Source organism: Telopea speciosissima, chromosome 7 (assembly GCF_018873765.1).
Source record: "Telopea speciosissima isolate NSW1024214 ecotype Mountain lineage chromosome 7, Tspe_v1, whole genome shotgun sequence".
Classification (NCBI taxonomy): domain Eukaryota; kingdom Viridiplantae; phylum Streptophyta; class Magnoliopsida; order Proteales; family Proteaceae; genus Telopea; species Telopea speciosissima.
The window spans coordinates 35,461,667-35,533,755 of NC_057922.1; the positions used below are offsets into that span (position 1 = coordinate 35,461,667).

The 72,089-nt window shown below is 36.7% G+C and overlaps 4 protein-coding genes and 3 non-coding genes across 7 annotated transcripts; 3 read left to right on the forward strand and 4 right to left on the reverse strand.

The window, feature by feature from the left end:
- The first annotated feature begins 6,580 nt into the window (after positions 1-6,580).
- Positions 6,581-6,981, forward strand: LOC122669390 (flowering-promoting factor 1-like protein 3). Its single transcript, XM_043866147.1, has one exon. The coding sequence runs from the start codon at positions 6,640-6,642 to the stop codon at positions 6,979-6,981; it is 342 nt and encodes a 113-aa protein (XP_043722082.1). The 5' UTR covers positions 6,581-6,639.
- A 6,936-nt stretch (positions 6,982-13,917) lies between these two features.
- On the forward strand, positions 13,918-13,989 carry TRNAE-UUC. The gene has a single exon. It is a non-coding gene; the product is annotated as a tRNA-Glu (tRNA).
- An 11,337-nt stretch (positions 13,990-25,326) lies between these two features.
- LOC122667512 (histone H2A, sperm) lies at positions 25,327-26,113 on the forward strand. Its single transcript, XM_043863790.1, has 2 exons — positions 25,327-25,646; positions 25,752-26,113. The coding sequence occupies exons 1-2, from the start codon at positions 25,443-25,445 to the stop codon at positions 25,989-25,991; spliced, it is 444 nt and encodes a 147-aa protein (XP_043719725.1). The 5' UTR covers positions 25,327-25,442; the 3' UTR covers positions 25,992-26,113.
- Positions 26,114-27,062: 949 nt separating this feature from the next.
- On the reverse strand, positions 27,063-28,515 carry LOC122667508 (pentatricopeptide repeat-containing protein At5g66520-like). The gene has a single exon (XM_043863787.1). The coding sequence runs from the start codon at positions 28,505-28,507 to the stop codon at positions 27,095-27,097; it is 1,413 nt and encodes a 470-aa protein (XP_043719722.1). The 5' UTR covers positions 28,508-28,515; the 3' UTR covers positions 27,063-27,094.
- A 199-nt stretch (positions 28,516-28,714) lies between these two features.
- On the reverse strand, positions 28,715-28,785 carry TRNAG-CCC. The gene has a single exon. It is a non-coding gene; the product is annotated as a tRNA-Gly (tRNA).
- Positions 28,786-30,257: 1,472 nt separating this feature from the next.
- LOC122667511 (electron transfer flavoprotein subunit alpha, mitochondrial) lies at positions 30,258-57,718 on the reverse strand. The gene is made up of 8 exons (XM_043863789.1): positions 57,564-57,718; positions 41,639-41,821; positions 41,216-41,427; positions 33,864-34,027; positions 33,444-33,602; positions 33,084-33,136; positions 32,067-32,207; positions 30,258-30,702 (listed from the first exon to the last, which is right to left on the reverse strand). The coding sequence occupies exons 1-8, from the start codon at positions 57,657-57,659 to the stop codon at positions 30,625-30,627; spliced, it is 1,086 nt and encodes a 361-aa protein (XP_043719724.1). The 5' UTR covers positions 57,660-57,718; the 3' UTR covers positions 30,258-30,624.
- A 5,835-nt stretch (positions 57,719-63,553) lies between these two features.
- Positions 63,554-63,660, reverse strand: LOC122670191. Its single transcript, XR_006334166.1, has one exon. It is a non-coding gene; the product is annotated as a small nucleolar RNA R71 (small nucleolar RNA).
- Between the last annotated feature and the right edge of the window lie 8,429 nt (positions 63,661-72,089).

Below are 72,089 nucleotides of genomic sequence, written 5' to 3' on the forward strand. Positions count from 1 at the left end.
TTAGATGAAAAAAAGTTATAATAACCTTACTTTTTTTGCCGTTTTGGTGTAACTTTTTTTTTTAAATTAAGATAAATCTTGTCATATCACATGCCTACTAAAAAAAATTTGCAATTTTTAATAATGACAAGTCACATTCAAATTATTTTGAAAATTTATTTTAATCTTACATTAAATAACTTTTGGGAATAAGAAATTGAGCAATCAAAAAAAGGTTATAACTTCTCACTTCACCATATATCTTGTTGTAACTAATGGTGTTAAACAGTTACCAAAAAAAAAAAAAACTAATGGTGTTAAACGGTTATACGGTCCGGTTTGGTTTGCTGCAAAGTAAATTAGACAAAACGTTATCAAACCGTATATTAAACAGTTTCATATTGTAAAACCAAAACCGTTTATAAAAGGTTTTAAACGGCTTTTAATTGTTTTATTCATATCACTATTCACTATTTTGATGGTTGTGTTTGTATATTATAAAGGGAAAAAGAATGTTACCTGGTCGCGTAGCTCCTGCACCCAGACACAGGAGCATGCAAAAATACCCTCCCTTTCCCCCCCCCCCCCACATGAAATAAAAAATACCAACCCTATGGATTCTTCTGTGTACGCTCGCATTGGCCCTCGTGTTGATGCAGGTGCTACATGACTAGGTATCATTCTCTTCCCCTATTATAAATTATGTAATTTATATTAGGAAAAAAGATCTCTACTTGTTGGTGTTTCCTATGCCCTTTCATAGGGCACCATGAGATGATACCTCTGTCCCCTAGGTAGATACCCAAACGTGCTCACCCATTGGCCTAGACACTTGTGTAGAGACCATGCGACCAAGGAGAGATCTCTTGCCTTTATATTATAAACACACACACTCTCACTCATATGTTTATTTGTATATTATAAACTATGTAATTTATATTAGGGAAAGAGAACACCACTCGGTCGCGCAACGCACACCACCCCTGCACACTAACACAAGGGTACGCAATGACCGTCGCACTCCCCTAGAACACCGAAAATGACCAGGGGTGCGGCAGCCATTTGCATGCCCCTGTGTCAGGATGCTAGGACGGTGTGTCTGGTGCGACCAGGTGACATTCTTTCTCCCTTTATATTATATACAATTTTTGTCACCGACAAATGTAATATATATTATATGGGTATATACACTCTTTGATCTACATGTTTTATATATTATAGTATTATAAAATCTCTCATTTATTAAATTAGTATAAACACTCACTTATATAATCAGTTTAGATGGTTTATCATCGATATACATGGTAGAAACCGTCTAAACCGTTTATTAAACCGTTTGATTTTTTAAACCAAAATTGAACCATTAAAAAAAAGGGTTGCTAGTTTCGATTTAAACAGTTCGATTTCAATTTGTTGTTGTAACCAAGGTTGGTTACAACAAAATTATAACCTTACTTTTTTGCCCATTGTCTTATTCCCAAAAGTATTTAATGCAGGGATAAAAGGGGTTTTTCAAATAAGACATGCATTAAATACCCCCGACTTTTTAAAAACCCTTTTTTTACCCCTACATTAAATAACTTTTGGAAATAAGACAAAAGTTCTTCTTTTTTTTTTTTTTAAAAAAAAGGGCTATAACTTGTTAGCTCACCACTTTTGGTGGCAACAAGTTGGTGGTAGAGATATCATTTCATATATAGCGCTAGTGTAGGCCACGCTCTCAAACAAAGAACATTTTCATGCATGACACCCCCGCCCCATCCATGATTCATCAAATGGGATTTTTTGGTATTTTGATGGGGCTTTTGTCCCCATCGATTGTCTTGTGCGCAACCGCGCATGCATCATGCGTACAATCATGCATAAGACCTTCTGCCAACAGATAGAGAATACATAAAATTTTGTATTGAAGTTAGATGGATGAGAGTTGAGCATCACATACCTAACCCCCTACCTCCAGTCATCCTAATGAATTTGAAAGTATATGAAAACCATTTTTAGATGATAGAAGTTATAGAGTTATAATACCATATCGATTATCTGGGACCTTGGACGTGTCTTCATATATTATCTGACTATCGCTACCTAATGGCTTAAAGTTTTGGGTTGAACCCCAAGTGATATTTTGTGGGCTATCTCACTTTATTTAACAAATCGGTAATCAAACTCTAATGGAGTCATATCTAATAATCTTCCATGTGATACATGAATGGCATACGAATCCGAACTCCATGATGTCCTAAGCTCAACTTGAAAGCATTGTTGATCTCACTTTATGAAAATTAAATACTACCGTCAATAACAAAGTCTCATCTAGCTCATGTGTTCATTTAATTATCAAAAGAATCAATCCTAAATTCCAATTGTTAAGACTTTATTCTTGTGATCAATGTAAATGGACTCTATCCTTCATTTTAATTAAAGTCCATCATAGGATTTGGAATCGATAACCAATTTTTTTTCTTCTGCTTTCACTTTAACCATATTCCCTTTACAATAAAATTTCATTCTCATCTTCCTTTAGCCAAATTCCCATTGAATTCTATATCAAATAATAAAGAGACAAATCTTTCATTCCATTTGGTTACAAGGAAAATTAAAGGGAAATGAAATGACATTTTCAAACCTAAAAAAAATGGATTTGTAATCATTACCCCACATTATTACATCACTAACTCCAAATCATTTCATATTTGGTTATTAAATTTTAGGAAAAAGAACGTTGCTTGGTCATGTAGCTCCTACTCCCACACAGGAGCGCACAAAATTACTACTATGCCCCTCTTGAAATCAATATTCTCATCTGTGTTGATACCCCTATGCGTGCTCTCATTGGCCCCTGTGTTGGTGTAGGGGCTACACAACCAAGCAACGATCTCTTTTATTTTACTTTACATCCAACGGGTTTGAAAAGTAAAATACAATTATATCTGAAAGGTATCATTACTAAATACAGTAAGAAATTTAAGTAATTTATACAATTACGTTGAGTAATGAATACAAAATTTCAATTTTAAAGTTTGACAATTTTCATTTCCCTTCCCATTAATTTTCCTTGTAACCAAAAGTAGCTTTTTAGATTGTGGTTGCTACAAATATAACTGAAAAGGACTGTCGTCACTCTAAATGACATTTGAATGTCTCGTTATCCTCTCCTGTTACAGCATGGTGCTGTAACGCATCGTGCGGCGCTGCAAAGGCCATGTGGTACAACGGACCCCACATGGTGCACATGGCCTCTGCAGCCGTCGCACGATTCGTTACAACACCGTGCTGTAAGAGGTTGTTCCCACCTTTTCCAAATCCAAAGAGATTAATTCTTCTCTTCTTTATAGTTTCTATATGACAAAAGGTTTCGATGCCTTTGGAGGGAAATAATGGGATTTGAAATGACCAAACCCCTCGTATTGTGTGGATGGATAAGAGTTCTCCTTAGTCTCTTTTAATTTTATGTGGAGCCTACTCTTACTCTGATTCCCTCACCTTGTTACATCTACTATTCCTTGATAAAAGTTCTAAGATTTTGGCTTCCCTAGGGGGTTGGGATCCTTGGAGATGTCATATACATTGTGTGGATGGATGAGAGGGTTCTCTAGTCTCTTTTCATATACAGACTACTCTTACTCAATCTGATTCCCTCACCTTGTTAGATCTACTACTCCTTGATAAAAGTTAGCATTTTTCCCTAATAAAAGGTGATTTAATGGGGCCTAAGAAATTCTCTTTTCCTGAATAACTTTAGCTGAAACCACAAAGTTTTGGAATAGGTGGAATATTGGATTCGATTAATATCTTAGATGGACACGACATAGATATGGACAATGCCACATAAGTGTTGACATCATTTTCTTCGCGTACTCTTGCTTTTTCCGTTCCTTTTTTTGGCTTTGTTTGTTTCATTGTAAAATTTTCCTTGCAAATGATATTTTACATTATTTTTTTTCAACATAAAAATTTCTTATTTTTCGTATTCTATGTTAAAACAAACAGTGGAAAGGCCTATTTTGCACGAATTTTATTTTTCTTTTCTGCCGTTTTCATGAAAAACAAACATAGTCGCATTCTATCTAGTGATATTGTGGTTGATGGTGTGGAGAGTCCAATAGTTTCTTTCAGAGAAGCAGAAAGAAGACTAGGAGTGAAGTCTCTTTTCTGTTTTTTATTTTTATTTTTTCTTTTGGTTTGTTTCTTCTTGGCAAAATAGTGGTCCAACTTGATCATCAACAAGGGATTTAGTGAAAAGTGAAGAGAACCCACGTCACTGGATGAAGATGGGAAGGTTGCGTATATCTCTAAAGGACCTCATGAGGTGGGGAAAGAGGAGCAGAGTAGTAGCAGCAAAGAGAACAACCAAAGTGCCGGCGACAAAGGAAATAGATGCCCTAAAGACGTACACGAAATGTACAACTTTCCTTGAGCATTTGAAAAGAATCACTATTTCTTGAAGATCACAACTCACAAATTAAGTTAGAGCTGTATGATACGAATTTCAGGAGAACTCTCTTCTAGAAGCCTATACCAACCTAATGAGAGCTTGCCCACCCAAAAAACCGACTTGTAAGGGCAAGTTATCCTGAAGTTCGTGTCACTGTAAGACCAATAGTCCCAAAATAGCTACTTGCATATCTTATATCTATTGGGTACATATGCAAAACCACGAGGAAGAAACCAAGCAAACAATCATATAACATGAGAAATTTAACTTAGTTTGTACGAAAGGCTTTTCACTAAACTTGAAAAACTATTTATTCCACTCTCTACCTCACAAAGTGATCTCCACTTTGTTTGTGCCTAAGGTTTTTCATACAAAAACAATATCCAGGAACCCTAAAACCCTAATCCCCACATAATTCTACACACATACATATAATAGACCAAAAACCAGACCCATTATAAATATAAGCCCAATAATTATGTGAACCCACAAAATACAAGACACGCCCAACCCCAACAATATCCGTCCCCATCTTTCCCTGAAACTTGCTTCTTCCCTACCTAACTAATAGCATGATGTGTGTGTGTGTGTGTGTGTGTGAGAGAGAGAGAGAGAGAGAGAGAGAGAAATTGTGGGTTGTGGGCTTTGATCCTCAAGAACCAATCTGCATAAAGCTGACCTACTATTCAACTCCACCAGCTGCTTAGAGCATTGGGAGCATCTGGGGTTTGAAAACCTAGTTTGGCACATTAGGAACTTTACATTTGGGAGAAAAAAATACATGTGGTTTCAGTAAAGGAATTGAATTGAATTAAGATTGGTGATAGTAATTAACTACAAGCAGAATCACTTTTGGGAGGGTGCATGGCTCCCCCACATGTTTCTCCAAAGCCCAAACATATTGAATCTTTATGTTTCTTTTAGCTTTTGATCTCTCTATTCGGGAGAAAATTAATTAGAAGAAAATGTGATGAAGTATTACGAATCTGCACAGTTTTCCCATTATGGAAAAATGATTCTGTGACCATTATCAATCATTTTAAAATCCAAACAAAACCTTCCTTTTCCCCAAAAATATGTGATGGTAGAAGGTTCTCTATGTTGCTGGTGCAAGGAAGAATCTGCATGCCACACCAATAAATGTCTTGAAAAAAGTATCATTTTTATGGGATCCATATTTTCAAAATAAGTGTGAGAAAATAATAAAAATTCATGTGAGGGAAAACTACACACTGCCACCATGGCAATCTTTTTCCCATATGTGATGTATCCTTTTTACCCTACAATTAAGAATTGCATACGCACTCAAGAAAGGCTCAAAGATCAAACAATGTTGATGTCTATACTACACATTAAGAAGAAGAACACTTGACCCCTCAAATTACTCTTCTCTTATTATGTTTTTTTCTTTTTTTCATATTCATTTATTGCGAGCCAAACATATCAGTGTTGGGTTTTGGTTTAGGCCATATGATAACATGGAAAGAGAGAGAGAGGTAGTGTAGCCTCCACTGGCAGCTTAAAGAATATTTTCCCCAAGACTGACAATGAGTTAAGGATCGAGTTTTCCTTAAGCCAGGGAGAAGGAGGGTGCCACTGTAGTTTCCCCTGGCAGTTTAGAGAATATTTTTCCTAAAACTAATAATGAGTTTAGCATCGAGTTTAATTTCTTTTAAGTCATTCTGAAAGGGAATCCTTTGACCGTGGCTTTCGGATTGGTAAGAGAAAATATCACGCAACAGTGGAAGGTATGTTCAACCATTCGTAAATAGAGGGTATTTTAGAACCGTAAGATGGTGCATGGTTGAACTCTTTTTACACAGTAGAGGAAAACTTTCTCCATGATTTTATGTGTGGAGGAGAAAGATGAAGTGAGGACGCTATCATATATTCATATCCTCCCCTGGCGGCTTAAAGAATCATTTATGTCTTTCACTTTTTTTCATTTTATAAATCTTCTTGTTTTCTGACAAACCAAACATACCCAAACCCAATGGTGCTTCTTTTGAGAGATAGAATCCATTAATTTTCAGTATCATATTATTATTTTAATGTCAGGCCTACACTACCCATATAAATATAGAAGCTACTCTACATTCCCTCTCATTCCACTCCACACCGGCCTCCTCTAGCTACTTGCTCTCTTCTCTTATTACAGCTTCCTTCACTACTCATCCCCTCCATCTAAACACTATTTTGTGCCATCTATTCCTTCACCTGTAGAGATGTCCGGAGTATGGGTTTTCAAGAACGGTGTGGTTCGCCTTGTCGAAAATCCGGCAACGGAACCCTTGGACGGCAGTAGTCGGCAGGCATTAAACAGTCGTCGGAAAGTTTTGGTTCACATAGACAGTAATGAGGTTATCACTTCCTATGCTATACTTGAAAGGAAACTGTTGGGGTTAGGGTGGGAAAGGTATTATGATGACCCAGACCTTCTTCAGTTTCACAAGAGAGCAACAGTTCATCTCATCTCTCTCCCTAAGGACTTCAGCAGGTTCAAGTCCATGCACATGTACGACATAGTTGTCAAGAATCGTAACTGTTTTGAAGTTAGGGATATGTAGAGAGAGAGAGAGAGCTCTTCATTCCACCTGGAGAAGAGCTCACTGGCTATACAAGCTCTCAGTTTCTTTGTTGTGTGATTGTGTTCCTCTTCTTCCTTAACGTTTTTTTTTTTATGTTTGGATCTAACTGGGTTTTCCTTTTTTGCTTCTCTTTCTTTTTGGGTTTCTTCTTAGACTAAGAAAGTGGAAGTGAAGTGAAGTTGATGCTTGGGAATGAACTTGGGAGAATATTGGGTAAGAGGGGTTTAATTTAGGGTTGGTTTTGGAGTGGATTATAATGTGTCTAGTGTGTGCTTTATGTAAATTCTTGTAGTAGTGGAGCTTCATCAATGAAATATGGGTTTCTTGTGTGTTTACTACCAATTAATTCTTGAATTTATGATACTTCATTGTCCATATTTTGATAATAATAATAATAAGGGAAAAAGATTTCAACTTGGTGGTGTTTCCTATGCCCTCTCATAGGGCACTGTGAGATAACGCCTCTGCCCCCGGCTAGATACCTAAGCGTGTCCACTCATTGGCCCAGAGGCTTGTGATGAGACCATGCGACCAAGTAGAGATTTCTTACCCTAATAATAATAATAATAATAATAAGAGAGAATGTTCTCTGTGCCGCAGCGTAGGCTACGCCCAAGCAAATGGATAGCCTATACAAGGGACAGAGTGGTCATTACGCTCACCCCCATATATTTGGGCGCAGCCTACACTATGGCACAGAGAACAGCGCTCCTAATAATAATACTTAAGAGTACTGAGCCATGGCACCAGAATCAACTATCAACTGCGTAGGTTCATGTATAGGTGTTAATATCACACATGATTGATTATGTGGACAAGATGCCATGCTGGACATGACATGTTAGACTTGTTCAAAGATAGAATAAAAGTAGCTCCTAATGCTATTCTTGTATTCTATTAATAAACTTAGTCTACTTTTCGTTTTTTTTTCAGAGTGAGAGAGAGTTTAGACATCAGGTTCTCTCGATTTCCCTTCTTTTTTTTTTTTCCTCTCTTTCTATGTATACATTGACGTTGTTCTTCTCCAATAGTTTGAGTTTTTAAATAAATCGATAGTGAATATTCTCTTTAGAGTTTGGACATTTTCTCTCTCTCTCTCTCTCTCTCTCTCTTTCTCACTTAAAAGTCTCCGTTTTCTGTTCATGAGCTTTGGCCCACATAGGAATGGATATTAAATAGATATCTTCATTGGACATCTTACATGTAGAAAGAATTCAGGACGTAAATAATAAGCAAATCCCATGGTTGTTGGTTTCAGATGTCCAAACAAGAGTAAGGCAATCATTGCACCGTGCCTCATTAGGAGGTTGCTACGGCTGCTACTATGGGCAGCAGACCGTAGATGATCCAAATTCTTCAAGTGATCACCTTCCCCAGCCCTCTCACCCAATATTATTACAAAAAGATCTTTCCTGTCAAATCTCATAGTGAAACTTAGCTCTTATTGTCTCCTAATATCCCAAATATCACATCCATCCCTGGAGTCTTATTGTCTTGCATACAACCGAATCAACCATCCCATCTAAGAGAGAAAGGTAATCCATCAATCCATTGACTATTTTCACTAATTTTAGAGTGAACTGTGAACTCTTTGTATCCATCTGATCAAGAAAAGGGTGGTACAATCATTCATCTTGTAGCTAAACAAATGGCTGGGATTGATTGAAGGAGAGAATATTTTTTAATCGATTGGACCAGCATAAATCCATCCAATCAAGTCGAAAGTACTATTTTGCTAGCACAATTTTCAAGGCCTATAACTTTTGAATCGACTAAAATTACAAGAACTATAACATATATCAATATTCAAACGACAGTTAGTGCTTTACAAGCAGTTCAAAAACTAATTTAAGGGGTGATCTGGGTCTCTGAAGTTTTGTGCACGAGTTAGGGATATATTAGTTTCCTTCTTTGTTTTTTTCCCTATTTTATTTCGTTTCATGTTTTATTATGGTTTTCTTTTCTTTGTAATCTGATCTTCTTATATAAAGGTCGTTTTAATTTAGACGAAATAAAGACATCTTCAATTTTATGAATCAAATTGGTTTTATTTACTAATTTATATTTTATTTCATTTAAATTTTATATTTATTAAAATTAAATAATTAGAATTATATATCCTAATTATTCTATTTAAATCTATTTCTATACTTTATCTATTCATTTATTATACTATTATACATATATAATATAATGGAAATGTTCTCTGTGGGGCAACGCATGCCACGTCCAGACACAGTGGGGGAAAAATGACCGCCCCCTCCCACATGAAAGGCAGAAATCCCCCCTGAGATGCCACAGCACACGTTCTCATTGGTTGTCATGCGTGTGGCCCTTGTGCTCCCCCACAAAGAACGCTCCCCCATAATATAAATACTAAATATGAATATATAGATAAATATAGAAACATTCTAACTAATGTCTAACAAACGTCCCCTATCCTATTTCGCTCGGATAAATAAAATGAATTAGAGAAATAGGATTTTAGAGATAAGGAACAAATCCAACCTTCGACCCTTTCACCGAGTCTCTCCCCAAGACAGTACCTAGATCGTTACGTCTTTCGTGCAGGTCAAAACTTACTCGAAATGGATTTTTGCTACCTTAGGACGGTTATAGTTACGATCGTCATTCATAGGAACTTCACTCGCCGGCGGCTCTTCTATCATCAGGTCATCAACTTCCTTGACCATCTGGCGTTGGGTAGGCTTCAACCCCCATACACATAGTCTTATGATTTTGCAGAGACCTAGTTGATACAAGGAGATTGAGGATACTCTCTTGAGCACTCTGTTCCAAGAGAGTGGGGGGCAAATGATAAACCCAAATTCACACCAACCAATCGGAGATCTCCATGTGGCCCGACCCAGAAGAGTGGGCCAAGACAGAGTCAGTGAAGCACCATCCACCAACACCCATGGGCGAGGCCACCCTTGGGGGCCAAACCCCTTAGGGTGCGGACCCCTTCTCCGAGCACGTCATCCCCGAGCATGGCTTCCCCGAACACATCATCCCCGGGCAAGTCTCCCTCGAACACGGTAGTCACCGCCGCCATCAACAAGGCACAGATCGCGTCACCAAGGACTCTAGGCCACTGTCTATCGAGTCACTTAGTCTGAACGGACTTATGCACCAGAAACCCCATCTACCACGTAGATGAGGTCTATCCACCAAAGACGCCAAGTCTATCAGGACAATATTTCTTACAGAAAGACAACTACCAAGTCTATCAAGGACACCACGTCTCTTCGGAAGACGACTACCAGGTCTACCGTGACACCACGTCTCACGGGAAGACAATCTATCAAGGATAAGCTCTGCTACTCAGGGACTCTATCACTTACGACAAACACTCTACATCAACTGAGACTCTCCACATCGTCATACACTACTATAAAAGGCAAGGTACACAATCCCATCACGGGACATCTTAACTCATCTTGAATATTATTATTCATCTGTTTGTTCAGAGAGATCTAACTTAGGCATCGGAGAGCCTTAGACCAGAACCACATCGGTTCTCCTTTGTCATCTCAGAGTCTTTTGTAGATTACGACACTCAAAAGACCGCTGAACAATTTTTTAACGCAACACACTAGAACGAAATCCAACCCCATGCTTCCTTCTAATTAAGTCATTATTGACAATAACCGTCATAGCTAGACCCACCAGTTATTTGGGATATCAAACCCTTGGTCGATCAGCCATGATCCATCTATCTAAAACCTATAAGTATTATTAGGTTTATATAATAAATAGTACGAGAAGTGGGTAGTGAAAGGTCAAATTTATCAGACCCCAATCAGTTGGTGATCATCAACTGACTAGGAAGGACTGTTTGTTGGTTTGGTAGCCACTCACCAACTACTGCAGAACCTAAGGAAACCGACAATAACCTTGAGAGAGAGAGAGAGAGAGAGAGAGAGAGACATCAGCAGCAATCATCGATCACGAGCTATTGTACCAATGTGAGTAAAATGACAAACTAGCTAGGGGCACTTTATGGCTTTTATCTCTCAAGCTCTGTTTCAAATTAACTTTACTACTATTAAAACAAAACAAAGCCATCTCCTCTCCTCTCCTCTCCTCTCAGCTACTTTTTCCTATATATTTTATTAGACTCTCACTCTAGACTAGAGTCTACCCTGTATAGCCCTGAGTTGTTATTTATAACTCCTCGTGTTTTGATTTGTTTTTCTTTACTTCATGTCAGTAACCCATCTGGTGAGGTAATTAGTAATTACCTCCCCGTTTCACATTACCAAAAAAACATTGTAACTCAGTTTCACAATATTACTTCTTCCATTATTGTTTGGACTGCTCTGATCTTTCGGGTTTACAATGTAATTGAGTCTAGGGCAATGTTCCTTATATACATTCTCTTCTTGTATAAGAAACAAAAAAATGAGTTTTTTGTTTTTGATCTGTACGTTGGTGCAAGAAAATAAGGTCATAAATGTCTGCCCTCTATTGTATAGGATAGGTAATGTAATTGAATTGTTCTTTGATACTCTCTACACACCATTCGAATAGCTGAATGAAAACTATCGATCCCCAAATTTTTATGTGAGGGGATCTAAGAAACCTGGCAATTTAGAGGACCTTTTAATTTTCTCTTGAATTTATTTACATGTAAGGGTTAGCTTACAAATTAATTGGTGTTAGGTCCTTTAATAATTTCATACTTGTTTACTAATGGAAAAAAATAACTCCCACCATACCATTGGATACACATGGGAAGGGCTAGCTACGCAGTTTATATATCAAATCTTAATTAGGCTTTAATTGAAAAAACATATCTTTCCATATATGTTTATCTACTTTTTTACATCTGGGGATGAGCTTCTAGCTCAGTAGCAATTGCGATTAGACAATTGAGTCCATCGTAAGTTCAAGGAAGATCGTAACTTATTCAAACGTAGCTCCTACCCCTCCACCCTTTCATATATTGCACAATTTTCATTATCATTAGATCCAATCATAAGTGATTTTTAATCATTTAATCCACTTGATTATGACATTTGCAAGTGTACTCATTTGGGCCCAAAATCAACAATGAATAAGGGATCGAGGATGAGTCCTACTCCTACCTCCCAATGAAATTTAATTAAGCCCTAGCCAACATATATACCATATGGTAGAAAATCATGCCCGGCCATATAATTAATAGAAGTTGCTTCCAAGTTCCAAATTCCAATATTGATGTTCATTGTATTTTTTAATAATCATATTATATTGTTCTTGAATAAATCCCAAAATGTATACAAGAGAAAAGAACTCTGCCCGGGATTGTGGCCTATGCTAGCATTCCCGTAAGTCTATCTCTCTTCTCATCATATGAAAAGACACTTCTACCCCTTATTTTGAGGAGGAGAGAGATGGACACATGGGAGTGTTGTATGGCGTAGGCCACACTCCCGAATAGAAAACTACTTCCCATCTTTTTGGGAGTTTTTCGTTGCCCATTGGTGAAGAGAGCTAGAATCCACAAATTTTAATGATTGGATTGGACTTAGGAAAAATATTTTGAACCTTCAACAATGAGATCACACGATGGGTTACTATTCCAAGCGTCCCATTGAGAGTGAGAACTCATGGTTGAAAGAAAATTTTCATCTATATTTTTTTCTAGGAGAAAAGTTTTTTGTAGGGACATGTACCGCCCATGCCTAGACACAGAAAGAAAAGAAGTGACCGCTTCCAATGTCAACACCCGTGCTCTCATTGGTACCCACACGTATGTAGGGGTCACGCTTCCCCATAGAGAACGCCAATCCATTTTTCTATCCAGATTTACTATGGTTTGGGGTGGTCTGCCTAACAATTTCTAAACAGCGACTTTGAATACCAAAATTATGATCATCATTCTTTGAATATCATTTATTGACCATGTCCAAGGTTATAAAAGACACGGAAAAGGTAAACAAAGGGTTAATTGGTCACATCTATAATTAAAATCTAAAACTTAAAATACTTAATTAACTTGCCGAAAGTTGAGACATCTACCAATAATCAGATTTTTTAAAGTTTCAAAATGAAAGTAGGCGTACGAAAATCAACTGCACCGGCAGCACATGAGAAGCATTTCTTTGTTTAATATTCTAAAACCTTATTTTGACAACAAAAAAAAAAAAAACAAAAAGGATCTTTGAGCTAGCAGCGTAGGCTATCCTAACTCTCTTTCTCTCTCTTGACAATCTCTCTCATCCCCGTCCCCTATTGATGAAGCTCTCTCCCTTGTTGGTGTGTTTCTCTACCCCACCAACTTAAAGAATATGAGCTCTTGATAAAGGGAAGAATTGATGCCAGACTGAAAATTAAGGTTGCGTTAGGTATGTATTCTTGGAATAGATTTTGGATTTATAACGCAATCTGTAATATGATTTTTATTTTTTTTTTCCTCCTTGCTTCTTAATGCGTTTTAAACCCTAGGATCTATTTTGAGAGTGCATACCAAACAAAAGCCTAAGTCAAGAACATATAATGACTTGGATAGAATAATTTTGGGAAGCAGTTTTCTGTACAGGAGTGCGGCCTACGCCAGCACTCCCATGTGTCTATCTCTCTCCTCCTTAAAACAAGGGGGCAGGGGTGTCTTTTTAAATGGGGAGGAGAGAGATAGACTTATGGGAGTGCTGGCGTAGGCCACATTCTCAGACAGAGAACTTTTTCCCATTACTTAATTCCAATTAAAAGGAAAAGGAAGCACACGTTGTTCTTGCGCAAATTCCAATATACCTCTCTCACATTAACAAAAATAGTGAGGCCACTCTCTCTCTCTCTCTCTGCCTTTGCTGTTTTGATAATGAGGACCCATGTGGATGATACCATTTTCCAAGCCTTCATTGATATAGCATGCAAATTCCTTCTTACATTGGGATTATGGTAAATCCCCCTCCTTAATACATTTATCCATCCGTTGTCGTCCAGCGGTTAGGATATCTGGCTTTCACCCAGGAGACCCGGGTTCGATTCCCGGCAACGGAAATTAACTTTTTTTTTCTTGGCAATTTGTTCAACCCCAAGAAAATATACATTTTTATACTGCCAAATCAGTTGCCACGTATCAGAATGTTTCCATGAACATGGACTAGAAATTTTTGCCAGATTGCTGGAGTTTGTCTCAAAAGTCTGAAGGGATCTTAAAAGTATGGACAAGGCAACTGGTGTGGATATGTTCCTAATTTTTTTCAGAATGAAAGGGGCTTATGGCCCATAGGGAAAGTAAAGGGTTTCTATTTGCCTCTTGGCAGGCTCAGCCCATTCCTTCTCCTTCCTCCTTGATTGGGTTATTTTTCTGTCTTTACCCTTCCACGGAGAGATTGGTTCCTTAAAGGGTTTTTGGATTTGTCTATGGAGAAAGACAGGTTTAATGGTCCCCTTCCTTCCTTCCTTCCTCTCCTTGATTTGGGTTATTTGTGTGCTTTTTCTTCCTCTTTGAAAGGGAGATTATTGGTTCTTTATAGGGTTCTTGGATTTGTGTATTGAGAAAGACAGGTCTCATGCCATGGTCCATCCCATTCACAAAGCATGGGAAAAGGAGAACCCATTTTGTCTTCTCATACACTTCGATTTTGATGGCTGGGCCTTTTCTACTGAACTTGGGAGTCAATTGGGCTAGTGGCTACTCATAAATGTTATTATTTTATAAACTGGGACTTAGTAAAAGAATGCTAAGAAACCCATTAACACACTTGAGGAGGTCTTTAACACTTTTTTTTTGTTTTCTCCTTAATACTATTAAGATTAGTTTAGAAGATTTATTGAAACCCATAAACATACTAGATGGTATCAACCATCATAGATGACCAATGGCATCGAAGATTCGAAGTTAAACCAATCAAATTCAAGTTATGAGTGTTAATCCTGTTGTTGGTGAAGCCTGATTTGGTCCACAAAGTACGGTTGAGACCTTCGAAAGGTTGTTTCGGCTTCGAAGCGACCTCGGAATGCCGAGAAATGGTGGGGCTCCACACCAAAGTGGAGTTGTGTTGGGCTAGTCAAGATCTTTAAAATGAGTACTTTTGAGCCATGTGTTATGTTTTGGTCCGATCCCCTTTTTTTGAGAAATTTTTGGGCGAGGGACACTTTTGTATTTTCTAGGGTTAGGGTTTCCTTATATAATGTTCTTATCTCTTTGAGATAGGGTTATGAGGATTTGTAACATTTTCAAAGAAAAATAGTGAAACCTATTCCATTGCTTGGTCGTGGATGTAGCTTCCATCTTCGAGGTAAATTACGTAAATCTCTGTGTTGTGCGTTGTGTGTGCTTACTCTATTTTCGTTTTTCTTCTACAAATTGCCATTCTGGACGTTGTTTTCTTAACAAATCCCACTTCGATTGTGAGTGAGAAATCTCTTTCCTAATATATGAACACTTTGTTTTCATCAGTTCAAAAGAAATTTATTTACATGGTATCAGAGCAAGTTATGTCATGTCTCCCATTTGATTCCATCTAACTCCATCCTCCTCTTCTTATTTCCATCTATGTGTACGGTGGTTTCATTTCACCTACATGTGAGGGGGAGTGTTAATCCGATTTTGATTGTGAGTGAGAAATCCATTTCTAAATATACTTGAAGACCCTTCTCTCATGAAATCGGTTCAGTCTTTTGAGATGAAGATTTGAAATGAATTCATTGGTAGAAAGGATCCATCAGCTTTTACTCTTAGTTAGTTTATGAAATGGGTCTAGTATAAAAAATCACATTTTTCTCTAAAGTTAGGGTTCCTTCATTTTCATGGAAATGCTTTGCAAGGGATTGGAACTTTTAATATCACTTTCTCCTTGTCACCATTGAAGACTAATGAGGGTAAAGATGATTTGTGATTGTTTTGATTAATAAGGGAAGAATAGAAAGGTTATTATATATATACTCTTACAAGCATGCCCTTCAAGACAAGGAATGTGGTCTTTTCCATGTCTCATTGTTTAATTAAACAGAGAAGAAACATATAGAGTCTTCTATCCTCTCTCTCTCTCTCTCTCTCTCTCTCTCACACACACAATGTCTCATTCCGGCGCCTAACTTGAAATTATGGGTGTTGGGACTTCTCCCAAGTCCCTACGTAAAAAAAGCTGGTGCTTTACAATTAACTTTTCACTTGGTTGTGGAAGAAGATGTAAATTTTTTCATAGAATAACCCATTATAAAAGCTTATCCCACACTCCTAAAAAGGATAGGTTGGCAGGCAATGACTTTCGCAACTTCTATTTATATTAAAAAAACCATATGCATATGCCAAGGAGATGAGGTGTATCACAGAATGAGACAATGAGCTTAAAAGCAAAGTGAGTTAATGTCTTAGTTTTTCCATGTTTCCCAACTTCTAGAAGTCTAAGGGTTTTTTTTTCTTTTTTTTTTTTTTTTTAAATGATCAAGCTTTAAATTGATTCTATAGACATGGACTCAAGGAGGCCGGGTAGGCCCATTTGTCCTATTACTTACAGTTGTGGATCTATGTGGATCAAGCTTGTGCTTAGTGATCTTGGCCCATGGTATGATGGGCCATGTTGGGCTAGTATGAGCGAAATCCATCATATATAATCACAAGTTCACAACTAACTTGGATGTTTTCCTTTGGAGTGAGTTTTTTCTTCAACCATGGTGAAGAGAGAGAATCTCTTGTTCCATGGGACCCGATCCTCTTATTTGAGTGAGAAAGGGTATTTTAGATCTTAGGGGATAAGAGTTAATAATAAGAATCACTATTCTAAAGAGTTCAATCACAAAACCAAATCGAATCTCCACTCGTCGATTCAGCAGACCTTTGCCATTTCGGTGGCAAGTTTGTTTGAAAGTAGGTTGTGGCAGCGTGTCGACACGCGCGGGCAGTATAGCGTTGGATTGTTAGGCACGTATGGGGCCTCCTCCTTTGGCATGTATCTGCATGCACTTCAAATTAGTAGCATCTATAGCTTGTTATCTAAGGAAGTGTTTGTGACCCAACCCCTAGTCTGGATGACCCAGTCAATGACATGTGAAACCGGGTCAATTTTCACTCCTTGGTTTTGGATACCGTGTATCCATACCTTGCGTTTATCATGTTCTCTATCTGTTTTATGTACTTTGTTTTTCTTTGCTTGGCGTTGGGCACGCATGAATGAATAGCCCTCTTTCTACCCAAAAAAAAAAACAAAACACAAACTCAAATCAGGGTCACCTAAAAACTTTCACCTTTTCATTTTGAGTAGAATCATTTCAAGCCTGATTTAGTTTTTGTTGTTATACTAAAAGAAGTTAATATAAAATGAAGAATCCATTTAGTAGGCACCTTGATTATTAATCATTGTTGCATAATTAATATTCAAATGATGGATATTTTGTAACTTGGCCTCTCTCACATGTAATTTTCTTGATCCTAGTTTCAAGGATGTAAAAAAGTTTCAGTAAATCAATCAACCATATCATTCTAAAGAGAGGGGATAAAAATTAGGCAAAAGTTTTTTGTCACCCAAGGTGAAGAGAGAATCTATTCATCCACGATGATTTGATGTTATGATTGGACTCCTACAACAATACAACAACAATTCAACCTTTTCCCAGCTAAATGGAGTCAACTATATGGATCATTGCTCCAATCAGCTCTATTCGAGGTCATACTTAGTGCAAGGCCTAAGCTATGCATGTCTTTTCTCACCACTTCTCATCCTGAAGACAGATGCAACGGGAAGAAGTGGCATTTGGAAGTGTTGTTCACTTAACATTTGGGTTTTGGCATAACAAAGCTTGCACTGTCTTTTCGCACTTAGGCACACACCGTAACATTGTTAATGATTCTACTACAGCGTCACAAATTTGTAAGCTACTAATTATGGTCATTTCAAGCTTGCCTCTGGCTCTTTTAGTTCCTTCAATCTAAATCAAATACTTCTTCATACTAGAGCATCCAAAGGCCTCCGTTGAACATGACCATGCCACCTCAAATGAATTTCTCGTAGCTTATCATTGATTGGAGCTAGTCTCAAATCAACTCTAATATGATCATTCTTTACTTTAACCTTCCTAGTTTGTCACTCATCCATCTCAACATCCTCATTTTATCTACACTGGGTTTATCTATATGATGCTTTTTAACTTCTCAACATTCCACACCATACATCATAACTAGTCGTACGAGTGTCCTAAAATATTTTCCTTTAAATGATGATTGGAATTTTGGAACAATGAGTCTCATAATTAACTAATGCTCTTTATTGACGAAGGTCCGAAATACCCTTCCTTGGTCAAATCATGTGACTGATAAGATTCTCTCTTTACATGGGTGAAGAAAAACTTGGTCCAAGAAAATGTATTAAATAAAACCAATTTTTCGTTAAGCCACAGTCAATGGGAATCCATTCATTGCAGGGCTTCATATGCACGCGAGAAGGTATTGAAAGGGTATTTTGGGGAACATACTAAAACTCTACAGGGGTTTGTGAACCTCCTAGGATCTTGTGGTGAAGGAAAACTTTATCCTATTAAATAATAAGGGAGAAAGTTCTATGTCTGGGAGTGTGGCCTATGCTAGCACTCCCATGAATTTATCTCTCTTCTCCCCATATGAAAAGACACCTCTGCCCCCTTGTTTTGAGGACGAGAGAGATAGACACATGGGAGTGTTGGCGTAGGCCACAGTCCCAAACAAAGAACTACTTCCCAAATAATAAATATACAAGTACTTGACACAAATGTGAACTGTTGTTTTCTTTTCTTATTCCATTATTAACTTTGTACAATGACCCATTGTAGGTTGTGCTTGGGAGCACAAATCCCTCATATTGTGTGTTACAAAGATTACACTTCTAACCAAATCACATGAAGGGAAATAAGCAGAAAGAAAATGTTCTGATTAGTACATCTTTGAACCATAAAAATCAGTAGTTGTATTCCAAGAGCATTGTTAAGAAAATACATTTTAGATTTGTTTTTTTCCTGAACTGAGATTTTGTATTAAAGGGTTATCCACATAGTTAGTAAATAGAAAATTTCAATCCTCCAACACCTATTATTTTTGTTCTTGCAAAATAGGTGAGGCAATTTCTGGCCGGGCCTGGGCTGTGTTTTAAGCCTAGCCCGGTCCTGAAGTAATTTGGGCCTAGGCAGTGTGAACCATCTCTGAAAACCAAAACTAATTACAACCAGAATATAACCATCTGACTCTAATCAGTTGTATTGTTATTATTAATCATACAGGATCTCAATGAATCGAAATTTTACCATTGCCGGAGGTACGGCAGCCAACAGGCCGATCTAGCCTTTTGGGTTGGTAAGCCCGTCGACCTTAGGATTTGTCTGGGTCTTAAGGCCCATGGTCTAGATCTCTAGTTTTAAGGCTTTTCAGATTTTGGGGTTGGCTTCAGGTCTGGAACTATTATCTACTACCCATTGAGGTATACTTTAGGGCCCACTTAAATAGGCGAGGCTTGGGGAGGATGGCGACTCTGGATTTCTAGGATTCAGGCCGATTCTCAACCAATTACGGCTCAATCGGTAGTGAAATTGGAATCGATGGAGGCCGATTGCATTTTCGATTTTGTTTACTTGAACCTTGCAGCCTCCAAGTTGTTGGGCTTGATTAATCCAACAGCTTAAGCCCAAGCTTTTTGAAAAAAGATAAAGAAAGCCCAGGACTTTATGCTTATAAATGCAGTATGGCTATGTATGGCCTAATGGAAGTAAAGTAATAAAATAGAAAAATATAAAGTAACGTAAGCCCAGTTATAAAATAAGCCTGGGAATAATTTGCTTGGTTGGTCTCGGACCCAAGCCCAGTTCAAGAGTCAAAATTGTTAAATCTGGTTGGCTCATAAGAGACCCAGTAACCTACTTCTATGTGTATGCTTCGGGAGCACCTGTCCATTTGATGCTATTAAGAGTATTTATGGAAGCCCAAAAAAAAAGGACAGATGTTATCACCTAATTGTACGTGAAACATACACGTATAGGTAGGTGATCCAGACTCACCATTGTAGTAGACAATAGACCTCCAAGGTTGGGCTTGGGCCACCCCTTATTGCTACCCATAATCCCAAGTCCACCCAAAGCCCATCCAACCATTACACCCCCATTTGTTTAAAGGGGTTTTGGTAGAGTGGGATTTAAATTGTACCCACTTTTCCGTTCTCATGGGATATTGAGATGTTTGATTAGCTGGAGTGGAATATCTATTAGACAACCTTTTTTTTTTTTGGTCTAGTGAGCTTTATTCCATCCGCTTTTCAAAGTCCTATTAAATAGGTGAAATTTTGGTATTGTTTAGGGAATGAAAAAATATGTAAACTTTATATGCTCAAGAGTCATGGTTATTGATTTGACATCATAAGCGGGATCACAAACCCAATAACATGTTGCTGCCAGAATCCTGTATTTCTTTTAGAAAATCTCTTAATTGTTTTAGAGCAATTAGAAAGAGATTCTTTAATCCTAAAGAATTCGGTTCAGATGCAACATAATAACTATCCAGAAGTTTTCACAACTCAATTATGTATGATGGAATCATCAAATCAAAATTTTGATCTTTTTTGAATTCTATCTGTAACTCACTAGAGGGTCAGGAAACAAAGAAAAGACGTGTATAAATGAGATATCCAGCAACAAGAAGAAAAGGGATTGAATAGAAGAACTCCCGAGGATTTGGTGATCTTAGATGTGTCCATATCAACGAATGGGTGATGGATTATTTTTTCAGATAAAAAAAGATTATAGAAACACTTACTCAAAATCTCACTTATCAGATTCTATTGTGAAAGACACCTGTTTTTTTTTTTTTTTTTTTAAAGGAATTGGCCATGATATATCTGATCCATGCAATTATCATGAAAATTAGATAACAATTTGTGATTGCTCCTTAGTATCGGCAATAAATTTGAAAAAAAAATGTAACTAGAAGGGTGAAATTTAGATATTTGCAATTTGTCAAAGTGAGGAAACATGTCATAATTTCCACCCATGTCTATCTTTTACTTTTTTTTTTCGTAATATACATTGTTGGCTTTCAAAGCTTGAGAATGAGCCCGACAGGGCTGGGCCTGGGTTGAGATATACAAACCTAACCCAGCCCATTGACACCCCTACTTATTTATTATTGTTGCGTCAAGAACCTAGTGGGCGTGTGCCGTTCTTGCAAGGGAGAAAATAGCAGTAGAGGACCGGGTTGAGCCGGCTTAGTCACTCCGATGCTTAAGTCAGATTCTCTAGCAACAGATGATAGTGATTGAAAAAATTAACCTATCATAGAAGGAGGTTACCCAGTTACTTATAGGTGATTGAGAGTGCTTTGCAGGCGGCGGCATGGCTTAATAGGAATGGGAGTCTTTCTGGAGTGATTTTAGGTGATTTGAGAGTCCTCTTTGGTAGCGGATAAGTTCCCCCAACCTATACCTAAAACCATGTCCACAATACTCCCTCTTCATCTCCCCATGGAGCCAACCAAACACTGTATTGTTCATGGGAGTGGAAACGTCTATTTATAGACTTTTCCAACAACATGTGGAACACGTTTGTCAGGTTTTCCCATTCCATACTCCCTCTAAGCAAACAAGACCTTAAGAACCAGGTTTTCCTTCACCGATGGTGAAAAGAGAATCTCTTTAGACACTTGATTGGACCCTTTAATTAGATGGGAAGGTATTTGCATTTTCATCAATAAAGATGAGAATTAATGACGAGACTCATTGTTCCAAGAATCCAATCATATTTTCAAATCACCATGAATGAAGGGATTCTCTCTTCACTGTGGGTGCACAAATTTTTTTTGACACGATTTAAATCATGGTTGCATGAGTTTAGGTATCAGCTATATGTATTGGTGTCGACAATTTATGATACTAATATGGAACCAATATGTATTGGTGGATAAGGGTGTGAAAATGGAATCCAAACAGAATACTAGAATTGAAATTGATTGTTTACGATCGATCCAAAACGGACCATAGAGAAATGACTCGATTCTGATTTCATAGATTCTCTTTCAGATTCGGTTTTGATTTGCACTTGAAAACTAACGGTTCTAAACCAAATCGGAACCGGTAATTCCAAACCAAATAAACTCAATTTTTTATGTTGCCTTATGTTCAACCAAAGACTGGTTCTGTGTTTCTAAGGGATTGTATTCTTAAGGTGGTTTTTTATGGTGTTAGAATGTCCAGTAAGAGAATTCATAATATCTATTAAGATGATAAGTTTTAGTTATTCTAAACTTATCTGTTCATTCTCTCAAAATAGGTGTACAAGGAATCGAATATAGGGTACAAAGGTGAAACCAAATGTGCCAACACTACAAACTGAATATGTATACCAAAAGGCAACCAGATTTAAACACATTACAAAGCGAAACTGCAACCTATTTTCGAAAATGGCATTATAACCATATGTGAACTAGATAATGAATATCGAACATAAACCATTAAATCCAAACCGAATGCAAACGATTCTGATTTTGGCCTATTCATAACCAGTTTGGTTTTGATTTGCACCTTTTAAAAATTTAAACTGAACTAGAATCAGACCGAATAATCAGAACCGGACCAATTGGTACCTTTATTGGTCGATATGATTAAAAAAATTGTTTTTATTTTTTACTAAAATCAACCTTCAACTCATAGTTGGAAAACCAATTTATTCAACTTGACTCGTCCTTTTCAAAACATGGTGACTCGGGCAAGTCAAACCTGATCAAGATGAGTTATGTTTTTTTCTTATATTTTAATATCTTCCTTTTTCTCCTTCTTTGAGTAATGCAGGACTAAGGCTATGCCATTTTCACAAGTGAAAATATAAAAAAAAAAGGTTAATATTGAAGACAACGAACAAAATTTCTAAGGTTTTGTTTAGTTGTAGACCAAACTTATGATCTATGAATAGTATATAACCTAATAAAAATCGTAAATTACACAGGAGGTATCCCATGTTTGAAAAAATGACATTTGAGATACTTTATCTTTCAAAAGGCACACTTAGGATACCTTGTGAACTATTTTTATTCACAAATTAGACTTATGTCCAATTTCACCCCTCCATTCCTTAAGTGTACACGTAGGCTACACTTAGGGAATGGGAAGACATGACAAATGAGTTTCACATGTTGGTGGGGTGAACAATATTTGCAGATTCAGTTGACATCACGTAGATAGATTTTAATCGTTGGTCTTGCATGATTTGTGCTTTAGATGTTTCAATATTACATAAGACTTTCACATCTTCCGGACCAAACACAACATAATCGTTAGAAGTCGTTAATTGTGACATAGATAATAGATTTTTTCTTCATACTTGACACATAATAAACATTTTGCAACTGAGCTTCATCAAGGCTGAAGCAAGGACTACAAATAGCCTTGTCGATGTGGGTGATCAACAACTTCACTTTGTTAGTTAATTGTCACGAAACAAATCAATTGCCTTAATATTCTGACATGGAAATGAACTTTTCCTTGTCTACTCTCATGTGGTTTGAGCATCCGAAATCTATACTCCAACCACGATTGTAGTCTATTTCTCCAACACTCATTGTAAAAGCTAGCTCTTATCTCAAGCAAGTTGAAGTGATCGGTTTGATGGTACAACAAGAAGTGTACACATCTCAATCATCATAAAACTCGACTGAACATAGTAGTGCTTGGAAGTCTTTATCAAATTAAGTGAAAACTTGTCAGTAAGAATGATAAAGACGACACTAATGCAAGATTTAATTGGGCACCTAAATTGTGGAATTTAATGGTGCTTTTGAGAATAGACTATTCTCATTCTTTTTACTCTACAGACTACAGAGGCAAACAGACACAACTTTCCTTTCAGAATTTGTTTTCTCCACATTTGTATTTTTTTTTTTTTTTTGGTGGAACCACATTTGTATCTCTGAAGCTTCTTCATAATGGGGCAAGAATTGCGACAGAGGTGGGGGAAAGTTTGCATGCATGGTGGGGTAGGAGAGAGGAGGGTGCGAGCAGGGAATATTGGGGTGTGCACGGTGGAGAGGGTGGGGCAAGGAGGGGAGGATGCAAATAAGGAAGAAGGTGGGGTAGGGTTACCAAGGAGGGAGGGGGTTGGAGTGGGGAGAGTAAGGGGTGGTAGTGGGGTGACAGCGGGCTGCTGGCTGAAAATGGAGGTGGGGCAGAGGGTACGGAAGAAGAGATAGACGATGAGGTGGAGGTAAGATTGGAAATAAGTCTAATTTGTGAATAAAAATAGTTCACAAGTTACTCTAAAATGGCCCTTTTGAAGTTTGAGGTACTCCAAATGTTTTTTTATTTTTTTTCCAAACATGAGATATTAAGTGTAATTTATCCATAAAAAAAAAAAAAAAGATTTGGTGAGTTTCACTTGACTCGGGCAAAAATACAGAATAATTGAAAACTCGGATTAACCCGGACATGGTCTATTCATTTCTTTAACCTAGCCATCTTCATGACTAGGGCTGCAACAGGGGTCGGGTTGGGTCGGGCTTTTTAAAACCCCAACCCAACCCTGAGTCACCTTAGCTAGGCCTAGGCCCGACCCAACCCTGACTCAAGGTTAGAACAATCCAACCCTAACCCTCTCTCAGGGTTGGGCCGGGCTGACCCTGATTGGTCCTGATATGGGGGGGGGGGGGGGGGGAAGGGAGATGCATGGGCTGGCTAATCTGGGAAAGGGAGATGAATGGGCTTGGGAAAGAGAGATGCATGGGCTGGTCAGGCTAGGAAGAAGAAAAAAAAAAAATAAAGAAGAAAGAACATGAAGCAAAAGACAAGGTCGGGTTGGGATGGGTCAGGCTCAGCCCAAGGCCTCAATCCTGACCTGGCCCGGCCCTAACTCAGGGCCAGAAATTCCTAATCCTGACCCGTCCTCAGGACCAAGGTATCTCAACCCAGACCTTGTTCGGGCTCAGGACGGGCTCGGGCCGTCAGGATCAAACTTGCACCCTATTCATGACTCCTTACCAAATTTCATGTTTAGTTTTAATTCAAATTGGATAACCCGTTCAAATCAAAACTTGGTTTTTCAACTGTGCTCGATATAGATCGGTATCAATGATGACAGATTAAACCTTCCAATGTTAGTGGTCCCATGTGGTCGACCAAATCTAAGCCAGTCTCAAATTTTCAGGATACGTCGAAGTTATTTTTTTCCGGTAAAAGGAGACCGCGAAGTTAATCTTCAAAATATTTAAACTTTCAAATTGGTGCGAAGCCAGCCCCGATTGGAAAATTTTGAAACACACGGATTGCTAACGTGGCATACTTTTGGTCGTTGGATCAGACCATCTTCAAAGGAAGTCGAGGATCCCGCGCAAGTTCGTAGGCCGTAGCTATATAAATGAAGCCTGCAATCTCTCTTCCATTCCAACATCTCAATCGAAATAAAAAATCAACAAGACTGAGATTGCGCTTTAAACCCTATTCGATTCTCGTTTTGTTTTTGGGTTCTCTTCTCTCAATTAGTGAGTATTTTCAGTTTCAGAAGCAGATTCAGAAATGGAGAGTGGCAAAACCACAAAGGGAGCAGGAGGCAGACGAGGTGGTGACAGGAAGAAGGCAGTTTCGAAATCCATTAAAGCCGGACTGCAATTCCCGGTGGGTCGTGTTGCCCGTTTCTTGAAGAAAGGTCGCTACGCACAGAGGGTTGGAACCGGTGCTCCCATCTACCTCGCTGCAGTTCTCGAGTATCTCGCCGCTGAGGTTTATATGTTTCCATCAAGTTAACTGCTTGTGTTCTTCATAAATTGAAACGAATGGTTTTTTGGTCGATTTTAATTTGTTCTAATTCGATCTATATATTTTTAGGTTCTGGAATTGGCTGGGAATGCAGCGAGAGATAACAAGAAGACTAGGATCATACCAAGGCATCTGCTGCTCGCTGTGAGGAACGATGAGGAACTGGGGAGATTGCTTGGTGGGGTTACCATTGCTAGCGGTGGTGTTCTTCCCAATATCCACACTGTTTTGTTGCCCAAGAAGACTGAGAAGAGCGAAAAGAGTGAGAAGACTTCTCAATCCAAATCTCCCAAGAAGGTCGCTGCTTAGGGGCTAGAAAGTTTAAGCCAGAATAGTTTAGATATTACGCTCTGTAATCAGAAATGTTTTTCTTTTGTTAATCGAAAATCAGATCTTTTGCCAGTTTCCAAATTTGTCATTTTGATTTTGAAGTCTCTTCTCCAATAACTTTTTTGATTCGAGGACATACAGAGTGCACTTCTGGGTTAAACGTTGGGAATTTGCCAATACAGAGTGCCTTTACTAGGTGTTCTCTTCGTTTAATAGATTTAACTCTAAAGTTAAACCATTTCCAGGTCTTTAAACACACAGGTAGATCCTGAGTAAACTTGATTTCTTGATCAACTATCATTATGTAAAGAATTTGATAACTAGCATCATTGTATGCGGCTGATTTTGGAGGGCAGGGTATCTAGTTGTTTGATTTCATGGTTTATAGTTTATGCAAATACAACCCAGTTGTGTAAGGATTGTACTTTGTACTTGCCTCTGAAACAATTGTAATTTTTGAGGATTTGGGTAGTAACAGTACCCTGGTTGGCCTGAGTTTCATGAGACCATGGATTTAAATAGGAATAAGACCAGGTGAATCTGGTACTCTGAATTGGAACCAGTTGAGCCTGACCTTGGTTCCTGCTGTTCTGGAGCTGATGATCCAATTGATGGGGGGGGGGTGTTGTTAGGGTTCAGGTAAAATCTGGTATAGATTCCATCTGATTCATGATCAAGTCTAGTTGAACCTGCTTCAGAACTTGATTCCTTGTTTTAAAACCCTACATGGGATAAAGGCATCTCATTAGATTAAGCACATATGAGCATTATCTGCATTTGCTAAATGCTAGTAGATTGGTTGCAGAGTTTATGTGAACATAATCATCAAGAAGGGCCTTGCTGTACAGTAATTTGCAATTTCTCATGCCTAGAGGACTAAAATCTCACAAAAAAAATTGCATATTCCATAGATTTGCATGAGGACCATTCCTACTGCATTTGGATGGGAATATGAGGGTCTACAGCGAAGTTTCCAACTCAGTTACGGGTGTCAGGCATTCCCATTAGAAAGTTTCCATGATTGTGGTTGAGGTTCCTCAGAAAATCATATTCAAGACATTGGGATAAAAAAAATTTGAAACTCATACGGCCAACAATTCATATACATGATTAGTGGGTTCTTTGAGCTCTATTGAACTACAACCCAAATCTTTTCTAAGTCCCCTCTCTTTCATCAACAACCTCACCCTCTCGACATCATCCCATCTTTCCATTTCTGCATACAAGTTAGACAACAAAACATAGTAAGCACCATTCTCTGGTTCTACCTCAACAAGTTTTTTTCCTGCAATTTCACTCAGTTCCAAGTTCCCATGGGCTCTGCAACCTGCTAAGAAGGCTCCGCACATGACTTTATTAGGCTCGAAAGGCATCTTTCCCATGAACTCAAATGCTTCTTGAAGATACCCTGCACGCCCCAACATATCGATCATACAACTGTAATGCTTGGGCCCTGGTGAGAATCCATATCTCCCATCAACCATAGAATTAAAGATCTGTTTTCCTACTTCTACCAACCCTGAGTGGCTACAAGCACATAGGACCCCAAGTAAACTCACTTCATCCGGCTTGATTCCTTCTGTTTCCATTCTAAAGAACCACAAAAGTGCCTCCTTTCCACTTTTTGCTAGAGCGAGACCTTTGATGAGCGCATTCCAAGTGAATACATTCTTCTGATGCATGTTCTGAAAAACGCTCAACCCCACATCGATTCTCCCGCATTTTGTATACATATCAACCAAAGAAGTTCCCAGGATCACATCCAGTTCCCAACTATTCTTTGTAATGAAATCATGTATCCAAACACCCATTTCAAGCGCCCCAGAGCAGGCACAGGCAGACAATGCATTAACCATTGTTACACGATTTGGAGACACACCTGAGTATAGCATTCGCTCGAAGGTAATCAGCGCTTCATCAAGCTCCCCAGAATTTCGATTGCCATCAATTAAGACAGTCCATGAAACTGCATCTCTCTGAGGCATTTCATAGAACACCTGTTGGCATGTACACATATCACCGCACGACGCATAAACGTTCAAGAGTGAATTTTGAACGTAAATATCATTGAGATGACCTAATTTGAGGATCTGGGAATGAATAGATCGGCCCTGGTCAAGGTATCTGAGGTCGGAAAGAGATTTAAGAAGGAAAGGGAAGGTGAAGTGATTAGGAGAAACAGAGGCATTGAGCATGCGAGTGTAAACAGAGACGGAGGTTTGTGGAGAACAGGAATGAGAGAAGGCCCTGATGAGGGAATTGCAGATGAATACATGTGGTTTCTGGAGTTGATTAAAGAAGAGGAGAGCGGAGTTCAGAAGACCTAGAGATTCAGAAGCATGGATGAAGTGGGAATGGATTTTTGTGTTGGGGTGCAGATTGTTTACTAGGATTTGGGCTTGAATTTGGTGTAGCTGGGTTGAAGAGGTGCAAGCGTTTAAGAGATTGACGATTCTGTTTCCTAAGCTGTCCATTTGAAGGTAGGTTCTCATCATCAGCTGTGAAAGATTGAGGATTCTGCTTCCTAAGCTGTCCAGTTGTGAATAGGAGGAGGGTCTCATCAGGTGTGAAAGATGAAACACCGACTCCTCCATCTTCTGTTGATCGATCAATAATGTAATTAATGGGATACGATCTGCAACTTAAAGAGAAGCGTCAAAACAAAGAAAAATACGATATAATGGGAGACAAAAAGGAATAATTGCGCATCCAGGGAATCGAACCCTGGTCAGTACCGTGGGAGGGTACTATGATACCACTACACCAGATGCGCTTGTTATTTATAAGAGTCTTCATCATATTACAAATACGATTATTCTAAAAAGATACGCTAGTTATTGAGAATTCGTCAGCCTTAGATCGATTTTAATGACAAAATAAAAGATTCTGTTTTAAAATTATTGCTTGTATTGCACCATGCTATTCTGATTTGCACGAACAATCAACTCTTCCTTGAAGAGATCAAGGTGGATGTTTACTGTTTTATAGGAGGGACACTTAATTATGACAGCTGCAGGTTTTTTGGAGCCAAATATTTAGGTTAGCATAGGGGCTCGATCTTTCCTCACAACTGGGATACAAGATCAAAGAAGTTTGGTGCTGCAATTTGGACCTTCTTGAGATACTTCCGTCTCCAACTACATCTGTGTGGCTTTGGAGTTTGGTCCCTCTTTTGATGAAAGTTACAGAGTCACTTTCAGACATACCCTTATGCAACACCAAGAACACTAATATTTTGGATCCCAGCAAGTTTATTACCAACAATGTAATTGAATCCCAACCGAGTTTTATTGTGTGACAATATTGTAGATACTCTTTCCTGTTTTTTGTTAGCATATATTTTTCATTTTTCATAAAAAAAATATAAGATTTTGAAAATTCAACATTACAAAGAATTCGGTTTCTCTCCACGCAAGTAAAGAGAGAAGCTCTTCCTCCATCCCCATTTGACCCTCTAATTGGGGAGGAAAAATGCATATCAGATCATGAACAAGGGAGGGAGTTAATAATGAACCCAAAGTATAAAACAGCATCACAATTCACATCATCATAGGTAAAAGGATTCTATCTTCATTTTGGGACTAGGCTAAAGGGCCATCATTGGCCTTGGATGTGTGCCAAAGAAGTAATACTGACCCTAAATTTTGTGGCTGTTTTCTTCATCCACGTTGAAGGAAAACTTTCTTCTGTAAGGGTTTATGTACTATTATCATAGGATAAAGTTTTCCGACACGGGTGGCTGACCGCTGAAAAGTCAGCCACCATTCTAGGGTCATTAAAAATCCCCTCTATTGGATGAAATCAAAAAATTCCCTCCCTGCTCTTCTCCTAAAGGTCGTGGACGACACTCTCCCACCCATCCGAAGGCCACATTCTCCTAGATCATACTACCAGCATATAATTAATTTTTTCAGTCTCTCCGCATAGTGACAAATGATCCGTCTTTGGGACAGCAGAATTAGCAAGCTAGAGGAACCCCAAAATTGGCCTTTTATACAAGTTTGAATGTTTACATGCAGGTTGAGAACTTACTCTCTCTCTCTCTCTCTCTTCCATGTCCATCAAATTCTTTTTGAAGCTCTCTTAATTAGTCACAGTAGAGATCTGTCAAAGGAGCTATTACAGTAAAATTCAGCAGGGACATCCTAATTTCTTTTTTTTATCTATAACAGGAATGCATCAAGTTCACACTACATCACTGACAGTATTAACCATTTAAAAGACGCATTAAGAGGTGGGATTGATGAAGTAGGGAGTTCTGAACATGGGTCTTAAGATTTCATACTGGATCAAGCATTCTGTCACAATTAAGCACTAGTAAGCTATATATATCCCAATCCAAGCAAAACGTAGAATACTCAAAGTCACAGAAAGAGTCATTCCAAGTCAATACTCTCAGTTGTTTCATTGATAATAGAAAGTAAAACAAGAACCCAAGAATGGTGTTTCTAATGGAACAAACAGTAGAAGCATTTCTCCATCCCACTTTCAAAGGATTATTCTCATGTATGAACCTGTGGCGAGTCCCCTCTGTTGCTTGGTTTGTTCTACTTTGAGCTTTTATTTATTTACTTGAGTGGTTTCTCAGTAGACGGAAACTTCAACTAATTGGCTACTTTTTATCAGGAAGCTTCTCCAGCAACTCAGGTAGTACCTCAAACAGATCAGCCACAAGTCCATAATCAGCAACCTGCAAAATCACCACCCAGACCAAGCTGATGAAAATGCAAATTCAATGGGCTTAAAGAATTCAGTGCAGCTCTCACCTTATAAGAATATAATATTTAAGATGGAAGTAAACAACAATTTTCCTTTGCTTCTTTTTTCATGTTCCACAATCAGGGAAGAAAATAATCAGCATTCATGTTACTATCACAGTATTTACAGTAGGCAGCCAACTACTGTTCTAGCATAAGTATTGACCATTTTCAATCACCCAGTTATTTTAGAACCGTTTTATCAATGTAAAATTAGGGGGTCAATCTCAGGCCAGGACCAGGAACTGGTCCGAAACCGACAGGGCCAGTTCTGGTCCTTAGCCTTCAGGTACTGATTATGGGAATTTATATATAGGTGTTTATGTTTTTCACTGGGTATTCACTCTCTTGGGCCAAGCATATTCATATTAAAACAGACCATATTGATGTTTTAGTCTATGGACTGATTGGGAATCAGAATCAGACCCTCCCATTATTAATTGGTACTGGTTCTATAGATTGGAACAGAATATTTGATCAGGACAGTTCTGGTCCTGGCTTCCAAAAGATGGACCTGGCTAGGACCTGTCCCAATTGACAACCCTATGCAATATTTTCTCTAAAACAATGTGTATAACATACATTTGATATTGCACTGAGTAAATTGATTAACCGTAAGGATGTTTTTTTCCCCTTTCTTATATTAGAAACTCGATGTAGGTTTTGGACATAAAAAAGTTTGGTATATATGAAATGCTTTCGTCACTCTTCTTTTCCAACAAGCATTTATCAGTTGAACCTCCAACCACCATGTAGCACAAATTGGGATAAACTCAGTCTTCACAATAGACAGTTGCTTTATGAGATCAATATAAGTTATATTGATCAGTTGAACCTCCAACTACTTTTTCCCTTATTGGGTTTGATAAGATCAAGATATCCAAAAACTTATCTACCAGATGATCAATTGCATTTCATACGACCCATTCCACGGGCGGGGGAGAGCGGAGGAGGAGAATGCCAGATGGTCCAGAACAGAGCCCATCTATAATCCTAACTATGCTAATTTGATTGGCATTGGTTTCATCTCTCGTTTGAGTATTCTCATACTAATTTTGCTACTGCTTTTCTCAACCTGTGCTTTACTGAGGATGTCTTGGACAAAAGGAAAAGAGGTACAATTCCATTAAATTATCTGCTGTTTGACTTGCCAACCTTCTTGTCAACAAGACAAATTCTGATCTCTCAGGTGGTACCATCTACAAAATTGGGCTAGCCTCAATAAAAATGTAGTTTGCAGGCCAATGGCATAAAGGGGAGAGCGAACGGGGTGCAGCATAAGGAATCAAGTTATAACCTGGAATATGGGGGCATCTGCATCTCTATTTACAGCCACAATGACCTTTGAATCTCTTATTCCAGCCAAGTGTTGAATAGCTCCTGAGACCCCAAATGCCATATACAAGTCTGGGGCAACAATCTTTCCAGTTTGTCCAACCTGACAAACAATGAACCACATGAAATCTGGGATAAGAACCACATAGAGTCGAGAATTTGAGAAAGAGAGAGACACTTGTTAATAACATACTACTAACAATAAAACAAATCAAATAAATGACTCAGGGCATCCATAGTCAGGCCTGTTGGATGTAAAGCATCATCTATATAGGATATGAAGTACACAGAACCACCAAGCAGGTACAAGCCCTAGTGGATCCACTACTTGCACACATAAACTTTTAGACTAACTTTTATAGGATAATATCTATTTTCTTATGCTTGGGAAGAGAATGCTTGAAAGATAATTAAAGGGAATAATCCTATTATTCGCTTATTAATCATGATTTCAAATGAATCAACTGACTGAATGAAATACTTTTACTATTCAAAAAATGTGCATGTGCATGCAGACAAAACATCATGACAAATTTCTAGGTAGCATAGACAGGCAAAGGGTATTCTTATAGGTTTGTGTAACAAATGCTAATAATCTCAAAAGCTCGAGCTGTTAGGAGGGGCACACAACAATACATCAACAGCCCCCGGGGCATGTGCAGGCCCACACACCCGCGACTCTGCACGTGACACCACTACGTGGCACTGGGTACAGGGCACAAGGGCGCAACAACACACTCCCCTGCACCTACCAAGGATCGAACACCCAACCTCCTGGCTTTGACACTATGTTAGAACTACTGATCCCAAAAGCTCGAGCTGTTAGGAAGGGCAAACACAACAATATATCGACAGTTTGTAAAAAAAAAATTAATATTAATCATAAAAGCTTTTAAAAATAAAACAGTCTTGGAAAGGAACTCAATGAAAAGCAACATGTTATGATAGAGATAGAGTTGGTAGAAACTGATAGAGTTACCTGGAGCTCGTTAGGAACATATCCTGAATCAACAGCAGCCCGAGTAGCACCAACTAAGCGAAAGAAGAGATCAGTCAATCACACTAGACTAGTGTAAAAGAAGTATGGAAGGTCATAAAAAAACTTGAAGACAACATCAATTAGAGACCATATAATTAAAATTTCTAAAATTTTCATAAAAAACAATCACATTCAAAGTTTAAATGAAGGAAAAGGCAGATCATTATGCTAAGAATACTCAGTAAAAAAGACTGAAAATCTGGTTATCAATTTGATGAATATTACAGAAATGAACAAGCACAGGGAGAAATTAAGACAGCTACTTACTTTAGATGATTCATGAAGTACAAAGTCACATACCTGCTGCACCAAGTTTTTCCGCAAGTTTCTCTATTAATTTGAAGTTCTCAGCACTTTTCAACCCCCGTCCCCCGGTGACTACTATGCGAGCATTTCCCAGATCAGGGCGTTCAGTTTCCTGAGATGTATGCTTTACATACCTGGACTTTCTATCGGCATCTGTAGATAGGGAGATGAAATATAATATCCCCATTTTAACATTTGGAACCAATGCAAAAAAGATGGGTAAAAAAAGCAAGCAAACAAAATTAAGGTTAGAGAACCAATACAAAAAAAATCTCTAAGCTGATAGTTAAATTTATGGCACCATATTTAGATATTATTCCACGATAAAGCAAAAACCTTAACTTTTCCTCTTTGAAACCAAGCAAAGAACAACAGGGATGTCATGAATGTTAATTCAACAGATGGCAAACAGACCTTCACTAAAGGTTGAGAGATCAACCTGGGAAATCGTAGCCGCGTTAGATTTTGAATCAGCTGAAATTGAAGGCACCGGAAATGAAGTGGACCTTATGGTTAGCATACAAGGGTCACCACCAGTGTACCGGACAGTACATAGAGCATTTCCAGCATAAATTGGCCTGCCAGATGGAAGCAGACCTTATATTCAACCAAATTAAAAAAAAAAAATTTACCACTCATCTCAGTCCCTATTAAATGAAAGAACAGAAAGATAAGCAACTGAAATCATCAATATGTACAAGACAAGAATATGAATAGAACATATGTTTGATGCATTAATTTAAAAATTTTTTTTTTTTTATCTAAATCATGTGTTTGATGCATCAACTAGGAACCAAGGTAACAAGCCAAGAGCAGAGACAGAGATAGCATCCTAAATGCTGCACCTAAAGAAGGTAATTATTATGCAGAAGCCTAAAGAACTGCAGTATTTTATTATGAACGAGTCGTTTGTATGGTGAAGTCAAATATACACGGCATCTGATATTTAAGGCTGTCCAAGGGAAAAAAACAATTGTAATCGTCATGCAGAAGCTGAAAGTACTGTAGTGACTCATTTTTTCCCCCCCTCTTCTTCCTTCTTTTAGTGCAGTTGCCACAAATGCTGCACCTTTTCTCTTGGAAAAGGGCAAAGCCTATTTACACTTTAAAAAAAAAAAAAAAAAAAAAAGGACAGTCAAAGTACACCTTACAGGATAAACTCTGCTCTAGTCAACCAAGTGGTATTTCTTCTCATCATCAGGCATCTCTTAAAAATGTCCCTCTCAGTATCACCATGCCTAGAGCGAGAGCCATTCCAACACTGAAAACACTGTTCATGTGAACAGTATTTTGAGCTCCTATTTCTTCACATTCCTCCTTTTGATGTTCCTATGACCCTCTTCCAAGCTTATCTCATGAACGTGCAACCTGCCTTCCTGAATGAATATCTTGAAGAAGATGTCTATATGCAACAGCCAAAAAAGTTTACTTCTTAAGGAAAAGAGACCTAAGTGTGCAAACTGTTGAGATTTATCTCTAGTCTCAAGCGAGTTTCTAGGAGCTGGAACATTTGTTTTGATCAAACAGTAAAAATGGTTGCTTTTGAACAAAACATGGATGAACAATGTGTTTACAAGAAGATCAGTGGGAGTGCAGTGTGTTTCATAGTCCTTTATGTAGTGTGACATCATAACTGTTACGACGTCTAAGCGACCCAAGGCATTGGAAGGGGCCAAGATGCAAGGCGACCAAGGCGTTAAGTCGACGCCTTGAGAATGACAACTATGGATTATTGATTTGAAATGATGTGGGTGTGTGCTCTTCTATGAAGAAGAAATGCACAAAATTTTTAATAAAGGACTTGGGAAAAGCCAGCTACATCCTAGGTATTAAACTTGTGAGAGATTACAAGAGTAGAATGTTAGGACTCTCACAATCTAACCATATCAACAAAGTTCTGGACAAATACCACACGCAGGATTCTAAGAAAGGAAATTTTCTTCTCAGGCATGGCATCAGTTTATCAAAGTCTTAGTGCCCACAGGCCCCTAAGGACATTGAGGCTAGGGGTGTCAAAATTTGTCCCACACCGGTAGGCCCATCCTGAACTGATCGGTTGAAGCCTGAGATCGGTCCGACCAATTACTAAACATGTTGTGCTCAAGCAACAAGCAACAACCAGTTAATAATCAATTCTTGCTGGTGCAAGGTAGCAGCTCGATGGTCACCTGACCGGGCCCAACCAAATACTATGACCAACTCATAACCTACCGTTTATAACCCATTTAAGGACTATTTATGGCCTATTTAGTCAATTAACCCATTTAAAGCTCAATTATGTATCGATAACCGATTAACAGGATGAAAATGTGTCCATGGCTGGCCTACAAGGCCCGATAACCTAAAATGGTGGAAATACTGTGGGGCCTTAAATTGGTTGGGACCACTTAGGAATGACTGAAATCGACCGAGCCTAACCGGTTGACATCCCTAATTGAAGCAATGAAAAGAATCCCCTATGCTTTTGTTGTAGGAATTCTCACATATGTCATGCTGTGTGCTAAACCAGATATTTGTCATTTTGTTGGAACATTGGACTGTTGTCAAATGCAACCTCAAGTATTTGAGAACTATGGATTATTTCCTCATTTATTGTGAATATTATTTGTCTATCATTGGATACATAGATTCTGACTTCTAGACTTACAAAGATGACAAAAATTCCACTTTTAAAATGGTGTTCATGTTATGAGGTGGGGCAGATCCCATGGAAAAGTGCTAATCAGAAGTCAACAATTGACTCTACAACTGCGGTTGAATATTTGACAACTAGTGAAGCAGCCACAGAAGGTGTATGGTTGAGAAAATTCTTAATAGATCTTGAGATGGTCCATGAGTTTGTCAAGCTCCCCCATTCCGTTGTATTGGATAACAGAGGAGGCATAGCACAAGTAAACGAACTGAGAATCAAAGGAATAAACAAGTGGGTCGGAAGTATCAATCACATCTGGGAGATCATACAACATGGTGATATTAGTATTATTGCCAAGGTCAACATTGCTGATAATTTGTCAGACCCTTTGACTAAGGGTTTAGCTTCTAATGCATTTGATAGACATGTTGAGAACATTAAAATTAAATGAACATGACATTGGATTCGATGTACAAGTGGGAGATTGTTGGATTTGTATCCATCAAACCCAATTTGAACAATTTAAATGAATTAATTCTTGTCATTTTTTGTGCGATTGTGTGTACCCTAGGGTTAGACCTTTAACTATTCACAACTAATGACTGAACTAGGCATTCAGTTCATATGGTTGTTACAACGGATATTTCTAGTAAATGAGATTCCATAAATAGAACATTAGAATTAAATGAACATGACATTGGATTTGATGTACAAGTGGGAGATTGTTGGATTTGTGTCCATCAAATCCAATTTGAACAATTTAAATGAATTAATTCTTGTCATTTTTGTGCGATTGTGTGTGCCCCACGGTTAGACCGTTAACTATTCACAACTAATGGCTGAACTAGGCATTCAGTTCATATGGTTGTTACATTGGATATTTCTAGTAAATGGGATTCCAAAAATATAAATGTGAAAGTACTCATGTGTATCGATTTGGACCATGATGAGACTCTTGCATGGAATGTTCTCTATTCCCACCCCCCCCCCCTTACTACACTTTCATCATTGGTACTTTGATCTTCAGACCTGAGAGGTCCTCACCGTTGCAATTGGACTATATGCATTTAAGCATTATGGTGTACAAAAGGTCAAAGCCAACTGGCTGATTATCGGTGCAATAAATTCACAGCATTCATATGTGAATAGGAGAGATTCTCAATATGCAATCCACTTCCCATACAAGGAGAATATCAAGTGGGAATTCATTGAATGTTATTGCACTAAATTCCGAGTTCAATGGCTGTTTTGTAGAGTGTTTACAAATGGTTTTAAATATTCTTATCATTATTTAAATAATTATATTTAAAAATATTTTATAAAAGTTTTAGGTCCAATACACGGTTGAGATTCCCTGATTGCATGTTTCTGATAAATAAGGTTTAAAGACAGTCATAGTATTCCATACCGGTTGACCTATCAGACGATATTGTGAAGTGGAGAGACTAAGAGAAACACTTTTACCAATTTGTGAGTTTGTATTACCATCCACTTATGGTAGTGTAATAAGTAAATAGTTTACTTATCACTTAAGTTCTAGTACCTTTTGGTAAATATAAGTGGTGGAGGGCTGGTAGGAAAGATATTGCAAGGGAGAGGGGAAATCGCATAAGAAGAAGGGGGGAGAAGAGTGCACACACACAGCCACAATGGCTACTCAAACCATAACTATTCCATTTTATTCAATCTGTAATTTCATCCTATTATAAGCTATTTAAAAGAAAAAAACCCAACTAACAAAGGAAACCTAATAAACTTGGAAACAAACTTTAACAAGGAAACAACATCCTAGATTTTTGAAAGAAAACTGCCTGGAAACTGTCAAGGCTTGGAGCCTTAAAAGGACCAAAAATTTTGGGACCTGGTGCAATAGGACTTATTTTCTTTCGTATCCAATTTTTTTCTAAATGCTACCGTCCCTCCAGGGACCAATCACACCCTCATCTGCTTAATACCAAAATCCTCTGCTGCAACAAAGATAGGTGAATTCAGACCAATTAGCTTCTGTAATGTTAATTACAAAATCCTCTCAAAATTAATTGCAAACATACTCAAACCCCTCCTGTCCTCAATTATTTCCCCTTTGCAAGCTGCTTTCTTGCATAAGCGTTCATTAAAATTGATATGTCTAAGGCCTATAATAAACTCGAATGGGGTCTCATTACTTCTCTTTTCGACTTCTTGGGTTTTGGAAATCACTGGAAGCAGCTTATTAATGCCCTAATCTCCACCTCTTCTTTTTCAATTAAGTTGGATGGTAGTCCTTTTGATTTCTTCCAGGCTTCTAGAGGCCTTCGACAAGGTTGCCCTCTCAGTCCATATCTTTTTAGTGTGGCCATGGAAGCTTTATCTCGACTGATTTCTATCTATAGAGATATGAATCTTTTTCATGGGATCAAGATCTCTCGTGGTGCCCCGGAAATTACTCATCTTTTGTTCGAAGATGACATCTTCATAATTTGCCGGGCAACTTCGGAAGATTTGCTGACTATAAAGGCAATTCTTGATCTCTTCTCAGATCTATCGGGACAGGAAATAAATTTTTCCAAAAGTGGTCTCCATTTTAGCAAAAATGTGCCATCTTCAACCAAGAAGACTCTCTCTGATCTAATTGGGATAAAAGAAATGGTAAAAAACTCTATGTATCTGGGGACTAATCTTTTTCCTTGCAGGTCTAAAGTAAAGGAATTTAGTGGAATTGTAGCTAGAATGCAAAAGAAGCTTACCATCTGGAAATCAAACTTATTATCCTATGCAGGTCGTAGGGTATTAATCCAATCGGTATTAGCTTGTACCCCCGCTTATATAATGAATTGTTTCTTGTTACCTGGACAAATTTGCAGGAACATTGATTCAATTTGCCTCAAGTTCTGGCTTGGGAACAAGAACAACAAAAGGAATTCTACCCTCATTGCGCGGGACAAAATGTGTTGCCCAAAATCTCATGGTGGCCTTGGTTTTCGAAAAGCTGAAACCCACAATAAGACACTTTTATTAAAACTAGGTTGGAGGTAATTACCGAACCGAGCTCTCTTTGGGCCAGAGTGGCCAAATACTTTCCTAAGACCTCTTTCTTCGACCCTGCCACTAGATCCAAAAAAGGTTCACAAATCTGGAACAGCATTGCACACATAACCCCTAATCTTGAAAAGATGGTCATTAGAAAATTAGGAAATGATGAAAACACTTTCTTTTGGACTGATAGGTGGAATCCATCTCTTCCTTTAAGCCTAACTAATTATACCACCTCTAGTCTTTCTATCAAGGACAAAAGGACCACCATAGCCCACATAGAATTGGAGGAGGGTCTTACTCCTAATTCTGTTCAATCCCTAATCCCTGCTAACCTGCACCCCATGATTTTAAATTTCAACTTAAATAATTAAGATGATAGATGGTGGTGCACATTGGCCAAAAATGGCAATTTTAGTACTAAACTTGCTGCTAATTTTCTTCTCTCCTCCCCTGCTACCCCTAATCTTTGTTTTCCTCATGGTGGAATTTCTTTTGGAAACTCAAGATTCACCCCAAATTTAAAATTTTTTTCTAGCGTGTGATACATGCAGAAATTCCAGTCAAGGCTTCCGTTTCCAAATGGCTACAAATCAACCCTTCTTGTGCCTTCTATGGAAATAGTATTGAATCCTACTGGCATCTATTCCTTTCATGCGATTGGGTCAAACATATTTGGGTGGCTAGACCTCTGGGATTACGTACTGAATCTCTGGTCTATGATTCCCTGAGCGACTTTTGTTTTAAATTTTTTTCATCAAGACAATTAGATAAGGCCTCAACTATTTGGTTTTTTGAGGTGTTTATTATTACTTGCTATTTCATATGGTCGGCCAGAAACAAAGTTATCTTTGGCTCTGAGAAACCAAATGCCATATTGGTGATAAAACAGGTCTCATGCTGGATAGCGGATTTACATTTTCCCTTTTCTCCCAATGTTGTATTTAAGATGCCCGACAATATTTGCAAACTGGTTTCATGGAAATCTATTCCTTAGCTTAAATATCCTATTTTAATGTGTGCAGGGAGTAAGACTGGCAGGCTGGTTGTATATTTTTTTGATGGATGGAAGGTTTTTGTTATTTGCTGCAGGGAATATTCTGTCTTCTACGGTCTGAGAACCAGAATTGTACAGTATCAGGACTGGTCTAGATCATGCAGCTCATATAGGATTAAAGATCAAGGAAATTTGGTGCTCAAACCAAATGATTGCCAATGCTCTTCCATCTCCTACTAACTATTCGTGGCCTTGGCTATATATTAAGGATCTAATGTATATAAGTGATAGGTCTCTAGATATTACCTTTACTAATTTTACAGATAACTCATGCTTAGCTGTAGCTCTTAACCTTGCGTCCTATGCGCAAAGACAAACACTATGTATTCTACCAAAATTTCTAAGTAAACTTCCTTTTTTTGTTTTCATAAAAAAAAAACATCCTAGATTCCTACCCAACTCTAACAATTGCAAACGTATCCCACTTTCTAAAATTGACTAAATAAAATATTATTTGTTAAAATAAATCCCTAATATCCTACTAGACCCAAGACTCAAACTGGACCCGCTTCAACTTTGTCTGGATACTCAACTGGGTTTGGGTCAATCCAAGGTAGTGCACCTACATCATTCTATGAGAGACTACGAGCAACTTGCGCATAGCTCTCTCTCTCTCCCCCCCACAATTAGGGCCTCCATTGTTCAAAAAGGTTGATCAATAGTTACTTAAGGAAGATCCAAAGTATTGAGTGGAGAGACAAGATCAAGTATTGAAATCCTTAGGAGGTGTTGTAATTGTGATACTCAAGAGGTAATTCTTAACCCTACTTACCCTAATGCATGTGAAGATCAGTCCATGCGCCAACATTTTTCGAATTATGCATACTCCCATGCCCAACAAGTGCGATCAAAGCAAGGTGGAGAATATTATCGGATGAGTTTAGGGACTATTGACACAGGATGGCATTTCAATCGTTGTTTCATTCTCAGATACAAGTAAATGAATAAATTATGAGAACGAGTAGGGTATAATATATTAAACCTGTGAAATTTAGAACAGTCCAATAAGAAAAAGGGTAACAATACAGAAAGGTTTTGTCTAATATATGGGGTAGCCAGAAGTACCTGACAAATAACTGAGGCCCAGAAATTTCAGTGACATCTGTGATAGGAGATACATCCAAAAGAGCTGCTGCTCGTGGAAGGATGTTTTTCCCAAATGAACTTGAAGCAGCAATTATGTGTGAATAGCCATCTTTCTGCTGAACCAAATGGACCAGTTCAGCCCAAGGTTCAGCAAGAGGATGACTTAGCTTATTTGTATCAGCCACAAGCACCTATACCTCCCAGAAAAACAGGAAAACAAGAAAATGGTAACTACAATGCTTTAAAAGAAACCTCGAAACACCATCACAAAGACAATGCTGAATAGATAAACTATTAAACCTCAAGATACTTTCATACTTCTAACTGCCAAACCGGGAATTAAATGGATATTGAGCTTTTAGATGCTTGAAAGAAGCCATTCAATCATATTGATAGTAATACCTGAGAAATTGAAGGATGAATAGAGGCAGCATGTGAAGCAGCTTTTTGAAGGGATGGACCTGCTCCAGCCAGTAACATAGAAATGGAATTTCCCTCGCTAAGAGCCCCAGCAGCTGCTACAGCGCTCAAGGATGATGGTTTTATAGCTCCATCCTCATGTTCAGCCAAAATCAATGTGCTTATCTATACATTATACAAAGTTGAGAAACAAAACAAAAATGAATAATGCATGCACATAGTCTAAACAACACCACAAAACACATCATACAGCGCCTAGCGGTTGTAAAAAGCTTAATAGACTAAAATTTACAAAAAAGATGAGGAACATGAAGCGTTTCTGTAAATAGAGTTGGCAGTGTTAAATTTAACCAGAAATACTTGGCAGGAAACCACCAAACTAGTGGATGTTAGGTTATGGTTGTTCAACTGAGAAATGTCAACATGTAAGATAATGAAAAACTAGAAATGCAAACCAGTTAAAGTTTCCCCACTCTGCTAAGACTCATGTTCATGAGGCTTGGAATCAGCTTAGGCTTAGCTCTGAGAGGTTACGGATTTGTTAAATGTGCCCAAAAGAAGGATTGCACCAAATTTTGGGCAGTATGTCAAAGGTTTACATTTTGACTTTATCTTTATCTCTATCATTTTTCTTTTTCTTTTTTTTCCTATTGGGTCGGAGGATTAGAATCTGTCTAGCTTTCCAAGGCCAATGTCAGATGGCTTGCAAAATTTGTTTTTGAAGGAAATGAATGATTTTATTATCTGTCTGAAAGGAGATAAAAAGGATAACTAGGCTCAATCTTGGTTAGCCACTTGGCCTGTTAAGTATTTAACTGTAACTCAGATTACTAAGCCTAAGTTGTAGAAAGTTTTACTGATTTATCAAGTGTATGTGTATCAGTCTTGGACAGGCATTGACAATGATAAATCCCACATATAAATTTGATTCCTTGACAAACTAAAACTATAAAATCTTTTAATATTTCTATTTTGTTGGCCATACAGTATAGGGAGCCTCCTTTTCTTATTACAAAGAAAAAGGAACTATAAAAAAAGATACTGCAGAAGTGCAGAACAATTTATAATACCGTATTCTTAATTTTCTGCGTCAGAAAAACTTCAAAATTTATATGAATAGTGTCATTTTTGTTTCCATAGATTTATCAACTAATACTTATCTATCGACATTTTCCCAACATTTGCTTTCTTAAACCTCCCCCCCCCCCCTTTTATTGTTTTAGTGGTTGATAAACATTCAATCGATCAAGATATGCATCTAACAGAGAAGCCATGGTCAAATAACAATAAAAAAGGATAAACATTATAGCTTAAAATCGTTTAGCCCCACTTAAAATGCTACCAAAGAAAATGGTACACAGCCCACAACCACTTTTTTTTTTTTTTAATATATATCGTACTATATTATAAGTGTAGAAACTCAAAAGTCATGGCAAATCTTTTTGTACCAAAAATACCCTTCAATAATATCTATAAATCTCAAAAAAATACCCCTCATTAATCCTTTTTCAAAAAAAAAAGAAAAAGAAACAAATCTATTATCCACTCCCGTTTTTTTAGGTAAGTCAAAAAAATAGAAACAAATCTATCTTCAAATCTTAAATTATTTAAGAATTTAAAAAAAAAAAAAAAAAAAAAACTCTCCCATGAAACGAGTCTATTATTATCCACTCCCTTTTTTTAGGTAAGTGTAATTATTATAAAAGGAATTTTCCATTCTTCAAAACAAAAAAAAAAGTGTAGAAACTCAAAAGTCAAAAAAAAATAAAATTAGAAACAAATCTAATCCACTGCCCTTTTTTTAGGTAAGTCAAAAAAATAGAAACAAATCTATCTTCAAATCTTAAATTATTTAAGAATTAAAAAAAAAAAAAAAATTCCCATGAAACGAGTCTATTATTATCCACTCCCTAATTAATTCTCCTAATTTCTAGCTACCTTATTTCTCTCCATACACTTCGTTTTCTTAAAATGAAACCGTTTTAATTTGAGGGAAGTTAATTCTCCTAATTTTTAGCTAAAATTCACTCCCTCATTCCTTATCCACTCCCTCATTCTTTCTATACACTTGTTCAATCGATAAACCCTCCCCCCCCCCCTCAAATAATTCTCCTAATTTTCATCTAAAAATTCCCCCTCAATTAATTCTCCTAATTTTCTCCTAATTTTCAGCTAAATTCACTCCCTCATTCTCTCTATACACTTCGTTTTCTTAAAATGAATCTGGTTCAAGTTGAGGGAACCAAAAATACCCTTCAATAATATCTATAAATCTCCAAAAAATACCCCTCATTAATCCTTTTTCAAAAAAAAAAAAAAGAAACAAATCTATTATCCACTCCCCTTTTTTTAGGTAAGTCTATATTTAAATTATTTAAGAAATTTAAAAAAACACTTCGTTATACTCAGACGTCCAATTAATTCTCCTAATTTTGCAGCTACCTTATTTCTCTCCATACACTTCGTTTTCTTAAAATGAAACTGTTTTAATTTGAGGGAAGTTAATTCTCCTAATTTTTAGCTAAATTCACTCCCTCATTCCTTATCCACTCCCTCATTCTCTCTATACACTTGTTCAATCGATAACCCCCCCCCTCAAATAATTCTCCTAATTTTCATCTAAATTCCCCCTCAATTAATTCTCCTAATTTTCTCCTAATTTTCATCTAAATTCCCCCTCAATTAATTCTCCTAATTTTCAGCTAAATTCACTCCCTCATTCTCTCTATACACTTCGTTTTCTTAAAATGAATCTGTTTCCAGTTGAGGGAAAGTTAATTCTCCTAATTCTCAGTTAATTCACTCCCTCATTCCTTATCCACTCCATCACAATTTCTCTATCAAGTTTAGATCCTTGCGGAAAAGGCATCTTTATATGACTATGAGCTTATTATTGAAAATCATGGGAAAAAGTTGCTTGCATTTGGAAAATATGCTGGTATAGCTTATCTACTCTACTTCTTACCCGGATTAGAAAATCGTAAGACAACTACATTTCTTCCCTTAGTTCTTTCATTCATTTTGTTTTGTCAGTTCATTATTCGATTATTGTAATTTTCTAAAATGACAATTTTGATCTTGCTAGCATACTCTACCGGTTATAACTAATTCGTTCTTTGACTGATAATTATTCTACATGGAACCTTCTTTTTATTTAGTTTTTGGATTAACCTTATAAGAAAACCTATTAAAAGTTGGCTTCCAACATGAAAAGTTGAGCATTCTTTTCCTTTACTATTGTCGAAACAGACACTTTAACTTGCCACTTTGCACCTCCCCATGAAAAAATAAATTATAGCTGATTTACTGCAAAACAAAAAGGCCTACACTACCAAATAAAGAAGCTGCAGACTGAGACTATAAGCTTGCCCCTTAAAAAACATTAGGTGGAACATATATCTCATCATATTATGATCTCCTTGATTCATGATGGTCATGAGTACAAGAAGATGCTCCTACATCAGAATATGGGTCTTCAAAAATTTGAACCACTTTGCATTTTTCTTTTATATTCACATATTACTAAAGAACTTTATGAAGAATGAGCTGTTCTTCTCTTTCTACAAGGAAAAAGTAGCATTAGCCGAGTATTATTTTCCTAGAGAACTACTCTCTTTTAAAGGCAAATTAGTCAATGAAGATAGAATGGAAAATTTCTTCACTACCTCACCCTTCCCCTCACCATTGTCAGAAAAAACTGTTCCTACAGGTACAATTTTCATGTATAAAATACTGAAGGAATACCAAAATTAATTTATGTTAATAGCCACATCTATAAAGAACATATGTCTTAGACACAAAATTCATATGCAAAGACAATTAATACCATAACAAGCAATTGCATACATAAAAAATAACCATATGCTCCTAAGTGCATCAACTTTCTGCGTGAGGCAATTAATACTAATGTCTCTTCCTCCTTTTTTCCTTTTCTGATCGTTTCTTTCTTTGTGAACCACTCAAGTAAAATTCCAAATTTGGTAGGACACAAGAAGCCGCTTCACAATGTGATACTCATTTCCAGTTGGCTATGACAGGACAGACTTTACCACCAGCATCTACTGGCTTGATAAGCACTTCATTATCAGATTATATGGTTTAGATTTCAACTTAAGAACAAAAATGCTTATTCCCTATTATGCAAAGTTTTTAAAGTTCTTTCTCTCCTGACAAGGACAAAGCCCTACAGGCACACCACACAAGTAAAGATTCAAGACGGCACCAAAACAATCGAAATACTTCAGGATCAGAAACAAAGATACATCACCCTTATTCCGAAATCAAAGAATAACTGCTGAACAGAGAGTTCATCAGTTAAAGAAACAGTCATCACTATCTGTCTTCCACACTGAAATTATTATAATATCAATAAAAAATAATCGAAATCTAAAGCTCAAAATCAGGAAATTAAACTACCAGATTAAAAAGTAGAAATCCCAGTTAGACTTACGACATGCCTATCTATCAAACTTCATCGCCCGCACAACGAGTTATCAAAACCACTGCATAATCTCAGATTATTCAAATAGTTGAAGGACAAACAACTAATACTTCATCCGTTGAAGAAACAATCATCACTATCTCTCATCCCTAACTGAAATGATTATAAAATCAATAAGCTCAAAAATCAGGAAATTAAACTACGAGATTAAAAAGTAGAAACCCCAGTCACACTTACAACATGTCTATCTATCAAACTTCATCGGCCGCACAAAGAGTTTATCAAAATCACTGCATAATTTCAGATTCAAATAGTCAAAGGGCAAACAACTAATCGATTAGCAAATTTGAGAAATGCACCTTGATGTAAACGTTCTCTGCAGCCTTTTCCTCTTCACTGAGGATTTTGCCACCGCTCGAGAACCTTCTGGATACGTATCTTGCTGCAATTCTCCACGCCATTGAGCTTATTATGAAAGCTGATCTAGGGTTCGTAGAATACTTCGTCAGCAAAATCAAACCAAGACACGAGTAAGAAATAGCGAAATTTCTGAAAATTTTAATGTCCTGATTCCACGAACCAGAGCAGAGATCCTTTTTATACCGCCATGGATTCTTTGCTCGTCTAAAATATCGATATTACCCTTCTCCAATGTCAACCATCCACCTGAAGATTTGAATCGGCCAAAACCCCGCCGTGGAATTATGAAGAATGAAGTTGTGGCGTTCACATTAACAACCAAACTTGCTACAACCAGTTGCGGTTCACAGGTGGACTCGACTTAGGCCCATTGTGATCAAGTGGTCACGGGTTAAAGCCTGGATACAGACTCTGTGCGAAAGTAGGGGTAAGGCTGCGTATATTATGACCCTCCCCAGACTCCACTGTGACACGATCCATGTGCACTGTGTACACCCTTTATGGGTTTATTTAGGCTCTCTTTGGTATAGTTTTTATTTTTGATTTTTACCTATTTAATAAAAATCATTAATAAAAATCATTTTTTGTCAAAACATAAAAATCGTTTGGAAACCACTACACAAAATAGATTGTAAACAAAGAAACATGTTTGGCATATCTATATGCATAATAGTTTTTTGAAGTGAGTGGGTGGAGAGATGCCACATTTACCCATCTTCCTTCCCAAAGCATAAACTCGTAACTGAGATTCCATGTCTTGAGTCGGGCAGAACCAGTGGAGAACAGGAGAGGTTACGAGTTCAACCACCAGAAATTTCCAAGCAGCAGAGTCAATCAAGCCGAGGTTAGGGCCTTGAATTGCTTATCGAAATCCTTTAAAATCCAAGCACTGTCCCAATGAACAGCCTTCAAATCATCAAGGGAAACTACCTGGTTTCGTTTCTAGTGGTGTAATTGGAACCAACAGTAATTTCCAGTCTCGACCTCACAGCCCTTGGTGTATTTCGGTCTGAAAATAAGATGGGGAAATCGCCCTGTAGTGTAAGATCTTTCGCTCTAATTTTCAGGTAGAACTGGACAGGATAATTAGAGTTTGATTCAGATCTGGTAGGTTGCAGGTGTCGCTGGAAATAGGTATTAATATCACACGAAGAGAGTGAGAAGATAGGAGTATGGGAGAAAAGCGAGAGACGATCAGAGGAGGAAATGTTGCACACAGTAGCACCGGTAAACACTTCTTTCAATTTCAATCAAAACAATTCAACCACAATCGTTGGGTACAGCCAAGTATTTAAAGGAAAATCAACTCCTAACCCTACCTTGAAACTCAAATAAGATGGGAAGTGGCAAATGGGGTTGCAGGAAGAAGAAGAAGTTGTTGTTAGACAAGGAGGATCAATATTTCTAATTAAACGATGAAATGACACTCTTACCCTTCTATTTTGAGACCAATGAGCACGTGCTCATTAAAGTCCCGCATAAAGCTCAAAAGTGATTTTTGGCCAAAAACCATAAATAGCTTTCGATCTATTTTTGGTTTTTGATTTTTTTCAATCTTTTTTAAATAGAAACAGGCTTCATAAACGATACCAAACGCAATCAAAAACGGTTTTTAAGGTAAAAATAAAAAATCAAAACTATACCAAAGATGGCCTCAGATCAAGAACTAATTTGTTCAATTGACTATTCAAGTCAAAAAATAATTGATCCTCTTTGGGAACAACGGTAAGAAACTTATAGACACAGCCTTTTGGAAGCTTGGATGATGAAAAATTAGTTGTCTTCTTAACTTCACAGTCGGCCTGGATCGCATTTCTTGGTGCTCCTTTAGTCTTCAAGATGACACCAAGGCATCATCAAAGAAATATGACAACAAATTTAATGTAATGATGGGCCTTCCGTGGCCCACGATATTGTACCAAAAGGTGGGCCTAAAGTTCTGGCTGGACCTTTTTTTCCTTCCTCCTTAGTCAATCTACATCAATGGTGTGTGACATGGCAACATACCAAGAGAGTCTTTGTATATCATCAACTTCAAATTTAATCATTTACCATTCCCATCTGAAGCCATACACGTCCTGTGCATATCCATTCAACCTACTGTAGTCTCTTTGTTTTGCCACTTGATAGAGTTGGATTGGTCTGAAATTTAGCATTTGGACAAAGGCCTTTCTTTCCAACTGTCCACAAACTTTTGGTCCCATCTGAGCTGCCATGTGGCAAATATATGTGAAACGGTGTGTCACATGAGAGAGATGGCGTATCGGATCTACTATCAGTCATATTTCAAAACATATTTCAAAAACTGTTAACAATGTGAAAAACCAACTTATATGATTTGTATATTTATTTTATTTATTTCTCTTTTTTACATCTTATGATATTCTTATTTCCATGACATGTAGGAATTTTCAACAAAGTCCTTCTGATAAGTGTCTAAACTTAATTTTTTAAATTAATTATATGGTCTTCATACGTCCAATGTAGAAAACGATTATTTTGTATAGTGAAATATACAAATTAATTTCTATTTCTGTTGTTATCCTTCTGGTAAGTGTCTAAACTTAATTTTTTAAATTAATCATATGTTCATATGTCCCATGTTGAAAATGATTATTTTGTGTAGCGAAATAAACAAATTAATTTCTATTTCTGTTGTTGCTGTACAATAAACAAATTGTTTGCTAATTAATTTGTGTAGGAAAAATGTCAAATTTAATCTACATTAATCAATTAAAGCCTTATCAAAAAGATTGAAAACTGAAGCTGATAGTATTGCAAAAATACATCACATATTATGACAATTCAAAACGATCAGGAAAAGTACAAAAGATTGTTTTCATGGTCAATGAGGTATGTTCATTTAATATTTAAAAATAAAAATATTTAAATATTTAAAAAAAATTCATGTCAAATTAAATGATTAAAACTTTAATTTTTTTACAGAGAACAAAAATACAAGGTATAATGTTCAATGAAGTTTTAGAAAGATTTGACAACACACATGAACAGGAAAAAACATACTACATATCGGATGGAGTGATAAAAAAAGTTAATCCAAATTTCAACAACATACACAAAGAGATTAACTTGACATTCACCAAATTCACAAAGATAGAAGAGGCTGATGAAATGATAAATCCAAACATTTTTCTGCACAATTTCAAGAAGCTGAGTGAATTACAGAAAGCAGATAATAACGAAGAAACTATATTTGGTAAGTTATTATATTTAGACTATGAATATTAATGTAAATTTATTTGAAATTTAAAAAAGAATATCCAATATTATTAATGTAATCGAATTTTATTTTGAAGATGTTATTGGAGTGATCACAAATTTTGAAAAAGTCATCCCCATTGGAACAGGAAAAGTAAAACGAGAGATATATATTACAAGCATAGAATAAGATAACAAAACATTATAAATTTTTATAAATTATATTATTAGAAAAATACTAACAATATTATTTTTAATCTTCAATAATTGTATCAATCAAATGATGCTGACATTATGGAGAAACTACGCAACAAATGAAGGAGAAAAACTGAAAGAAATTGTAATACAAAAGCCTGTGGTTGCTTTCATGTCGATTATAATATCAACATATAAAGGTAAATCTAACATATATTCAATTTACTTACTATTATTTTTAAGTGTAAAGAATATTAAATTATAATTTCAAATTTTAGGTACATCATCATTATCAACAACTGGATCGACAACAATTGAAATAAATCCAAAAATTCCAAAGGCAGAAGAATTGAAAATATGGTAAAGCTATACTATTCATATATTAAACTAATATATAATTACAAATAAATTTAAAAAACTAACAACACGTTTGTAATTGTACAGGTCAACAACAGGTATTAGAATGAAGAAAACCAATCCTATGATGGCAAAATATTTGAAATTCAAAGGAGCTGAGCATATAAAAATGAAAAATCTCATTGAACAAGAAATACCTTCAATTCAGGTCCAAAAAAAATTGTAACTTCTAAATTATTAAAAAAATATTAAATTACAAAGTTATTTAACAATCAATTTTTTTTTTTTGTAGAAACAATATTATTATATCAGAGGCATACTATTAAGTATTGATAATGACGAACCATGGTACAATGCGTGCAATAACTGTAAGAAGAAAGTACATTTCGAAGGAGAAAATGTCAGTTATGAAAATTATGAAAGTAACGTATCATACACAAAAAGGTAAAAATATTTCAAAATTTTATATATCACTAACAAATTTATGTAAACATTATTAAGGACTAACAAATTATTTTTACATCATAGGTATATGGTCAGATATAAAATTTCAGATACAACAGAGAGAATAAATGTAACAATGTTTAACGAAGTTGAGAGCTTGATAGGATGTCCAGCAACAGAATTTAACAAATCAATGGAACAAGTAAAAAAAAATTTATAACATACAATTAAAATTTAGATCTACATTAATATTTATTATTTAATAATTAGTTTACCATTTTTTTGCAGAATAAACAAAAGTTACATGATTTCGTATAAAAAATATGTTGCTTCTACTTTCGATTGGACAACAACAACAATAAAAATAGAATCCAAAAAAAACATTGTAGCAGAAAGCATCAAAGAAGGGAATCATGATGAAGACAAAAACGAAGATAATGAATCAAAAGAAGAACACAAAAGCAAAAAGATCAAAATCGAAGAAGTTTAAGAACTGATATTCCAATGTAATTTGGTACTTACTGAATGTATATAATTTGAAAAGTTGGATTATGACACTTTAAAAAGATTTTTGCTATAGTATTACTTTATAATGATTGAAATTTGAGTTAACAGTGAGTAGCAATATTTGGAATTTTTTGAATATATTTCACTTAACAAATTGTTAATCCAAATTGGTATCCAAAGATAATTCAATTAAACTAATTATAATATGAAATATTTGATTTTTTTTGTACTTTTTACAATCTAGGACATTATTTTCAGTTGGTGTTATATAATTTTTTCTATTCAAAGAAAGTTTGCTGGTTATTTTATTGTCAATGTATATGTAATGTTCTAATATTTATTTCAGAGAACAAAAACATGGCATAAAAAAAAATGCTTTCAGAAATTCAACGTCAAAGATACAATGATAATAAAAAAAAAAGAAAGAGGGACAACAGAACCAAGTAAAGAATCAGCAAATAAAAAGTTGATGCTCAAAGCACAACTTAAAGGTTCAAGTTCTTCACATTCAAATTATGAAAATGTAGAATTATTTAAAGGTTAGAATTACAAATTCATAAATTTGAGATAACTCTTTAAATCAATTATATTTTTTAATTAAAATATTAATTTAATCTAAAAATATGACAGATGTAGAACCTGAATACTCTTGTTTAAATGTACTTAAAAAAATACCATCATGCAGATATTGTGGAGCAAAAAAATTTCAATATGAACCACCATATTTCTGTTGCTCAAATGGTAATGTTCTCTTAGCGTCAACAACAGTTCCAGATGAATTATATGAATTATTCACCTCTCAAACAGCTGAAGCTATTGAGTTTCGTAGATTTATACGAGTAGTATGTTTTCATTTACATCTTTTGGAGTCCATGTTGACAAAGAGCTTGTAAATGCTAAAGAAGGTGTTTATACTTTTAGAGTTCAAGGACAAGTCTATCATGAATTACCTCCAATATTGCCAGAAAAAGAAAAGCCATGTTATTTGCTATGATACAGATCATGAAGTACAAAATAGGATGAAGATATTAAAAGAACAAACATAAAAAAACCAATGGTATTGAAACTAATCGATATTCTATCAAATAATCCATATGCACGATTCTTTAGAAGTTTGAAAGATGTTTGGTCTTTGAAGAATCATGAGATAGTAATTAAGAGTGATATACATCTTGACCAAAGAATCTATAATGCACCATCAGTCGATCAAGTTGCAGCAATTTGGATAGAAGGAAATAATCCTAACATGAAGGAAAAATGTGATATAGTCATCCAAGGTCATTCAGGGAAGAAGCATCGAGTAAAGCATTACTATGGTTGTTATGATGCGTTGCAATATCCATTGTTATACCCAAATGGAGAAGTTGGTTGGCATAGGAGTATAAAAAAAAGATCTGCAACATCTATTGTATCAAATTTTATAACCTCTGAGGAAGAAGCTATATTTAATGGTGAAGAAGACAATGATGACGGTATGTGTACATAAAAGAGCTTATTTTCATTATGATTACAGATAAAATAAATAATTGATATATCTTCTCACAATTGCAGGATTTGATGAAAACAAAAGAAACAGGATATCTCCAAGATCCTATTATTGCCACAAGCTCCAAATCAGAGATGGTAATCGTTCTATTCTTTTATACTCTAGTAGATTGCTTCATCAATATGTCGTAGACATGTATATTAAAATTGAGGCAACGATATTAGATTTTTATCGTTCAAGACAATCAAATATTCGAGCAGAATTATATCAAGGAATAGTTGATAGACAGACAAGAGGTAGTGAAATTGGAAAAAAACTTGTCTTACCTGCATATTTTATTGGGGGACCAAGAGATATGCGTCGAAGGTATCTTGATGCATTAACTTTGGTTCAAAATTTTGAAAAATCTGATTTATTTATAACTATGACATGTAATCCAGACTGGATAGAGATACATAAAGAATTAGAAGAAAGCCAAGTTACACAAGATAGACCAGATCTTACAGCCAGAATATTCCAAGCAAAGCTCCAAGATCTAAAAGATCAAATATTCAAGAAAAATATTTTTGGAAAAGTATGTGCACATGTACATGTCATTGAATTCCAAAAAAGAGGTCTTCCACATGCACACATGTTAATAATTTTACAAAAAGATGACAAAATATCAAATCCTGATATTTTCAACAGATATGTTTGTGCTGAGATTCTAAATTCTGATGAATATCTAGATTTGTATACTAAAGTTGTGAAACATATGATGCATGGTCTTTGTGGAGATTTAAATATAAAGAATACTTGCATGAGAAATGGGATATGTAAGAATAGATATCCTCACGGTTTCAGTCTGAAGACAATGCAAGAAAAAGACTCTTATCCAATTTACAGAAGGAGAAATAATGGAAGACAAGTGATAGTTAGAAAACAATTGTTCGATAATAGATGGGTTGTTCCTTATAATCCATATCTCTTGATAAGATATGACTGTCGCATTAATATTGAGATATGTTCTTGATTGAAGGCAGTAAAGTATCTATACAAGTATGTTTATAAAGGACATGATTGTGTTGCAGTTTTTATATCATATAATACTGAGGAGTATTTAATGGATGAAATCAAGCAGTATAGAGATGCAAGATGAGTATCTGCCCAAGAAACAATGTGGAGAATATTTGAGTTCAACTTAAATGAGATGTTCCCACATATAATTAATCTACAATTGCATCTACCAAATAAGCAAATGATATGGTATTGAAAAAATCAAAACTTGAAAAATGTTGTTCGATCAAATAATACATCTAGAACAATGTTGACTGAGTTCTTCAGAATGAATTCAATTTTTCTAGAGGTAAGAAAATATCTTTACAAAGAATTCCTAGAGCATTATATGTGGAACAATCAAGGTAAATGTTGGACCATAAGAAAGATAAAAGGATCAATTGGACGTGTAAATTTGACACATCCTTCAGAAGAAGAAAGATTATACTTGAGATTACTATTGAATACTGTCAGAGGAGCAACATCATTTGAAAATCTACTGTATGTTGATGGACAACAATGCCTATCTTTTAAAGAAGCTGCTAAAAAGCATGGTCTTCTTAAAAGTGACAATGCAATTTCTGAATGTTTAAAAGATGCATCTTTCTTCCACATGCCACTAATAGTTCGAAAACTTTTTGCTACGATATCGGTTTATTGTGAATCATGAGATGTTAAAAAGTTATGGGATGAGAACTTTGAAACATTGTCTGAAGATTTTCAAAGAAGAAATCTGAGAAAAGAATATAACACTTTTGAATCACTGAAAAATATTAATTCTTTCTTACAAGCTATGGGTAAAAGCATCAAAGAATATGATTTGCCAAAAATGGAAGAAAATCTTCAAGAATCAAGTGGAAATCATAGAAAAGAAATTGAAGATGAATATGCAATAACAATTAGTCAAGAAGATTGTGAATCACCAAAGAAGCTGAATGTGGAGCAGTTGAATGCATACAATATTATTCTGAACATAATGATTCAAATAAGAGTGATATCTTCTTCATTGATGGTCCAGGAGGTACAGGGAAGACATATGTATATCGTGCACTACTTGCAACGATAAGATCAAATAATGAAATTGCTCTTGCAACAGCAACATCAAGAGTTGCAGCTACAATAATGCCTGGTGGAAGAATAACACATTTAAGATTTAAACTATCAATCATCATCGATGATTCAAGTATTTGTAATTTCTCAAAGCAGAGTGTAATTGCTGAATTAATAAGAAGAGCAAAAGTTATCATCTGGGATGAAGTACTAATGGCAAAAAGACAAGCAATTGAGGCAGTTGATAGGACATTGCAAGATATAATAGGAAATTTTGAGTCATTTGGAGGTAAAGTTGTGGTATTCGAAGGAGATTTTAGACAGATACTACCTGTAGTTCCTCGAGGGACAAGAACAGAAACAGTGGAGCAAGTTTAGTAATGTCATATTTATGGCTAAAAATGAAGAAATTATAACTGACAACAAATATGAGAGCAATAAATGATACATATTTCAGTGAACTTCTGTTACGTATTGGAAATGGAGAATAACTAACTGAAGTTGAAAATTTGATAAAAATACCTGATGAGATGCCTATTATAATAAAAAATGAAGGTAATGGTGAAGATGAATTGATAAATAAAATATTCAATGAATTGTAACATCATGGTCATTCGACAAAATATGTAACAAAAAGAGCAATATTAGCAACTAAGAATGAAATAGTTGACAAATTGAATGAAAAGCTAATTAATTTATTCCCTGGAGAAAGTGTTACATACTACAGTTTCGATTCAGCAACTGATGATGCAGATACACAATATCCAGAAGAATTTCTCAATTCATTGGCGGCAAATGGATTACCACCTCACAAATTTATTTTGAAGAAGAATTGTCCAGTAATGCTTTTAAGAAATTTGAGTCTAACACAAGGAGAATGTAATAGACCTCGTTTGGTTTATCGACAATTCAAAAATTATGTTATATTAGCAGAGATTGCAATTGGCCAATTTATTGGTTCTATTGTATCAATCCCAAGAATTCCACTATGCCCAGCAGAAAGTGAAGGATATCCTTTCCATTTGAAAAGAGAACAATTCTCAATTCGTCTTAGCTTTGCTATGACGATAAATAAATCACAAGGGCAAACAATACCATATGTTGGGGTATATCTTCCAGAAGCAGTATTCTTATATGGACAACTGTATGTAGCATTGTCAAGAGGAGTATCAATGTCAACAACAAAGGTTTTAGTAAAGAATAACAACACAATGCAGAAAATAGGATCTTACACAAAGAATGTTGTATACAAATAAGTTCTATTACCAAGGTAAAATTTTAAGCTCAAACAAATACTTCTTAACATAATTATAATTACTTAATTATAATTACTAATATAATATTTTATTTGCAGGTTCAATAATTCAAATACATCTAATGCTTAATAATTCAAGTACATAATTCAAATTACAACAGGTGGAATTCGTCAAAGTTTCATAAAAAAAAAGACACTTTGGAATTATGCAGGTCAGTTCATATATTTCTACATCATAAAAAAATTATAATCAATTTACTTTTTTTGTTTAATTTATTGAAACGTTATTATTGCCTACTTTAATGAAAATTGGTATTAATTTTGTTACAGAACAAATATTTTCGATGATCACAAGAAAAAATCTATTACTATGTACACTGTTAATTGGGAATTCTTTGACAATGGAGGTGTAAATATATATTGTGTCGTCGAAGTATTAGTTGCGCATTTTGCACATGTCATTCTTTTAAATCATTAACAACAACCTTAGCATATTGTTTCGTGTACTGATGTAAGTATTTTTTATCATCCATCAATAACTTCTTTTAGCTATACTATAAAAAAAAAACTTAAAAATTTTTAATAATTGATATTAAAAACTTTTTTTTATAATATTTTCGTAGAAGATATTAAAAATATGTGCATTTGCACGTGCAATTTTACTAGTAAAAAAAAAATCAGATAAAACAACTCACAACCTCACAACACTTAAAATTCAAAGAAAAGTTAGCAGAAAAGTTATCCATGTAAATAAGCACCATGAGTCTGGCTATATTTGGTTTAGCTTTGGGCCTTACATGCTATTTAACTCATAAGCACTCCTTGTCCTTTTAACAGCTGAACGAGTTGAATCCACCTTCTCTTGGCTTGGGATAGTTTTAGCTAAATGAGGTGGGCTTTTAATTGAAAACAACAGGAAAATGAAGCCTAGGCACTTGCATGAGTCACTTGACCACCCTAGCAGAAAGCTAGACCAAAGAGCCTAAGAGAAGGCTCTCTTCAAGTCTGCTCCGCAGATGAGCGCTGCAAGCAACACAACTGCTACCTGACTGTTCTAATTCAGAGACCTGCCCATTTGACATATTCCAACATAGAGCTCATCTATTTCCATTGATTCAAGTGTATAAGCTAATGTAAGAAATTTCAACTTTCTAATTGAAAGTTGAATTCGTCATGACCTTTTCGATTTAAGTTTCAAAACCCTATTTGGATTCTTAAGCATTCTGAACTACCCAATTGTTCTTCTAAATTATTTTTCCACGGATAGATTAAGCAACCAAACATATCAATAATCGACATAAATCAAACTATGAACCGAACAAAAATCTAAATTCAATAATCAAAGGAAGAACGAAGTTCACTAAAAGGAACAATTTCGGATACACAACAATTGATCGACATCCAATCAAACAAAAGAATATCCATACAAGCTAAAGCAAGCAAAACTATCCAAATAAATTAATAAGAAGTGCGTAGTTACATAATGCAGTGGACGTACAAATCTAGACATAGAGGCAAAATGTGAAGATGGATATGGTGAAAACACATAAGAAGTTGGTTTTCTCAGAGCTCTGAGCATCACAATAGTTGACATCTTCCCTTCGCACTGGAGGCTGTTAGGGTTTCGAGGTTCAAATTTGGAACTTCTCTTCTTAATTGTGGATTTATTTATTATGGAAGACGATAACCACAATGAGAGTATGAGACAACAATACAGAGTCAGACCTGAGTAAGCAACACTATCGTTTTGATTGCAGGCACGTAACTCTTCGACAGCACATGCTTCGCTCTAGATGGAAAGATGAAGAAAACAAATTGAAGCGCAGCGCTCGGGTGCATAGAGATATAACCATGTGAGGAGATTTCAGACCGTTAGATCAAATATGATCGATTTAGATGCTTCTTAGTTGCTAGTAAACGTACCACTCAGGTTAAACTTCTGTGCATACATTACATAGGGTCCGGACAAAAATTATTTGTGAAGGAAGGGAAGAGTGACCTATCCACTCATCTTATTCATACACATTCCTTCAATTTATCCTTTGACTCGCTTTATCAAAAATTCACCCAACACCCGTTCGATGTTGGCCAATCGATGTTTGTCGAGCCTACACGTGTAACAGGGATGTGAATAATATGCCTATGTAGAATTATGCAATACTGAGTCAGAATGTGAATAACCATAGGTTTTCAAAATAAAATTCTTTTATAAATAAAGTTTAAAAAAAAAAATATTTGGGTGAATCCCAGATTTCTCTACCAAGGTTTTTTGGTGATGCTGTAACATATAATTGTGCACAAAGCTTTTGTAAAGGATAAGTGCTGTGCAACACAAAAATGGAGAATGTTTGATAAGTATCTAGAATTGTATGTGATTGTTTTCATTTACTTGTATTTGTGTCATAAACATTTTCATAGAATTGTGTTTTCCTTTTTGCATGACATAATTTGCATTAAGATTGTGTTTCCCTTTGCATGCCAAAAATAAAAATTAATTAGTTAAGATTGTTTTTTCCTGTTGCATTAGTGCTCGTGCACTACCTGACATCTAATAGTATACATGTTGGATTGCTTTTCCATTTTCATCATGGGTCTGCATGCATAGGATTGCATTTTTCCTCTCTAAATGCCTTGATCATATACCATATGAATTCTCTGTTGTACTCGTGTGCAACCTTCTATCCGATCATGGCTGAACTCATGTATAGTCCGATCTCCGATCATTTGGTTCCATCAAACCCTCGTACGGTTTGATCAAACCTTCAATCATTCCCGTATTCATGTGCAATTGGACTATCCAATCACTATTGATATTCATGTACTCGATCTTTGATCATTTGGTTCCATTGGACTAGAATATAGTTTGACCAAGTCCTCAACCACTTTTGCACTTATGTGCATTTGATTTTTTGGATCATTATCAGTTTGATCTTTCGGTTATACCAGATTCACGTATAGTTCCCCACTCTCGTGTAATTTGATACTTTTGATCCCTGATATACTCATGTATAGCTTGATTCCCCATTGATTCTTTTGATTGCAACTATACTTGTGTATAGTTCGATTACCATTTGAATCTTTTGGTCCCAGCTGTACTCGCGTACAAATTAATTGAACCTTTGACCCTATTGAACCCTGCTATGCTTGTGTATAGCTTGATCATTCATTGATTCTTTCAATCCCACTATACCCACTATACTCACGTATAGCTTGATCTTCCAAAAGAGGTTCACAAATCTAGAACAACATTGCACATATAACCCCTAATCTTGAAAAGATGGTCATTAGAAAATTAGGGAATGGTGAAAACTTTCTTTTGGACTGATAAGTGGAATCCATCTCTTCCTTTAAGCCTAACTAATTATACCACCTCTAGTCTTTCTATCAAGGACAAAAGGACCACCATAGCCCAGATAGAAATTGAGGAGGGGTCTTACTCCTAATTCTGTTCAGTCCCTAATCCCTGCTAACCTGCACCCCATGATTTTAAATTTCAACTTAAATAATCCAGATGACAGATGGTGGTGCACACTGGCCAAAAATGGTAATTATAGTACTAAACTTGCTACTAATTTTCTTCTCTCCTCCCCTGCTACCCCTAATCTTTGTTTTCCTCATGGTGGAATTTCTTTTGGAAACTCAAGATTCACCCCAAATTTAAAATTTTATTCTGGAGTGTGATACATGCAGGAATTCCGATCAAGGCTTCCGTTTCCAAATGGCTATAGATCGATCCTTCTTGTGCTTTCTGTGGAAATAGTATTGAATCCTACTGGCATCTATTCCTTTCATGCGATTGGGTCAAACATATTTGGGTGGCTGGACCTCTGGGATTACGTACTGAATCTCTGGTCTATGATTCCCTGAGCGACTTTTGTTTAAATTTTTTTTCATCAAGACAGTTAGATAAGGCCTCAAATATTTGGTTTTTTGAGGTGTTTATTATTACTTGCTATTTCATATGGTCGGCCAGAAACAAAGTTATCTTTGGCTCTGAGAAACCAAATGCCATATGGGTGATAAATCAGGTCTCACGCTGGATAGCGGATTTACATTTACACCCCCTTCCTTTTTCTCCCAATGTTGTATTTAAGATGCCCGACAATATTTGCAAACGAGTTTCATGGAAATCTATTCCTTAGCTTAAATATCCTATTTTAATGTGTGCAGGAATTCGACCCCAGGAGTAAGATTGGTAGGCTGGTCGTATATTTTTTTGATGAATGGAAAGTTTTTGTTATTTGCTGCAGGGAATATTCTGTCTTCTACGGTCTGAGAACCAGAATTGTACAGTATCAGGACTAGTCTAGATCATGCAGCTCTTATAGGTTTGAAGATCAAGGAAATTTGGTGCTCAAACCAAATGATTGCCAATGCTCTTCCATCTCCTACTAACTATTCATGGCCTTGGCTATATATTAAAGATCTAATGTATATAAGTGATAGGTCTCTAGATATTACCTTTACTAATTTTAAAGATAACTTATGCTTAGCTGTAGCTCTTAACCTTGCGTCCTATGCGCAAGACAAACACTAAGTATTCTACCAAAATTTCTAAGTCAACTTCCTTTTTTTGTTTTCATAAAAAAAAACATCCTAGATTCCTACCCAACTCTAACAATTGCAAACGTATCCCACTTTCTAAAATTGACTGAATAAAATATTATTTGTTAAAATAAATCCCTAATATCCTACTAGACCCAAGACTCAAATTGGACCCGCTTCATCTTCGTCTGGATACCCAACTGGGTTTGGGTCAATCCAAGGTAGTTGATGAGCACATTATGTGTGAAATCTTAGGGCATAAAGCATACATTTTACCACATTGGACAGAGTTACTCGGTGCTTTCTTGTGCTTTTCAGGGTTTAGGTGAATTATTGTGAAAATGGAGGAGATGATGCTAAGGAGATGTTTATAAATTTTCTAGAGGTGTTAATAGTATGGATGCATAGCCCATCGAGTCAGCTTTGCAACGGTTCAAACGGCATTTGATTCCGAGTTGAAACGAAGAAGTTATGGCCGTCTCCGTAACGACGAGCGAAAATGGTCTGTAGGGGTTTATTTATAATTATTGACAGTCGAATAGGGACAAAGTGAAGCGCAAGTTCGGATTCCAGGGGCCTTAATGCAATTATCAGAAGTTACTTTACTGTACCCGAAAGATCCCATTTGGAAGGCTCTGGACAGTCCAACTTCAACTTGAGATATCTTGGGCTCCCCAACTCCGAATTGGACGAAATTTGGGTCTATTTTGGGTGATTTTTCGCAAGGAACACAATGGTGAGACCTATATAAGCACCCCATGCTCCACGTTTTCTGAAGGACAGAATGAGTATTTTATTTATTCTTGAAGGAATCCTAGTCATCATCCTTACTCTCTCTCTCTCCTTCAACTTCTCAAGGGCACTTCTGGAATTCTACTTGGGATAGATTTATATTTTCTCATCTATGGAAGGTTGAAAAATCAAAGATGCTTTGATTTTATTGCTTGGAAAAGATATCTACAAAGAAAAGGAAGCACTTGTTAGAATGGGAAGTTTACTTTTCTAGAAATAGAAGGTCTATGTAAACAATCTTCTCTTCTTCTTCTTTCTATTTTTTTTTTTTTTTTTTCTTAGGATTCAAGGCATTGTAAAAGAGGAAAGAGAAGAGAATATTCTTTTTGAAAATACCCCCTACCTCTTCTCTCTTCTCCCCTCTTTCACTTATAAATACCCCCTACCTCTCTTGTAAAAATTGCTCATTCACTTATTGAAATTTCTTCTCTTCTTCTCCTTCTAATTTGTGATTTTTGGCTTTTCTAAGTTCTAGTTTGCTTTTATGATTTTTAGTTAATGGTTATAATAGGTTTAGTTTATGCTTTAATTTTAATTTAAGTCTTCAATTGGGTTGTAATTTTTTAATTCTAGTTTAGGTTTTAAGCCTTCTAGTCTAAGTTCTTAAGTTGATGACAAGACTTGAAGATTTAGAAGAGGAGGCCATGGTAAGTTTATGCAAGTATTCAAGCTTTTCAATTACATTTATGCAAGCACATCCAGGTTTTACTATCTAAACTCTTAATCTCATTCTCTATCTCCTCTATCTCTCTCTATCTTCTTCTTCTTCCCCCTCTATTTCTTTTATTTTAATTTTATATGGTTGTGGTTTATGGATGCATTTTTATTCCCTTATTTCTTTTTATGTGGTTAGTATGTGTGGCTGCATTTTTATTCCTTTCAATTCGCTTTAGTTTGATAGGTTAGATGCTCATGTGTTAGGACGCCGATTTAATCCCTTAATTTTGTTAGATGCTTATGAGTTAGGATGCATAGATTTTCGTTTGTTTAATTAGTTTAATTTAACACTTTAATTTGGTTCATTTTGCATTACTTTTAAGTTAGTTAAATAGAGTGGCATATATCTCCTCGTGTTCGACCTGTACGCTTGCGGTTTTATTTTAATTCAAACAAGTTTTTGGCGCAGTTGCCGGGGAGATTATTGTCCATTTTATTTATCTGATTTTTAAGTAGTTCGAAGTGTTTTAGTTTATTATTTTCTCTTCTTTTTTTTGAAAAAAAAAAAAAGCAGTTTTTGAAAACCTCTTCTTGTTTCTCTTCTGTTTCAAATAGTGTGCGCCCAATCTAAAGTCCTTCATATGCTTTAACCCTCCTTCTTTTGGTGTCCCTCATAGGATTAAGTTACTTATGACGCTACATCTTGACTTGGTTGGGTGGATTGACATGTGACTTATCTTTTGAGGTGACCACTCTTGATAACAGGAAAGCGACATAGTGAGAGTGTTGAAAACATAAATGTATAGTAGACCTCCATTCTACATCAGAATCCATATTGGAGTCGCACGTAGGTGGCTATAGAAGACTATACGGGTTCCCTTCCTGTCAACCTATATGGCATCCTTACAGCTTTTGAACCATTGTTTCGCTTTTTGAGGGATAGAGATGCACTATCTACCTTGGGCTCCCTCTTGTTTCTATTTTTTTTTTTTTTTAAGTGTTTGATTTTTCTTTAATTTTTCTAAAGGAGACCTCATATTTGTTTAGGTGGCTAAGGTGTGGACTCGTGATTCAAGTAATCGTCTTATTAGAAGACCACCTTTTCTACCACCTTTGACCATGGGTGACCAACAACCCAAGACTCTTAAGGATAGGTTTTACCCCACCAGGGCTGCACAACCCTCATGCATTAGTCTGCCTGTTGTTACAGGGAATAACTATGAACTCAAGATCAACTTCATCAGCATGCTACCCCATTTCCATGGGATGGCTAATGATGATGCATATCTCTTCCTTAGGGAATTTGAGGAGGTCTGTGTTCTAATTAAGGTTTAGAATTTGACTGATGATGTAGTTAGGCTTCGGTTTATACCCTTTGCCCTGAAAGACCAGGCCAAGAAGTGGCTCTATGGACTGCCAACAAACTCCATTAATACATGGGATGAGTTCACCATTATCTTTTTGAGAAAATTCTTTCCTCTTCACAAGACCAATAAGCTTAAAAGTGACATCCTCCAGTTTAGACAGAAACCACATGAGTCCTTTTCTAAATTCATGGAAAGATTCAAGGACCTCCTCTTAGAATGCCCTCACCATGGTTTTGACTTATGGCAGCTATGCCAAATTATTTATGAGGGTATTGATTATCAGACCAAGCAACTTGTAGAGTCTATGTGTCCAGCAGACTTTACTTTTTTTTTCTGAGGAGAATGATGCATGGACATTCTTAACCAACTTGGCTGATAAGACTAGGGAATGGAAATCTTTCCAAGAGGCTGAAAGGACCACTAAGGGGTATCTCATTGAGGGTATGCCAGCCAAGGAGGCCAAACTTGACAGCCTCATAAAATGGTTGAAGTCCATAGTTCTTAAAGAGTCTATTCCAGTTAATCCAGTCAGCCAGGTCAACCATGTGTCGGTATGTAGTTGGTGCCAAATCCCTGGACACCTTTCTGAGGAATGCCCCAACACTTTGGTGGGCAATTCTAGCACTGAGAATGTACGTGCTCTCTAACAAAATAACCCATATAGCAATACTTACAATCCAGGATGGAGAAATCACCTCAATTTCTCATGGAATCAAGGGAACCAAGCAGGCCCATCCAACTTTAACCATCAAGGCCAGCTTGGTGCCCAAAGGCTCAACTATGCACCACAAAGCCAAGGAATGTCTCCTAACCCCTTTTCCCCTCGTTCTCATCCAGGACCTTCTATTAATTATGCTAGGCCTCCTCTCCTTGCACCTTATCAGCAACCCCCAGGGTTTACCAATACAGGAGAGGCAACAAGACTGAATGAGATGGACAACAAGATAGCTCTTCTCATGACAAGCCACAATAACATGGAAAAACAACTCACCCAGCTTGTCACAATCCTGTATGAGAGGGAAATAGGGAAGTTACCTAGCCAACCTGAGCCAAATCCTAGGCATCAGGTTCATATTCAGCAAGGTACCCAAGCTCCTCCAACCAATGTTGCACAAGGCCAACAGCACCAAGGGCCCTCCAGACAAGTAAATATTGTTTATGTTTTAAGGAGTGGCCGTGAGTATCAACAGGATAGTGCACCTCAGTCTTTACCATCTCATACTCCTATTGACTCTCCCCCTTCTGAAGAGGCCATTGAAGTGCCTACTGTTCTAGGTTCGTCTGATGAACCAAAAGATATACCAGATGATTTGGTTGAGAAAACCAAAGAGGATTCTGTTGAGGAAGTTAAAAAGACCAACCCTGAGAAGAAGTCTCCTTCTGTGGAGAAGATATTTGATGTGTTCAAACAGGTTAAGGTGAATATCCCCTTGTTGGATGCTATTGCCCAGATCCCCGCTTATGCTAAAGTCCTCAAAGACTTATGCACCCAAAAGCGGACCACCAATATGCCCAAAAAGGCATTCTTGGCTGCTAACATTAGTTCTCTAATCTCACAGCCAGTAGCAGCCAAGCATAAGGATCCTGGAAGCCCTACCATCTCTTGCACTATAGGCCATACCACTATTGATCATGCCTTATTGGACCTTGGAGCAAGTGTGAACCTCTTACCCTTTCATGTCTACCAACAATTGGATTGGGAGAACTGAAATCGACCAAATTTACTCTTCAATTTGCAGATCGGTCGGTTAAAGTTCCTAAGGGAATGATTGAGGATGTCCTGTTGAAGGTTGGAGAATTTATTTTTCCTGTGAATTTTATTGTTTTAGACACCCAACCCACTGCCAACTTCAAAGACCAAATCCCAATCATATTGGGTAGACCATTCCTAGCTACCAGTAATGCTTTAATCAATTGCAGGAATGGTCTCATGAAATTATCTTTTGGCAATACTTCTGTTGACTTCAATGTGTTTAGGTTGGGCAAGCAACCTGATATGGATGACGAGGTACATATGCTTCAAGGATTTTCTGATGATATTGATATGCCCTTTGAGATTGATTTTGATTCGGGATTTCAAGAATATATGCAGGAATTGGAGGGTGTTGATGATACCCCCTTATCTGAGGTCTGGAGCATCTAACCACCTTTGGAGCCCCTTGGACCCCTATCCACTTCCATTCCCAAATCCTCTATTATTGAGCCCCCCACATAAGAGTTGAAGGCATTGCCCTCCAACCTCAAGTATGCCTTCTTAGGACATGATCATACTCTTCTTGCTATTATTACTTCTGATTTGACTTCTATTCAGGAAGAAGAGTTGATTAAGCTTCTAAAGGACCATAAGGAAGCCATAGGTTGGACCATGTCTGACATCAAAGGTATTAGCCCCTCCATTGTTCAACATTATATACATCTAATGGGGAGTTTCAAACCTTTTAGGGAACCCCAAAGGAGGGCTAATCCTGTGATGAAAGAGGCAATCAAGAAAGAGATCCTAAAATGCTTGGATCATGGCATCATTTATCCTATTTCTGATAGCCAATAGGTGAGTCCTATACAGGTTGTGCCTAAGAAAGGAGGAGTCACTGTAGTTGAAAATGCCAATAATGAGTTGATTCCAACCCGTATCCAAACGGGATGAAGAGTGTACATTGACTATAGAAAATTGAATGCGGCAACTTGGAAGGACCACTTCCCCTTGCCTTTTATTGATCAGATGTTAGAGAGATTAGCTGACCATAAATATCATTATTTTTTTGATGGTTATGCAGGCTATAACCAAATCCCTATTGCTCTAGGGGACCAACACAAAACCACTTTCACATACCCTTATGGAACCTTTGCTTACCGGCATATGCCTTTTGGGCTTTGCAATGCCCCTGCTACATTCCAAAGATGCATGATGAGTATCTTTTTTGATATGGTAGAGCACTTCCTAGAGGTGTTTATGGATGATTTCTCTATTCACGGCCCTACCTTTTCTCATTGCTTGCATCATCTCTCTTTGGTTCTTAAAAGATGCATAGAAAAGAACTTGGTCCTGAATTGGGAGAAGTGTCACTTCATGGTGAAGCAAGGCATAGTTCTTGATCACATTGTGTCCAAAGAAGGGATAAAGATTGATAGATCTAAGGTGGACCTTATAACCAATTTACCACCACCCAAGAGTGTGAAAGACATTAGATTTTTTCTTGGCCATGCAGATTTTTATGGAAGATTCATCAAGGATTTTAGCCAGATAGCTAGACCTCTCACCTCTCTTTTGGTAAAGGACTACCCATTTGATTTCTCTTCTGAGTGTCATGATAGTTTTGAGCAATTGAAAAGAACGTTGACTTCAGCCCCCATTATTCAAGCTCCAATTTGGATAGTTTCATTTGAGCTTATGTGTGATGCCTCTGATTTTGCTATAGGGGCTGTTCTTGGGCAAAGAATCAACAAATTGCCCCATGTGATTTATTATGCAAGTAGGACTTTTAATGATGCACAGCTTAATTATACCACCACTGAGAAAGAATTTTTAGCTGTTGTATTTACTTTACAGAAGTTTAGGCCCTACTTGATTGGATCACATGTGATTGTTTATACTGACCATGCAGCTATCAAATATCTTGTGCAGAAGAAAGATGCCAAGGCTCGCCTCATTAGGTGGCTCCTTTTGTTGTAAGAATTTGATCTTGAAATTAGGGATAAGAAAGGGTGTGAAAATTTGGTTGCAGACCATCTATCCCAGCTACCTAATTCTTTGACTGTTGACTCTCCAGTCAATGAGAACTTTCCTGATGAGTATCTGATGGCAGTGTCTAGTGAACCTTGGTTTGCTGACATTGTTAATTATCTGGTTATGGGTGTGACACCTGCACATTGGTCCACCCAAGATAAGAATCGTTTCTTTTCACAGGTTAAATATTTCTTTTGGGATGATCCTTATCTTTTTAAGACTTGTCCGGATCAGGTAATCCGGAGATGTGTTCCTAATCATGAGCAACAATCTGTCTTATCTTTTTGCCATGATCAGGCTTGTGGATGCCATTTTGGGCCTAATAAGACTACGGCCAAGGTTTTACAGTGTGGATTTTATTGGCCTAGTCTGTTTAAAGACGCTTTTACTTATTGCAAGGCATGTTCTTCATGCCAATCCTTAGGGCATCTTACTAAGAGAAATATGATGCCCCTCAACCCAATTCTGGTGGTTGAGGTATTTGATGTATGGGGTATTGATTTCATGGGGCCTTTCCCTAACTCTTTTGGTAACCTGTACATATTACTTGCTGTGGACTATGTGTCCAAATGGATTGAGGCAGTTGCTTGTAAGACCAATGACCACAAGGTGGTTGTGAAATTTTTGAAGGAAAACATCGTCTCCCATTTTGGTACTCCCCGGACTATCATTAGTGATCGAGGCAAGCATTTTTGTAATCGGCCTTTTGAGGCCCTCATGAGAAAGTATGGTGTCGTCCATAAGTTGGCCACACCCTACCATCCCCAAACCAGTGGCCAGGTTGAGGTTTCAAATAGGCAGATCAAGCAAATTCTTGAGAAAATCATCAACCTGAACCGTAAGGATTGGTCTAACCTGTTGGTAGATGCATTGTGGGCCCATAGGACAGCCTTCAAGATCAATCTTGGTCAATCTCTGTACCGTCTGGTGTATGAAAAGGCATGTCACTTACCTGTGGAGATTGAGCACAAGGCCTTTTGGGCTATCAAGAAGTTTAACTTTGACCTACCCACTACAGGTGCCCATAGGAAACTCCAACTATCTGAGTTGGAAGAGCTTAGGAATGAGGCATATGACAATACCCGGATTTACAAGGAAAAAACCAAGGCTTTCCATGATAGGCACATTTTGAGAAAATCTTTTGAGGTAGGCCAGAAAGTTTTGTTGTACAATTCTCATTTGCATATCTTTCCAGGTAAGCTGCGTTCTAGATGGGATGGCCCCTATATTGTTCAAAAAGCTTATCCTCATGGGGCTGTTGAAGTCCTCAATCTAAGTACAGGAGCTACTTTCAAGGTCAATGGCCAAAGATTAAAGCCGTACATAGAGATGCCTACTCCAGTTGAAGAAGAGGTCATGGATCTCCATGAGCCTCTTTACCTTGGCCCCGGATATCCTGGTATGTATCCTCTCCCTTGTCCTTATTCTTTCTTTTCTGCATGCATTGAGGACACTGCATGAATTAAGTGTGTGGGGGGGGGGGTGTGTTGGACTTTAATTGTGAATTTTGTGAGTTTTGATTGTGACGATAGTTTTTGGTTATGTGCATAAGTCTCTTTGATTTGCAAAGCGAGAGTGAGAGGGAATTAGGTGCCCTAGCATGTGAAATAATAAAAAAAATCCCTTTTCAAGGATGGTAGTTGGTTTGTATCCGGTGATGGGGATTGAGTTTGAAAATATGAGTGCTACTTCATGTGATGGTTAGATTCCTCTATGTGTTTATGGACCCCTTTGATCTTTTGGCTAGTAGTTGAGACCAATTTGTTTGTGGCAAGGCATGAAGGTGAAAGTGAATGAAAAAAAAAAAAGAAAAAAAAAGAGAGAAACAGAAAGAAAAGTGGAATTCCTTGGGATTAGACAGGGCACTGTGCCTCATGAAGCAGGGTGACTTGATCGAAATTCCTTGGAAGGAAACTCAAAAAAAAAAAAAAACTCTTGCATCAATGTCTTACGGATACATACAAAAAGCAAAGCTACCAAGTATTTGGGTGTCTGGTGTATGCTCCACCATGTCATTCAGAGAACAGTAGTAGAGTAGAAAAAGAGTTTGTTGTTGAGAAAAAAAAAAGAAAAAAAAAAGGCTTTTGCCTTAATGCCTGGAAAAGAAAGTATGGTAAAAAATACTCAATGCCTAAGTCTTTGGTTCCATCAGTACTATGAGTAGTTTACCTGAAGGTGAGTAGTGTTCAAAAAATATGAGGAGATCCCTTGACCTTGATGCATGCTTGTTACTTGAATTGATGTGGGGTGATAAAATTCAAGCGTGGGGGAACCTTTGGCTCCTTAATCTTTAGTTGAGTATTTTTTTGAGATTCTGTGCCCTATCTTACTTATGCCATGAGAAAAATTTACATCATTCTTTTTTTATTTATTGAATTTTGGGTGTATATTCACTGCAAGTACCCACGAGACACAACTCGTCCACTAGGGGTAACCTAGGGGTTGAAAGGCTTGTTGCACATGCTAAGTGCAACCGTGATTCCTACGAAAATGAGTTAAGAATTTTTTTTGCATTCTAAGTTAATTTATCTTTTGCTTTACTTGATGACAAGTAACGTTCAAGTGTGGGGGAATCAGATGAGCACATTTATGTGTGAAATCTTAGGGCATAAAGCATACATTTTACCACATTGGACAAAGTTACTCGATGCTTTCTTGTGCTTTTCAGGGTTTAGGTGAATTATTGTGAAAATGGAGGAGATGATGCTAAGGAGATGTTTATAAATTTTCTAGAGGTGTTAATAGTATGGATGCATAGCCCATCGAGTCAGCTTTGCAACGGTTCAAACGACACTTGATTTCGAGTTGAAACGAAGAAGTTATGGCCGTTTTCGTAACGACGCGCGAAAATGGTCTGTGGGGGTTTATTTATAATTATTGACAGTCAGATAGGGATAAAGTGAAGCAGAAGTTCGGATTCCAGGGGCCTTAACGAATTATCAAAAGTTACTTTACTGTACCCGAAAGATCTCATTTGGAAGGCTTTGGACAGTCCAACTTTAACTTGAGATATCTTGGGCTCCCCAACTCCGAATTGGAAGAAATTTGGGTCTATTTTGGGTGATTTTTTGGAAGGAACACAATGGTGAGGCCTATATAAGCACCCCATGCTCCATGTTTTCTGAAAGACAGAATGGATATTTTATTTATTCTTAAAGGAATCCTAGTCATCACCCTTACTCTCTCTCTCCTCCAACTTCTCAAGGACACTTCTGAAATTCTACTTGGGATAGATTTATATTTTCTCATCTATGGAAGGTTGAAAAATCAAAGATGCTTTGATTTTATTGCTTGGAGAAGATATCTATAAAGAAAAGGAAGCACTTGTTAGAACTGGAAGTTTACTTTTCTAGAAATAGAAGGTCTATGTAAACAATCTTCTCATCTTCTTCTTTCTATTTTTTTTCTTTTTTTTCTTAGGATTCAAGGCATTGTAAAAGAGGAAAGAGAAGAGAATATTCTTTTTTCTTAGGGAATATTTCTCCTACACTTCCATCTTCTCTCTTCTCCTCTCTTCCACCTATAAATACCCCCTACCTCTCTTGTAAAAATTGCTCATTCACTTAGTGAAATTTCTTCTCTTCTTCTCTTTCTAATTTGTAATTTTTGGCTTTTCTAAGTTCTAGTTTGCTTTTATGATTTTTAGTTAATGGTTATAATAGGTTTAGTTTATGCTTTAATTTCAATTTAAGTCTTCAATTGGGTTGTAATTTCTTAATTCTAGTTTAGGTTTTAAGCCTTCTAGTCTAAGTTCTTAAGTTGATGACAAGACTTGAAGATTTAGAAGAGGAGGCCATGGTAAGTTTATACAAGTATTCAAGCTTTTCAATTACATTCATGCAAGCACATCCAGGTTTTACTATCTAAACTCTCAATCTCATTCTTTATCTCCTCTATCTCTCTCTATCTTCTTCTTCTTCCCCCTCTATTTCTTTTATTTTAGTTTTATATGGTTGTGGTTTATGGATGCATTTTTATTCCCTTATTTCTTTTTACGTGGTTAGTATGTGTGGCTGCATTTTTATTCCTTTCAATTCGCTTTAGTTTGATAGGTTAGATGCTCATGTGTTAGGACGCCGATTTAATCCCTTAATTTTGTTAGATGCTTATGAGTTAGGATGCATTGATTTTCATTAGTTTAATTAGTTTAATTTAACACTTTAATTTGGTTCACTTTGCATTACTTTTAAGTTAGTTAAATAGAGTGGTGTATATCTCCTCGTGTTCGACCCGTAGCCACGATTGACCCGTACGCTTGTGGTTTTATTTTAACTCAAACAGTAGTGCACCTACATCATTCTGTGAGAGACTACGCGTAACTTGCGCATAGCTCTCTCTCTCTCTCTCTCTCTCTCTCTCTCCCTCGTAATTAGGGCCTCCATTGTTCAAAAAAGTTTATCAATAGTTACTTAAGGAAGATCCAAAGTATTGAGCGGAGAGACAAGATCAAGTGTTGAAATCCTTAGGAGGTGTTGTAATTGTGACACTCAAGAGGTAATTCTTAACCCCATTTCTCTTAATTCATATTACCCTAATGCATGTGAAGATCAGTCCATGCGCCAAAAATTTTGAATTATGCATACTCCCCATGCCCAACAAGTGCGATCAAGGCAAGGTGGAGAATATTTATCGGATGAGTTTAGGGACTATTGACACAGGATGGCATTTCAATCGTTGTTTCATTCTCAGATATAAGTAAATGAGTAAATTATGAGAACAAGTAGGGTATAATATATTAAACCTGTGAAATTTAGAACAGTCCAATAAGAAAAAGGTTAACGATACAGAAAGGTTTTGTCTAATATATGGGGTAGCCAAAAGTTCCTGATAAATAACTGAGGCCCAGAAATTTCAGTGACATCTGTGATAGGAGATACATCCAAAAGAGCTGCTGCTCATGGAAGGATCTTTTTCCCAAATGAATTTGAAGCAGCAATTA

What these genes read in the sequence shown, in the direction of transcription:
- LOC122669390 (XM_043866147.1), top strand. Translation starts at nt 6,640, where the DNA reads ATGTCCGGAGTATGGGTTTTCAAGAACGGTGTGGTTCGCCTTGTCGAA.
- LOC122667512 (XM_043863790.1), top strand. Translation starts at nt 25,443, where the DNA reads ATGGAGAGTGGCAAAACCACAAAGGGAGCAGGAGGCAGACGAGGTGGT. An exon ending in TCGAGTATCTCGCCGCTGAG is followed by an intron (nt 25,647 to 25,751) that starts GTTTATATGTTT and finishes ATATATTTTTAG; the next exon opens with GTTCTGGAATTGGCTGGGAA.
- LOC122667508 (XM_043863787.1), bottom strand. Translation starts at nt 28,507, where the DNA reads ATGATGAGAACCTACCTTCAAATGGACAGCTTAGGAAACAGAATCGTC.
- LOC122667511 (XM_043863789.1), bottom strand. Translation starts at nt 57,659, where the DNA reads ATGTCAACTATTGTGATGCTCAGAGCTCTGAGAAAACCAACTTCTTAT. An exon ending in GGGCCTCAGTTATTTGTCAG is followed by an intron (nt 34,028 to 41,215) that starts GTACTTCTGGCT and finishes TCCATCTGGCAG; the next exon opens with GCCAATTTATGCTGGAAATG. An exon ending in GGAAAAACTTGGTGCAGCAG is followed by an intron (nt 33,137 to 33,443) that starts GTATGTGACTTT and finishes TCTTTCGCTTAG; the next exon opens with TTGGTGCTACTCGGGCTGCT.